This window comes from Bombina bombina, chromosome 5 (genome assembly GCF_027579735.1).
Source record: "Bombina bombina isolate aBomBom1 chromosome 5, aBomBom1.pri, whole genome shotgun sequence".
NCBI classification, from domain to species: Eukaryota; Metazoa; Chordata; class Amphibia; order Anura; family Bombinatoridae; genus Bombina; species Bombina bombina.
Genome location: NC_069503.1, coordinates 767,808,303 through 767,880,391, shown reverse-complemented (window position 1 = coordinate 767,880,391; position 72,089 = coordinate 767,808,303).

The window sequence follows — 72,089 nt, the reverse complement described above, 5'->3', positions numbered from 1 at the left end:
CCTTTTTCTCTGCCATGTCCCTATTATATGAAGACCATCATAAGCAGAATACTGCTGAGACTGCTCTTAGGAACCTACGACAAGGTAAAAGAGCAGTAGAAGAATATATCACGGACTTTAAAAGATGGGCACCAGACACCCAATGGAATGAACCTGCTCTGAGAAATCAGTTCAGAACAGGTCTTTCTGAAACATTAAAAGATGAATTAGCCCGTGGTGCAGTTCCTGTAGATTTAGAGAATCTTATGACCTTATGTATCACTGTTGATAGAAGGATAAGAGAACGTAGATCTGAAAGGGCACTATCTGATCCTGTTGTCAAGAAAATCCCAGCATACCATCCTGTGGTCACTGCACCATCTAAATCAAATGATGAACCTATGGAAGTTGCTGTCATGAGGGGTCCTCTAAAACCAGAGGAAAAAGCCAGAAGGAAGCTACATAACTTGTGTTTATATTGCGCAGCAAAGGACCATGCTGTTAGAGACTGTCCTGTGCTTGTCAGACAGAAGAGGGGTAAGAATCTTCAACACCAAAATTGCCTTAATAAATTGTCTGCGCTTACCACTCATTTACCAATTTCTGTTCTTTTGCAGTGGCGTCTACAGAAGACAAAAACCCAGGCCGTTATTGACTCTGGTGCATCTGGGAATTTCATTGACCAAGCATTTGTAACAAAACATAAAATACCCACAATAAAAAAAAGATAGTGCACAAGCCATAAGATTGGTTGATGGTTTTCTTATGAATACGGGGCCTATCACCCATCACACTACACCCTTACAAGTTATCACACAGAAGGGCCATACTGAGACATGTACATTTGACATTTTGCCCTCTAGTGTATACCCGTTAATTTTTGGTATCAATTGGTTGATAAAACATGATCCAGATATTTCTTGGAAGCAAGATGTTGTGAATTTCAATTCCACTTACTGTAAGGAAGTCTGTTTTCCCAAAGCTTCTGTGTGTTGTATGACTGATCATGTTTTACCTGAATGTTATAAAGAATATTCTGATGTGTTTGACAAAGTAGAAGCTCAGAACTTACCCCCCCACAGGTCATATGACTGTCCTATAGACTTACTACCGGGCAGTTCCATTCCCTTTGGTCATATATACCCTATGTCAGAACCTGAATTGGTTCATTTGAAACAGTACTTAGAGGATAACCTTAAGAAAGGTTTTATAAGACCTTCCACCTCTCCATCGGGTGCTGCAATGTTTTTTGTTAAAAATAAGGACGGATCACTTCGTCCTATTATCGACTACAGACAACTTAATAAATGTACCAAGAAAAACAGGTACCCACTCCCACTTATCCCTGAACTTATAGAACGGTTGCAAGGAGCTAAAATTTACACAAAATTAGATCTTAGAGGAGCTTATAACTTGATAAGAATGAGGAAAGGCGATGAGTGGCTAACAGCTTTCCGCACACGTTATGGACTGTATGAATATACAGTAATGCCTTTTGGGCTGTGCAACGCTCCTGCAACGTTCCAGTGTTTTATAAATGACGTATTTCATGACTTACTTGATGTCTGTATGGTCATTTATTTAGATGACATTTTAATCTATTCTGACAATATAATAAACCATCACACCCATGTCAAGCTTGTTTTGTCCAGACTTCGTACACACCATCTCTATGCCAAGTTAGAGAAATGCATTTTTAATACCACTACTATCTCCTTCTTAGGATACCAGGTTTCCCCTTCTGGTATCGCTATGGAAGCAAACAAAGTGGAAGCTATTACTAACTGGAGCACCCCCCGTACAAAAAAAGATGTTCAGAGATTTCTTGGGTTTGCAAACTTCTATAGGAAGTTTATTAAGGGCTTTTCTGAGATTGCTAGACCCTTGACTAAATTAACTCAGAAAAAACCTGGGTTCTCTTGGAATATACATGCTGAGAACGCATTTAAAGTATTAAAGGAGAGGTTTGTAACAGCACCGATACTCAAATTCCCAGATCCCAGTTTACAGTACACGCTTGAGGTTGATGCTTCTGAGTACGCTCTTGGAGCTGTACTCTCACAAAGAGTTTCACCCAAGGAAGCACTACATCCAATATCATATTACTCTAGGGTAATGAGCTCAGCCGAGCTAAATTATGCTATTGGTGAAAAAGAGCTTCTCGCTATAAAATCAGCACTAGAGTTTTGGAGACACCTCCTTGAGGGTACTAAACATACTATTCTCATATTTACGGATCATAGAAACCTTGAATATTTAAAAACCAGCAAAACATTAACATCTAGACAAGTTAGATGGAGCCTCTTCTTTTCAAGATTTGATTTTACCATCACTTACCGCCCAGGTTCCAAAAATACAAAAGCAGATGCGCTTTCAAGGAAGGATCCAAAACCTCAACATTATATACCTCCAGATTCTATCATTCCACAAAATAAGTTCATTGGATTGACTTCAATCACTGAAACCTCTATAAAAGAGTATCAGAGAGCAGATCCAAAACTCCCATTAGCAGATCTACAAAAACACAGTAGTAATCTGTATTACCATGGAAACCAGATATACATTCCAGAACCTCTACGAAATGAATTGATGCATTCTGCACATGATTCTCTCCTTTCAGGACATCCTGGACTTCATAAAACACTACGCATACTACAAAGAGACTATTGGTGGCCCAATATGAAAAGTTCTGTCTCTTCTTACATTCGATCCTGTTCTGTCTGCGCTACTTGCAAACATACTAGAACTCGTCCTTATGGACTTCTACTTTCATTACCAGTTCCTGAAAGACCCTGGAAGGACATAGCAATGGACTATATAGTGGAGCTACCTCCATCCTCTAACCATAACACAATTCTAGTCATTGTTGATCTGTTTTCTAAAATGGCACATTTTATCCCACATATGGGTTTACCAACCGCATCCGAAACAGCCATACTGTTCTTGAATCATGTTGTAAAGTTACATGGACTACCTGACTCCATCACGTCTGATAGAGGATCTCAATTCACCTCTAAGTTCTGGACTCAGTTATGTTCTATTCTCAAGATTACTAGGAGATTAAGTACTGCTTATCATCCCCAGACTAATGGTCAGTGCGAAAGGACTAACCAGTCTCTTGAACAGTATCTGAGATGCTATTGTACCAACCAACAGGATAACTGGTTCGCTCTGCTGCCTACTGCAGAATTTGCACATAATAACATGACCAACGCATCCACAAAAACTTCGCCATTCTATATTAATTATGGTTTTCACCCTTCATATCATCTTTTCCACAGAACCGATTCCTTGCTACCTACGGTTGATCAGACAGTAAATACTATTGCTGAGGGTTTTTCTGTTCTCAAAACAACCTTACAAGAAGCTCAAGTTTCACAGAAACATCATTATGATTTGAGACGCTCAAAACCCCCTCCTTATAAACCTGGGGATAAGGTTTGGCTAAGTACCAAACACCTGAAACTCTGTATTCCAAGTAAAAAGCTTGGAAGTCTCTTCATAGGTCCCTATGACATAGTTAAGGTTGTTAATCCAAATGCTGTGACTCTTCAGCTACCTCCCTCTCTCAGGATACATCCTACATTCCATGTGTCCCTCCTGAAACCTTTCTCTCCGACAAGGGATCCCCCTCATCCGTCATTGACTAACCCTCCAGTTGTGGATGATGTTGAGTATGAAGTGGATTCTATTTTGGACTCTCGTTTATATCGCAATCAACTTCAGTACCTGGTACGATGGAAAGGTTTTGGGGCTGATGAGGACTCCTGGGAACCATACTCTAATTTGTCGGCACCCCGTCTTCTTTCAATTTTCCATCGAAGACATCCCGACCGACCCAAGCCTTGATCCGCGGAGCGGCTCTTTTTAGGGGGGCGTCCTGTTATGTTCCTGTCCCTTTAAATCAGGATGTTCAGGTATTCACATTCCTATATAAGGCCCCTCCTCCAGTCTACCTATGCTTGGTAATTTGTATTCACTTAGCTATAAGCTGAGCAACAACGAAGACACCTTGCTGATATTCCTAACCAAGGAATTTACTACAATTGCTGTGTGCTTTTCAACTTTGGATCGTCATATTTCAGGTTTCCTTATTTTGACCGGAATCCTCAAAGTATCTTTCACTTGTTAAATCTGTTTCTCCCGGCTTATACATTGAAAGCCGTGTATCGGCGTCTGACGTCACCGAAGTCTCAGGAGCTCTCTCTCACTCTGGCTGCAAACAACCAACTCCTGTGCTTAATAGCAACTCACCTTGAAGCTGCGGTAACCGTTACTATTTCTTACTCTCTGAAGGTGGTAACGTATTATACCTTAATTCACTTATTACTTTTAAGGACTTTCCTGCATGTTATACAGTGTGACGCTTATGCAAATACCGCTACCTTTAACAATCTGATTGCTTGCAATATCTATCGATTCAGCTTGACGAACTGTGCTTTAATATTCTATGTGCATTATCAAATATCATACTGTTGGTTGTGAAGGACTGCCTGTTAACTAAAAACAATATAACCTGTTATAGAGCTCTCCTGCTTAATTTATATAGAAACACCTCCTGGTTGCAACCTGTGTTATTTGAGGCTGACATTCACCTACTAACACTAATCTATATTTACCTTTCTTTTATCTACTATCTCTATAATTATCTGCATATTGCAAACTGCTATTGCAATCGGGATAATATACCTTTAAATCTCATTTCCTCCTCTCTGTATAATTATCTGCATATTGCAAACTGCTATTGCAATCGGGATAATATACCTTTAAATCTCATTTCTTTCACTCTGCATCCATGCAGCAGTGACCCTCAGATCTATGAGCAAAAACTGGGTTCTTGATTACATCTAATGAACCTAAAGGTTTGGTGTGAGACTGAGTGGTCCTGCAGTTAAGGATATCAAATACTTGCACTTAACATAACAATACGATTGATAGTTAGATAGATTTGATAGATAAATAGATAGATTTGATAGATATATGATTTCCCTGACAGAGTATAACAATAAGACATGCGGTCTGGGACCCGTGGTGTGTTAAGTAGTATTATTCTTAGCAGTTTACTACCTGTTACTCCCCCTATGGGGGAGGTCTATATGGCCTGCATTTTTGGAACAGGGAGATGGAAGAAGATGATTGGTCTGTCCTCCTACTTCAAATTTGGCTGAAACACAAGTGGCTGTCTCAAATCAGTCCGGCCACGAGATAGATAGATTTGATAGATAGATATACATAGATTGATAGTTAGATAGAATCGATAGAAGATAAATAGATAGATTTGATAGATATATAATTACCCTGACAAAGTATAATAATAAAACATGCGGTCTGGGACCCATGGTAGCTAGGTTGTGTTAAGTAGTACTATTCTTAGCACTTTAATCCCTGTAACTCCCCCTATCTGGGGAGGTCTATAGGGCCTGCATGATTACCCTGACAAATTATAACAACAAGACATGCGGTCTGGGACCCATGGTAACTAGGTTGTGTTTATATTAGTACTATTTTTAGCACTTTAATCCATGTTACTCACCCTATCTGTGTAGGTCTATATGGCCTGCATGATTACCCTGAGAAAGTATAACAACAAGACATGCGGTCTGGGACCCATGGTAATTAGGTTGTGTTTAGTAGTACTATTCTTAGCACATTAATCCCTTTTACTCCCCCTATCGGGGGAGGCCTATATGGCCTGCATAATTACCCTGACAAAGTATAACAAAAAACATGTGGTCTGGGACCCATGGTAACTAGGTTGTGTTAAGTAGTACTATTCTTAGCACTTTAATACCTGTTACTCCCCTATCGGGGGAGGTCTATATGGCCTGCATGATTACCCTGACAAAGTATATCAACAACAAAACATGCGGTCTGGGACCCATGTTAACTAGGTTGTGTTAAGTAGTACTGTTCTTAGCACTTTAATCCCTTTTACTCCCCCTATCGGGGGAGGTCTATATGGCCTGCATGATTACCCTGACAAAGTATAACAACAAAACATGTGGTTGGGACCCATGGTAACTAGGTTGTGTTAAGTAGTACTATTCTTAGCAGTTTAATACCTGTTACTCCCCATATCGGGGGAGGTCAATATGGCCTGCATGATTACCCTGACAAAGTATAATAATAAAACATGCGGTCTGGGACCCATCATAATTAGGTTGTGTTTAGTAGTACTATTCTTAGCACTTTAATCCCTTTTACTCCCCCTATCGGGAGAGGTCTATATGGCCTGTATGATTACCCTGACAAAAGATAACAACAAGACATGCGGTCTGGTACCCATGGTAACTAGGTTGTGTTAAGTAGTACTATTCTTAGCACTTTAATACCTGTTACTCCCCCTATCTGGGAGGTCTATATGGCCTGCATGATTACCCTGACAAAGTATCACAACAAGACATGCGGTCTGTGACCCATGGTAACTAGGTTGTGTTAAGTAGTACTGTTCTTAGCAGTTTAATACCTGTTACTCCCCATATCGGGGAGGTCTATATGGCCTGCATGATTACCCTGACAAAGTATAATAATAAAACATGCGGTCTGGGACCCATCATAATTAGGTTGTGTTTAGTAGTACTATTCTTAGCACTTTAATCCCTTTTACTCCCCTATCGGGGGAGGTCTATATGGCCTGCATGATTACCCTGACAAAGCATTACAACAAGACATGCGGTCTGGGACCCATGGTAACTAGGTTCTGTTAAGTAGTACTATTCTTAGCACTTTAATACAGTTACTCCACCTATCCGGGGAGTTCTATATGGCCTGCCTGAGTACCCTGACAAAATATAACAATAAGACATGCGGTCTGGGAGCCATGGTAACTAGGTTGTGTTAATTATTACTATTCTTAGCACTTTAATACGTGTTACTCCCCCTATCGGGTGATGGCGGAATGTCTCGTGTTTTAGTCGGACCACACAACCTGTAAAACGGCGCTATAGAAAGTCCTGCACTCAAACGTCATTTTTTGAGTGCGGAATGGACGTTGCGTTACAGGCTAAAATGCTTGCGGTATAGCTGTACCACCGCAACTCGCAATATGCGTTACCGTTCATATCTAGCTTTGCTTCATATGCAGAGAAAAATATTATTACTGAAACAGTGATAACTTTTACCAGAAGCATTTTGCAATATATGTATATTGCAAATATGTTTCCATTCAAAGATGTAATGTGCATTTAAATTTTGATCTGTCCTTTTAAAAATAAACTCATACCAGCTTTGATTCTTTCCTCTGCCCCATAACAAGTTTTTAATTTGTTCAAATCAGCCAATATGATTTCAGTAGCTCTCATCCTATTGGCTGTTTTGAACAGCCAATAGGATTTCAGAAGCTCTCATCCTATTTGTCAGTATATACAGGGATATAATACAATTTATTAATTATTATTCTTTAAAATATCCTCCAATAAAAATGTATATACGAAACAATTGAAATTTTATTCCTAAATTCTTTAAGATTAGTTAAATTTATAAACACATTGAATTTTATTTATAGCGACTAGCTTTGAATCAATTATACACGTTTATTCCGTTACAATATTCTATACCACAGGTCCTAAAAATATACCTTTAAAATTAACCTTACTCATGATGAATCACATTAAAATACCACAATAAAATACCAGAATATGGACTGCTAACTTCACAGTGTTTAGATAAACAATATACCAAGATACTTTAACATCCAATTGATATGCCAATTTATTTGAGCTGAAATGACCTTTTATTTAGTCACCATAAAACAAGTTTTAAAATATATCACAATAGCTGCAAATAACTTAATAAACACCAGAGAGATTTAATTACAATAATAAGCCTGACTTAGTGATATGAAATACAGAAGACCTGTATCTAGCAAGTAAAATTATTTTATTTGTGACTAGTAAAGACTACTCAGGACTATAGATATAATTTAAAATACCAAATATGTTCTTTTAAATTAGAAGCTGCAATTTAACTGTAGCAACAAGATACCTTTGATTTAAATATTATAGTATGAAATAACCTTTTATACGTTACCAGATACACCAAATTGAATGTTCAATTTTTTTTTAGATAAGTCCAGTTCACCTCATAAATTAAAAGAGGTATTTTTGCAAGATGGATAAGGAAGTTAGGCCCTGATTTGCTTTCTAGAGACTGGATTCCAAGGCAACAGTTTGTCAGTCAAAATTCAGCAGTCAAAGACCCTTTTCCTTCCTCTTGCATGAGGTTATATCACATGATAGACCGCACTCCTTTTTATTCTAATCATTAGTGAACCTTTTTGGGATACGCCCTACGGTGCTTGTCTGTGATAGGTTACTGGGAATACATGGCTATCCGACACCACAATTCCCCTTGGTTGCAATTCTCGCACAAACCACCAGATGGCAGCAGACAACCAGAAAAACAGTTTTGCTATCAAATATTGCTACAGTTTACACAGTTTACTATGTATCTTTTAATTGTATATTTAATATACTGTAATTTCTTGTGTCAATAAACATATCTGGTCAACATATATGTGTCCCATCTAATACAATTTAGCATGTATTTATAGAGACTAAACATACTGTAAGTATATTACTTCCCACAATATTTTAGAAGATGACTCTAAAGCTACACTCGATCATTATCCGATATTAATACATATACAGAATATGGAGCATACATATCTCTTGCTGAGTGCACACAACATATGACTAGTGATGTCGCGAAACATAAAATTTCGGTTCACGAACGGCGGACTCGAAATTCCGCAACTGTTCGCAAACCGGCAAACCGCGCAAACCGCCATTGACTTCAATAGGCAGCGGAACTTTAAAACCCACAAGGACTCTTTCTGGCCACAATAGTGATGGAAAAGTTGTTTCAAGGGGACTAACACCTGGACTGTGGCATGCCGGAGGGGGATCCATGGCAAAAATCCCAAGGAAAATTACATAGTTGATGCAGAGTCTGGTTTTAAGCCATAAAGGGCCTTAATCACCTAACATTCTTAATTTTTTTTTTGAATACCATGCTTTAAAACATCAGGTATTATGTTGTATCGATCAGGTAGTGTAAGGGTTACGCCCGCTTCACAGTGACTGACCAAACTCCCCGTGTAACGCACCGCAAACAACTGCAAACAGTCCATTTGCACAACCACGAATTAGATAGATTTGATAGTTAGATACATACATTACATAGATCAATAGATGCAATATACATATGATAGATACAAACAGGACCGTCTTTAACACAGGGCAAAAGGGGCAGCTGCCCTGGGCCCCAGTATCTGTTGAGGGGCCCAAGAGTCTAAAAAAAAAAATTTTTTTTTTTTTTTTTTTTTTTAATAGTTCATACCAGACTGCTGATGTGACATGGGGAACACACACATTCAGTCCTAATACTGTCACAGTCAAAGTACTCGCTTATATTTTTTTTTAAAACTGTGCCAGACCGTGCCGCGTGTCATGTGACATGCCAAGCTAGTGCCATGTGCTGTTTTAGATGTGCACTGTGCAGCACTGAATGCAAAGCCCTGACTCGGCATCCAGCCATTTCCCACTGCATCAGAAAAGGTCTACTGGGGTTACCACTGTTACCAGGTAACTGCTCTGGTGGTGGGGGTTGTTTCTGGGTAGGGCTGACTGTAGGGCGCATGCAGCAGAAAGCTGGAGCGGCAGGCACATGAGGATTTGAGCATCTGTACATACACTGCTCTCTTCAGTCTTGAGGCTGTGTGGACTCATCTCACACTGTATCCATGCAGCCTTGGACAGACAGCATCATGTCTACTGGTCCCCTTAGCCCTGCTCTTTCTGCTGTGGCCCTAAGATCAACTAACTGAAGTTTCTTAGGGGAATAGTGCTTTGTATAAAGGTGTCAGTGGGAAGAATAAGTGAGTGCACACACGCCCCTCCCCATGCAGCATTGTCTAGTTCACGGTGAGAGGGAACTTGTTCCTAGCAAAGAAGCTACATGTGCTGGTGTGGCTGATGTATAGCGTCATGCTGATACTTCACACATTAATGTAAGGTTTATTTTTATAGTAGTTCTGCTGTTCCAGTCAGTAAACTTATATTTGTTTGCACCTCAATGCTTCCTCCTTTACCTTGCTTTGCTCCTGTTGGCTGCCCTAAATCTCTTTAACCAGCTAACCTCACACCAGAATCACATTCAAAAGAATATTAAATGAATCCACAGTGGAGGAATTTATATATTTATTTACTTATTAGTTTCTGCTTAGGTCCAGTTTTCACATATTGCAATTTTTTTTAAAAAAAATGTTTTAAAATGATTAACCCAGCGGTGGATGATCCACCGCTGGGCTAATAATAAAAAAAAAAAATGGATTTAGTTGTTTTTTGGGAAGTTGGGGTGGAGAGCGAAATTGCATGGGGTGGGGGGAGGGGGGCCCAAGAAAAATTTTGCCAGGGTCCCAATCAATATTAAAGACGGCCCTGGATACAAATGACATAGATCAATAGATGCAATATACATTTGATGATAGATACGAATTACATAGATCAATCGATGCAATATACATTTGATAGACACAAATTACATAGATCAAAAGATGCAATATACATTTGATAGATACGAATTACATAGATCAATAGATGCAATTTATATTTGATAGATACGATTGATAGTTAGATAGATTTGATAGACTAAATAGATAGATTTGATAGATATATGATTTTCCCCTGACAGAGTATAACAATAAGACATGCGGTCCTGGGACCCGTGGTGTGTTAAGTAGTATTATTCTTAGCAGTTTACTACCTGTTACTCCCCCTATTGGGGGAGGTCTTATTGGCCTGCATTTTTGGAACAGGGAGATGGAAGAAGATGATTGGTCTGTCCTCCTACTTCAAATTTGGCTGAAACACAAGTGGCTGTCTCAAATCAGTCCGGCCACGAGATAGATAGATTTGATAGATAGATATACATAGATTGATAGTTAGATAGAATCGATAGAAGTATAAATAGATAGCTTTGATAGATATATATTACCCCTGACAAAGTATAATAATAAAACATGCGGGTCGGGACCCATGGCTAGCTAGGTTGTGTTAAGTATGTACTATTCTTAGCACTTTAATCCCTGTAACTCCCCCTATCTGGGGAGGTCTATAGGGCCTGCATGATTACCCTGACAAATTATAACAACAAGACATGCGGTCTGGGACCCATGGTAACTAGGTTGTGTTATATTAGTACTATTTTTAGCACTTTAATCCATGTTACTCCCCCTATCTGTGTAGGTCTATATGGCCTGCATGATTACCCTGAGAAAGTATAACAACAAGACATGCGGTCTGGGACCCATGGTAATTAGGTTGTGTTTAGTAGTGTACTATTCTTAGCACATTAATCCCTTTTACTCCCCCTATCGGGGGAGGCCTATATGGCCTGCATAATTACCCTGACAAAGTATAACAACAAAACATGTGGTCTGGGACCCATGGTAACTAGGTTGTGTTAAGTAGTACTATTCTTAGCACTTTAATACCTGTTACTCCCCCTATCGGGGGAGGTCTATATGGCCTGCATGATTACCCCTGACAAAGTATAACAACAAAACATGCGGGCTGGGACCCATGGTAACTAGGTTGTGTTAAGTAGTACTGTTCTTAGCACTTTAATCCCTTTTTCTCCCCCCCTATCGGGGGAGGTCTATATGGCCTGCATGATTACCCTGACAAAGTATAACAACAAAACATGTGGTCTGGGACCCATGGTAACTAGGTTGTGTTAAAGTAGTACTATTCTTAGCAGTTTAATACCTGTTACTCCCCATATCGGGGGTGGTCTATATGGCCTGCATGATACCCTGACAAAGTATAATAATAAAACATGCGGTCTGGGACCCATCATAATTAGGTTGTGTTTAGTAGTACTATTCTTAGCACTTTAATCCCTTTTACTCCCCCTATCGGGAGAGGTCTATATGGCCTGTATGATTACCCTGACAAAAGATAACAACAAGACATGCGGTCTGGTACCCATGGAATCTAGGTTGTGTTAAGTAGTACTATTCTTAGCACTTTAATACCTGTTACTCCCCCTATCTGGGAGGTCTATATGGCCTGCATGATTACCCTGACAAAGTATCAAAACAAGACATGCGGTCTGTGACCCATGGTAACTAGGTTGTGTTAAGTAGTACTGTTCTTAGCAGTTTAATACCTGTTACTCCCCATATCGGGGGAGGTCTATATGGCCTGCATGATTACCCTGACAAAGTATAATAATAAAACATGCGGTCTGGGACCCCATCATAATTAGGTTGTGTTTAGTAGTACTATTCTTAGCACTTTAATCCCTTTTACTCCCCCTACCGGGGGAGGTCTATATGGCCTGCATGATTACCCTGACAAAGCATTACAACAAGACATGCGGTCTGGGACCCATGGTAACTAGGTTCTGTTAAGTAGTACTATTCTTAGCACTTTAATACATGTTACTCCACCTATCCGGGGAGTTCTATATGGCCTGCCTGAGTACCCTGACAAAATATAACAATAAGACATGCGGTCTGGGAGCCATGGTAACTAGGTTGTGTTAAGTATTACTATTCTTAGCACTTTAATACGTGTTACTCCCCCTATCGGGTGAGGTCTATATGGCCTGCCCAATTAGCCTGACCAAAATATAACAACAAGACATGCGGACTGAGACCCATGGTAAGGTTACTTCCTTTTGCACAATAGAGTACAGGTATGGCATCGATTTTAGGAACCCGGAGATAATTTTTAGGAACTGGGAGATGGAAAAAAATGATTGGACACCCAGTACAGGTCGTTCTCCTTCAGCCTTTTTATACGAGGGTCCAGGACCCTCAACAGAAACAACAGCATGAAACACCACATATGCCACCCTTTTGCACAATCCAGTACAGGTATGGCATCGATTTTAGAAACCCGGAGATAATTTTTAGGAGCCGGGAAATTGAACAAAAAACATGCTTGGATAATTTTTAGGAACCGGTAATGGACCCTCAACAGAAACAACAGCATAAAACACCACATATGCCATCCTTTTGAACAATCCAGTACAGGTATGGCATCGATTTTAGGAACCCGGAGATAATTTTTAGGAACCGGGAGATGGAAAATATGCTACAGGTACAGGTATGGCATCCATTTTAGGAACCTGGAGATAATTTTTAGGAACCGGGAGATGGAAAAAGATGCTTGGACAACCAGTACGCTTCGTTCTCCTTCAGCCTTTTTATACGAGGGTCCCGGACCCTCAACAGAAACAACAGCATGAAACGCCACATATGCCATCCTTTTGAACAATCCAGTACAGGTATGGCATCCATTTTAGGAACCCGGAGATAATTTTTAGGAACCGGGAGATGGAAAAAGATACTTGGACACCCAGTACAGGTCGTTCTCCTTCAGCCTTTTTATACGAGGGTCCCGGACCCTCAACAGAAACAACAGCATGAAACGCCACATATGCCATCCTTTTGAACAATAGAGTACAGGTATGGCATCCATTTTAGGAACCCGGAGATAATTTTTAGGAACCGGGAAATTGAACAAAAAACATGCTTTGACACCCAGTACACTTCGTTCTCCTTCAGCCTTTTTATACGAGGGTCCCGGACCCTCAACAGAAACAACAGCATGAAACACCACATATGCTATCCTTTTGAATAATCCAGTACAGGTATGGCATCGATTTTAGGAACCCGGAGATAATTTTTAGGAACCGGGAGATGGAAAAAGATGCTTGGACAACCAGTACACTTCGTTCTCCTTCAGCCTTTTTATACGAGGGTCAAGGACCCTCAACAGAAACAACAGCATGAAACACCACATATGCCATCCTTTTGAACAATAGAGTACAGGTATGGCATCCATTTTAGGAACCCGGAGATAATTTTTAGGAACCGGGAGATGGAAAAAGATACTTGGACACCCAGTACAGGTCGTTCTCCTTCAGCCTTTTTATACGAGGGTCCCGGACCCTCAACAGAAACAACAGCATGAAACGCCACATATGCCATCCTTTTGAACAATCCAGTACAGGTATGGCATTCATTTTAGGAACCCGGAGAAAATTTTTAGGAACCAGGAGATGGAAAAAGATGCTTTGACACCCAGTACAGGTCGTTCTCCTTCAGCCTTTTTATATGACGGTCCAGGACCCTCAACAGAAACAACAGCATGAAACACCACATATGCCATCCTTTTGCACAATAGATTACAGATATGGCATTGATTTTAGGAACCCGGAGATAATTTTTAGGAACCGGGAAATTGAATAAAAAGCGTGCTTGGACACTCAGTAAAGGTCGTTCTCCTTCAGCCTTTTTATACGATGGTCCACGACCCTCAACAGGCAAAACAGCATGAAACACCACATATGCCATCCTTTTGCACAATAAAGTACAGGTATGGCATCGATTTTAGGAACCCGGAGATAATTTTTAGGAACCGGGAAATTGTACAAAGGGTCCCGGACCCTCAACAGAAACAACAGCATGAAACACCACATATGCCATCCTTTTGAATAATTCAGTACAGGTATGGCATCGATTTTAGGAACCCGGAGATAATTTTTAGGAACCGGGAGATGGAAAAAGATGCTTGGACAACCAGTACACTTCGTTCTCCTTCAGCCTTTTTATACGAGGATCCAGGACCCTCAACAGAAACAACAGCATGAAACACCACATATGCCATCCTTTTGCACAATAGATTACAGATAAGGCATTGATTTTAGGAACCCGGAGATAAGGGTCCCGGACCCTCAACAGAAACAACAGCATGAAACACCACATATGCCATCCTTTTGAATAATCCAGTACAGGTATGGCATCGATTTTTGGAACCCAGAGATAATTTTTAGGAACCGGGAGATGGAAAAAGATGCTTGGACAACCAGTACACTTCGTTCTCCTTCAGCCTTTTTATACGAGGGTCCAGGACCCTCAACAGAAACAACAGCATGAAACACCACATATGCCATCCTTTTGCACAATAGATTACAGATATGGCATTGATTTTAGGAACCCGGAGATAATTTTTAGGAACCGGGAAATTGAACAAAAAACATGCTTGGACACCCAGTACAGGTCGTTCTCCTTCAGCCTTTTTATACGATGGTCCACGACCCTCAACAGGCACAACAGCATGAAACACCACATATGCCATCCTTTTGCACAATAGAGTACAGGTATGGCATCGATTTTAGGAACCCGGAGATAATTTTTAGGAACCGGGAAATTGAACAAAAAACGTGCTTGGACACCCAGTACACTTCGTTCTCCTTCAGCCTTTTTATACGATGGTCCACGACCCTCAACAGGCACAACAGCATGAAACACCACATATGCCATCCTTTTGCACAATAGAGTACAGGTATGGCATCGATTTTAGGAACCCGGAGATAATTTTTAGGAACCGGGAAATTGAACAAAAAACGTGCTTGGACACCCAGTACAGGTCGTTCTCCTTCAGCCTTTTTATACGATGGTCCACGACCCTCAACAGGCAAAACAGCATGAAACACCACATATGCCATCCTTTTGCACAATAGAGTACAGGTATGGCATCGATTTTAAGAACCCGGAGATAATTTTTAGGAACCGGGAAATTGTACAAAAAACGTGCTTGGACACCCAGTACAGGTCGTTCTCCTTCAGCCTTTTTATACGATGGTCCACGACCCTCAACAGGCACAACAACATGAAACACCACATATGCCATCCTTTTGCACAATAGAGTACAGGTATGGCATCGATTTTAGGAACCCGGAGATAATTTTTAGGAACCGGGAAATTGAACAAAAAACATGCTTGGACACCCAGTACAGGTTGTTCTCCTTCAGCCTTTTTATACGATGGTCCACGACCCTCAACAGACAAAACAGCATGAAACACCACATATGCCATCCTTTTGCACAATAGAGTACAGGTATGGCATCGATTTTAGGAACCCGGAGATAATTTTTAGGAACCGGGAAATTGTACAAAAAACGTGCTTGGACACCCAGTACAGGTCGTTCTCCTTCAGCCTTTTTATACGATGGTCCACGACCCTCAACAGGCACAACAGCATGAAACACCACATATGCCATTCTTTTGCACAATAGAGTACAGGTATGGCATCGATTTTAGGAACCCGGAGATAATTTTTAGGAACCGGGAAATTGAACAAAAACATGCTTGGACACCCAGTACAGGTCGTTCTCCTTCAGCCTTTTTATACGATGGTCCACGACCCTCAACAGGCACAACAGCATGAAACACCACATATGACATCCTTTTGCACAATCAAGTACAGGTATGGCATCGTTTTTAGGAACCCATAGATAATTTTTCGGAACCGTGAGATGGAAAAAGATGCTTGGTCGGTCCTCCTACTTCAAATTTGGGGAACTGTGCATGCAATCTACTGTGCCACCAGATATGAGTGGTGTGTTAATGAGTACTATTCTTAACAGTTTCATCACTGTTATGTGCCTTTTTTTAGTTTGGGTTTTGTAGCCACAGTGCAGCACCAGAGGCCAGAAAAATTAGGCATGTCCAAATGCCTGAAAAATTAGGTATTGTTGCAGCCGCTGCTGTAGCAGCGGCCAGAAAAATTGATGTTTGTAAAACAGTTAGAAAGTGCCCTAAACCCTTGTGGCTTGAACACTAGTTGTTGGCGGATAAGTCACGCAAGTCATCCGGCATTCTATGAAAAAATACGGCAGCGTGTGTACCATTTGTAGCCCAAGGCAGCTCATCTCATCATCAAGCCTTTTTTACTCAAATGTATCGCCCAATGTCAGTCCCTTCGGGATCCATCCCTCATTCATTTTAATAACCTAGGCGACTTCTCTTCTCAGTGACAAAACCTCCTGCTGCACTGAAGGTCCTTTCTGACAGGACACTTGAAGAGGGGCAGGCCAGAAGTTTGATTGCAAATTGGGTAGCTCAGGCCACAGGTCAAGCCTGCACACCCAGAAGTCAAAGTCCATCGTTTCTCAGAGTGTCGAGATCCGCAGTTAATGCTAGGTAGTCTGCTACCTGTCGGTTGAGTCTTTCTCTGAGGCTGGATCCGAAAGGCTCTAGCGATGCATAGGAGTTAAAAAGGTCCGCATGTCCTCAATCAACAACACGTCAGGAAAGCGTCCTGTCCTTGCCGCCATGGTCGTGGGAGGAGGATTACTTTCATCTCTTCCCCTGTTAGATTCCCGGTGTGCTGTGACATCACCCTTATACGCTGTGTAAAGCATAGTTTTTAATTTATTTTGGAACTTCTCCATCCTTTCCGACTTGCGGGAATTTGGAAACATTTCAGTCACTTTATGCTTATACCGGGGGTCTAGTAGCGTGGATACCCAGTACAGGTCGTTCTCATACAGCTTTTTTATACGAGGGTCCCTCAACAGGCACGACAGCATGAAAGACCCCATTTGCACAAGGTTGGATGCCGAGCTAATCATGTCCCGTTCCTCTTCCTCACTGATCTCACTGAAGGTATCTTCTTCCCCCCAGCCACGTACAACACCACGGGTACCAGATAGGTGACAACAACGAGCACCCTGGGATGCCTGTTGTGCTTGGTCTGGTGGTGATGGACACCACAACTCTTCCTCTTCACGCTCATCTACGGCCTGATCGAGCACTCTTCGCAGGGCATGCTCCAGGAAGAAAACAAATGGTATGATGTCGCTTATGGTGCCTTCGGTGCGACTGACAAGGTTTGTCACCTCCTCAAAAGGTCGCATGAGCCTACAGGCATTGCGCATGAGCGTCCAGTAATTTGGAAAAAAAAATCCCCAGCTGCCCAGAGGCTGTCCTAGCACCCCGGTCATACAAATACTCGTTAACAGCTTTTTCTTGTTGGAGCAAGCAGTCGAACATTAGGAGTGTTGAATTCCAACGTGTCGGGCTGACGCAAATCAAGCGCCTCACTGGCAGGTTGTTTCGACGCTGGATATCAGACAAGTGCGCCATGGCCGTGTAGGAACGCCTGAAATGGCCACACACCTTCCTGGCCTGCTTCAGGACGTCCTGTAAGCCTGGGTACTTATGCACAAAGCGTTGTACAATCAGATTACACACATGTGTCATGCACGGCACATGTGTCAACTTGCCCAATTTCAATGCCGCCACCAAATTACTTCCATTGTAAGAAACAACCTTGCCAATCTCCAGTTGGTGCGGAGTCAGCCACTGATCCACCTGTGCGTTCAGGGTGGACAGGAGTGCTGGTGCGGTGTGACTCTCGGCTTTCAGGCAAGTCAACCCCAAGACGGCGTGACACTGCCATATCCGGGATGTTGAATAGTACCTGTGGAGCTGGGGGGGTGCCGTTGATGTGGAGCAAGACGCAGCAGCAGAAGAGGACTCAGCCGAGGAAGAGGTTATGGAAGAGGATGGAGTAGGAGGAGTAGAGGAGGTAGCAGCAGGCCTGCCTGCAAGTCATGGCGGTGTCACCAACTCCTCTGCAGAGCCACGCAATCCATGCTTGTCAGCCGTCAGCAGGTTTACCCAATGCACAGTGTAGGTGATATACCTGCCCTGACCATGCTTTGCAGACCAGCTATCAGTGGTCATATGGACCCTTGCCCCAACGCTGTGTGCCAGACATGCCATTACTTCCTTTCGCACATTCGAGTACAGGTTTGAGATTGCCTTTTGTGAAAAGAAATTTCGGCCAGGTACCTTCCACTGCGGTGTCCCAATAGATACAAATTTTTTGAAAGCCTCAGACTCCACTAGCTTATATGGTAAAAGCTGGTGGGCTAAGAGTTCAGACAAGCCAGCTGTCAGACGCCGGGCAAGGGATGACTTTGGGAAATTGGCTTCTTACGCTCAAACATGTCCTTGACAGACACCTGACTGTGGGCAGATGACCAGGAACTGCTACGTAAGAGAGACTCAGTGGAGGATGGTTGAGAGGGGGCAACGAGTACAGCAGTGGTTGACATGGCTGAAGATGCTGGACCAGGAGGAGGAGGGCGGCTTTGAGTTTGTGTGCTGATTCTACTCATGTGTTCTTCCCATCGGCGTTTGTGATGTGAGACCATGTGCCTTCTCAAAGCAGTTGTACCTAGGTGGGTGTTGGACTTCCCACAACTCAGTTTCTTTTGGCACAGGTTGCAAATGGCATCGCTGTTGTCAGAGGCAGACACACACAAAAAATGCCACACTGCTGAGCTCTGCGATGACGGCATTCTGGTGGTGGCAACAGCATGCATTGATTGCCGTGCTGTCTGGCTGACCCCGGGTGCCGATGCATGCTGTCTGACTGTGCCACTAGCTCCTTGCGACGACCTTACCCTGCTTCCAACTCGTCTCCTCCTCCTCTCTGTCTCCCCATCTGAACTTTCCCCCTCTTCTTCTTCTCTTCTAGCGGGCACCCACGTGACATCCATGGACACATCATCATCAACCGCTTCACTTGTATCTGACACATCAACAAAGGAAGCAGCAGCGGGTACAACATCATCATCATCATCACACCGTACGTCCATGTCTGTAATGCTGCCTGACTGAGACATATCACTGGTATCTACATCCTCTGTCAATGATGGTTGTGCATCACTCATTTCTTCCAACTGATGTGTCAATAACTCCTCTGACAGATCAAGTGAAGCGGCTGTGGTGCTAGTGTTGGTGGTGGCAACAGGCAGGCAAGTGGCACTGGTCACTTGAGAGGTGCCCAAAGCACAGCTGGAGGTGGATGGTGCGTCAAGGTTAGGACTAGGAGCGGAAGCTGTAGAAGATTGGGTGTCCTGTGTTAGCCATTCAACTAGGTCCTCCTCAGAACTTTTCGCGTCCCTGGCACCTGGCCTCTGAACACTGTGCATTGTTGTAGGGTCTAAGAGAATCACAGCACCACGACCATGATGGCACCTGCGGGGTGGCCTGCCTCTGCCTGTCATTTTTTTTAAATGTACACTTACAATACTATTAAACAAATTATGAGTGGTGGCACTGGGCAAGTGGGCACAGTATACGCTGTGAGCCTGACACAAAAAATCAGACTGATGTTTCAAAGTCAAAAATGTTTATTTTTTAAATATTAAAAGTACTGTGACAACAAATATGAGTGGTGCCATTAACTTGGCAAGTGGCCCTGGCACACACGTTGGCAGGCAGGCAACTTCAATTAGATTACTATAGTAGACTGATGTTTCACGGTCAAAAAAGTTTTTTTATTAAATATTTAAAATACTGCTATAACAAATATGAGTGGTAGCATTAGTTGGCAAGTGGGCCTGGCACACACGCTGGCAGGCAGGCAACTGCAATTCAATTGCACTAGCAGACTGATGATTCACAGTAAAAAAAAGTTTTTATTTTAAATATTTACACTACTGTTTTAACAAATATGATTTGTGGCACTAGTTGGCAAGTGGGCCTGGCACACACGCTGGCAGGCAGGCAACCTCTATTAGATTACACTAGGAGACTGATGTTTCACAGTCAAAAAAGTTTTTATTTTAAATATTTACACTACTGTTATAACAAATATGATTGGTGGCACTAGTTGGCAAGTGGGCCTGGCACACACACGCTGGGAGTAAGGCAACAGCAATTAGATTACACTAGCTGACTGATGCTTCACAGTCAAAAAAAATTTTTTAAAAAATATTTACACTACTATTATAACAAATATAATTGGTGGCACTAGTTGGCAAGTTGGCCTGGCACACACGCTGGGAGGCAGGCAACTGCAATTCAATTGCACTAGCAGACTGATGATTCACAGTCAAAAAAGGTTTTATTTTAAATATTTACAATACTGTTATAACAAATATGATTGGTGGCACTAGTTGGCAAGTGGGCCTGGCACACACGATGGCAGGCAGGCAACTGCAATTCAATTGCACTAGCAGACTGATGATTCACAGTCAAAAAAGTTTTTATTTCAAATATTTTCAAAACTGTTATAACAAATATCATTGTGGCAATAGTTGGCAAGTGGGCCTGGCACACACGCTGGCAGGCAGGCAACTTCAATTAGATTACACTAGCAGACTGATGTTTCACAGTCAAAAAATATTTTTTTTAAAATATTTACACCACTGTTATAACAAATATGATTGGTGGCACTAGTTGGCAAGTGGGCCTGGCACACATGCTGGGAGGAAGGCAACTGCAATTAGATTACCCTAGATGACTGATGTTTCACAATCAAAAAAGTTTTTATTTTTAATATTTACAATACTGTTATAACAAATATGATTGGTGGCATTAGTTGGCAAGTGGGCCTGGCACACACGCTGGCAGGCAGGCAACTGCAATTCAATTGCACTAGCAGACTGATGATTCACAGTCAAAAAACTTTTTATTTTAAATATTTACAATACTGTTATAACAAATATGATTGGTGGCACTAGTTGGCTAGTGGACCTGGCACACACGCTGGCAGGCAGGCAACTGCAATTCAATTGCACTAGCAGACTGATGATTCACAGTCAAAAAACTTTTTATTTTAAATATTTACAATACTGTTATAACAAATATGATTGGTGGCACTAGTTGGCTAGTGGACCTGGCACACACGCTGGCAGGCAGGAAACTGCAATTCAATTGCACTAGCAGACTGATGATTCACAGTCAAAAAAGTTTTTATTTTAAATATTTACAATACTGTTATAACAAATATGATTGGTGGCACCAGTTGGCTAGTGGGGCCTGGCACACCACGCTGGCAGACAGGAAACTGCAATTCAATTGCACTAACAGATTGATGATTCACAGTCAAAAAAGTTTTTATTTTAAATATTTACACTACTGTTATAACAAATATGATTGGTGGTACTAGTTGGCAAGTGTGCCTGGCACACACGCTGGCAGGCAGGCAACTGCAATTCAATTGCACTAGCAGACTGATGATTCACAGTCAAAAAAGTTTTTATTTTAAATATTTTCAAAACTGTTATAACAAATATGATTTGTGGCACTAGTTGGCAAGTGGGCCTGGCACACACGCTGGCAGGCAGGCAACTGCAATTCAATTGCACTAGCAGACTGATGATTCACAGTCAAAAAAGGTTTTATTTTAAATATTTACAATACTGTTATAACAAATATGATTTGTGGCACTAGTTGGCTAGTGGGCCTGGCACACACGCTGGCAGGCAGGCAACTTCAATTAGATTACACTAGCAGACTGATGTTTCACAGTCAAAAAATATTTTTTTTTTAAATATTTACACTACTGATATAACAAATATGATTGGTGGCACTAGTTGGCAAGTGGGCCTGGCACACACGCTGGGAGGAAGGCAACTGCAATTAGATTACACTAGCTGACTGATGTTTCATAGTCAAAAAAGTTTTTATTTTAAATATTTACAATACTGTTATAACAAATATGATTTGTGGCACTAGTTGGCAAGTGGGCCTGGCACACACGCTGGCAGGCAGGCAACTGCAATTCAATTGCACTAGCAGACTGATGATTCACAGTCAAAAAAAGGTTTTATTTTAAATATTTACAATACTGTTATAACAAATATGATTTGTGGCACTAGTTGGCTAGTGGGCCTGGCACACACGCTGGCAGGCAGGCAACTTCAATTAGATTACACTAGCAGACTGATGTTTCACAGTCAAAAAATATTTTTTTAAAAAATATTTACACTACTGACATAACAAATATGATTGGTGGCAATAGTTGGCAAGTGGGCCCGGCACACATGCTGGCAGGCAGGCAACTTAAATTAGATTACACTAGCAGACTGATGTTTCACAGTCAAAAAAGATTTTTTTTTTAAATATTTACACTACTGATATAACAAATATGATTGGTGGCACTAGTTGGCAAGTGGGCCTGGCACACACACTGGGAGGAAGGCAACTGCAATTAGATTACACTAGCTGACTGATGTTTCATAGTCAAAAAAGTTTTTATTTTAAATATTTACAATACTGTTATAACAAATATTATTGGTTGCACTAGTTGGCAAGTGGGCCTGGCACACACGCTGGCAGGCAGGCAACTGCAATTCAATTGCACTAACAGACTGATGATTCACAGTCAAAAAAGGTTTTATTTTAAATATTTACAATACTGTTATAACAAATGTGATTTGTGGCACTAGTTGGCTAGTGGGCCTGGCACACACGCTGGCAGGCAGGAAACTGCAATTCAATTGCACTAGCAGACTGATGATTCACAGTAAAAAAGGTTTTATTTTAAATATTTACAATACTGTTATAACAAATATGATTGGTGGCACTAGTTGGCAAGTGGCCCTGGCACACACACTGGCAGGCAGGCAACTGCAATTCAATTGCACTAGCAGACTGATGATTCACAGTCAAAAAAGTTTTTATTTTAAATATTTACAATACTGTTATAACAAATATGATTGGTGGCACTAGTTGGCAAGTGGGCCTGGCACACACGCTGGGAGGAAGGCAACTGCAATTAGATTACACTAGCTGACTGATGTTTCATAGTCAAAAAAGTTTTTATTTTAAATATTTACAATACTGTTATAACAAATATTATTGGTGGCACTAGTTGGCAAGTGGGCCTGGCACACACGCTGGCAGGCAGGCAACTGCAATTCAATTGCACTAACAGACTGATGATTCACAGTCAAAAAAGATTTTATTTTAAATATTTACAATACTGTTATAACAAATGTGATTTGTGGCACTAGTTGGCTAGTGGGCCTGGCACACACGCTGGCAGGCAGGAAACTGCAATTCAGTTGCACTAGCAGACTGATGATTCACAGTAAAAAAGGTTTTATTTTAAATATTTACAATACTGTTATAACAAATATGATTGGTGGCACTAGTTGGCAAGTGGGCCTGGCACACACACTGGCAGGCAGGCAACTGCAATTCAATTGCACTAGCAGACTGATGATTCACAGTCAAAAAACTTTTTATTTTAAATATTTACAATACTGTTATAACAAATATGATTGGTGGCACTAGTTGGCTAGTGGACCTGGCACACACGCTGGCAGGCAGGCAACTGCAATTCAATTGCACTAGCAGACTGATGATTCACAGTCAAAAAACTTTTTATTTTAAATATTTACAATACTGTTATAACAAATATGATTGGTGGCACTAGTTGGCTAGTGGACCTGGCACACACGCTGGCAGGCAGGAAACTGCAATTCAATTGCACTAGCAGACTGATGATTCACAGTCAAAAAAGTTTTTATTTTAAATATTTACAATACTGTTATAACAAATATGATTGGTGGCACCAGTTGGCTAGTGGGCCTGGCACACACGCTGGCAGACAGGAAACTGCAATTCAATTGCACTAACAGATTGATGATTCACAGTCAAAAAAGTTTTTATTTTAAATATTTACACTACTGTTATAACAAATATGATTGGTGGCACTAGTTGGCAAGTGTGCCTGGCACACACGCTGGCAGGCAGGCAACTGCAATTCAATTGCACTAGCAGACTGATGATTCACAGTCAAAAAAGTTTTTATTTTAAATATTTTCAATACTGTTATAACAAATATGATTTGTGGCACTAGTTGGCAAGTGGGCCTGGCACACACGCTGGCAGGCAGGCAACTGCAATTCAATTGCACTAGCAGACTGATGATTCACAGTCAAAAAAGGTTTTATTTTAAATATTTACAATACTGTTATAACAAATATGATTTGTGGCACTAGTTGGCTAGTGGGCCTGGCACACACGCTGGCAGGCAGGCAACTTCAATTAGATTACACTAGCAGACTGATGTTTCACAGTCAAAAAAGATTTTTTTTTTAAATATTTACACTACTGATATAACAAATATGATTGGTGGCACTAGTTGGCAAGTGGGCCTGGCACACACGCTGGGAGGAAGGCAACTGCAATTAGATTACACTAGCTGACTGATGTTTCATAGTCAAAAAAGTTTTTATTTTAAATATTTACAATACTGTTATAACAAATATGATTTGTGGCACTAGTTGGCAAGTGGGCCTGGCACACACGCTGGCAGGCAGGCAACTGCAATTCAATTGCACTAGCAGACTGATGATTCACAGTCAAAAAAGGTTTTATTTTAAATATTTACAATACTGTTATAACAAATATGATTTGTGGCACTAGTTGGCTAGTGGGCCTGGCACACACGCTGGCAGGCAGGCAACTTCAATTAGATTACACTAGCAGACTGATGTTTCACAGTCAAAAAATATTTTTTTAAAAAATATTTACACTACTGATATAACAAATATGATTGGTGGCAATAGTTGGCAAGTGGGCCCGGCACACATGCTGGCAGGCAGGCAACTTAAATTAGATTACACTAGCAGACTGATGTTTCACAGTCAAAAAAGATTTTTTTTTAAATATTTACACTACTGATATAACAAATATGATTGGTGGCACTAGTTGGCAAGTGGGCCTGGCACACACACTGGGAGGAAGGCAACTGCAATTAGATTACACTAGCTGACTGATGTTTCATAGTCAAAAAAGTTTTTATTTTAAATATTTACAATACTGTTATAACAAATATTATTGGTTGCACTAGTTGGCAAGTGGGCCTGGCACACACGCTGGCAGGCAGGCAACTGCAATTCAATTGCACTAACAGACTGATGATTCACAGTCAAAAAAGGTTTTATTTTAAATATTTACAATACTGTTATAACAAATGTGATTTGTGGCACTAGTTGGCTAGTGGGCCTGGCACACACGCTGGCAGGCAGGAAACTGCAATTCAATTGCACTAGCAGACTGATGATTCACAGTAAAAAAGGTTTTATTTTAAATATTTACAATACTGTTATAACAAATATGATTGGTGGCACTAGTTGGCAAGTGGGCCTGGCACACACACTGGCAGGCAGGCAACTGCAATTCAATTGCACTAGCAGACTGATGATTCACAGTCAAAAAAGTTTTTATTTTAAATATTTACAATACTGTTATAACAAATATGATTGGTGGCACTAGTTGGCAAGTGGGCCTGGCACACACGCTGGGAGGAAGGCAACTGCAATTAGATTACACTAGCTGACTGATGTTTCATAGTCAAAAAACTTTTTATTTTAAATATTTACAATACTGTTATAACAAATATGATTGGTGGCACTAGTTGGCTAGTGGACCTGGCACACACGCTGGCAGGCAGGCAACTGCAATTCAATTGCACTAGCAGACTGATGATTCACAGTCAAAAAACTTTTTATTTTAAATATTTACAATACTGTTATAACAAATATGATTGGTGGCACTAGTTGGCTAGTGGACCTGGCACACACGCTGGCAGGCAGGAAACTGCAATTCAATTGCACTAGCAGACTGATGATTCACAGTCAAAAAAGTTTTTATTTTAAATATTTACAATACTGTTATAACAAATATGATTGGTGGCACCAGTTGGCTAGTGGGCCTGGCACACACGCTGGCAGACAGGAAACTGCAATTCAATTGCACTAACAGATTGATGATTCACAGTCAAAAAAGTTTTTATTTTAAATATTTACACTACTGTTATAACAAATATGATTGGTGGTACTAGTTGGCAAGTGTGCCTGGCACACACGCTGGCAGGCAGGCAACTGCAATTCAATTGCACTAGCAGACTGATGATTCACAGTCAAAAAAGTTTTTATTTTAAATATTTTCAAAACTGTTATAACAAATATGATTTGTGGCACTAGTTGGCAAGTGGGCCTGGCACACACGCTGGCAGGCAGGCAACTGCAATTCAATTGCACTAGCAGACTGATGATTCACAGTCAAAAAAGGTTTTATTTTAAATATTTACAATACTGTTATAACAAATATGATTTGTGGCACTAGTTGGCTAGTGGGCCTGGCACACACGCTGGCAGGCAGGCAACTTCAATTAGATTACACTAGCAGACTGATGTTTCACAGTCAAAAAAGATTTTTTTTTTAAATATTTACACTACTGATATAACAAATATGATTGGTGGCACTAGTTGGCAAGTGGGCCTGGCACACACGCTGGGAGGAAGGCAACTGCAATTAGATTACACTAGCTGACTGATGTTTCATAGTCAAAAAAGTTTTTATTTTAAATATTTACAATACTGTTATAACAAATATGATTTGTGGCACTAGTTGGCAAGTGGGCCTGGCACACACGCTGGCAGGCAGGCAACTGCAATTCAATTGCACTAGCAGACTGATGATTCACAGTCAAAAAAGGTTTTATTTTAAATATTTACAATACTGTTATAACAAATATGATTTGTGGCACTAGTTGGCTAGTGGGCCTGGCACACACGCTGGCAGGCAGGCAACTTCAATTAGATTACACTAGCAGACTGATGTTTCACAGTCAAAAAATATTTTTTTTAAAAATATTTACACTACTGATATAACAAATATGATTGGTGGCAATAGTTGGCAAGTGGGCCCGGCACACATGCTGGCAGGCAGGCAACTTAAATTAGATTACACTAGCAGACTGATGTTTCACAGTCAAAAAAGATTTTTTTTTAAATATTTACACTACTGATATAACAAATATGATTGGTGGCACTAGTTGGCAAGTGGGCCTGGCACACACACTGGGAGGAAGGCAACTGCAATTAGATTACACTAGCTGACTGATGTTTCATAGTCAAAAAAGTTTTTATTTTAAATATTTACAATACTGTTATAACAAATATTATTGGTTGCACTAGTTGGCAAGTGGGCCTGGCACACACGCTGGCAGGCAGGCAACTGCAATTCAATTGCACTAACAGACTGATGATTCACAGTCAAAAAAGGTTTTATTTTAAATATTTACAATACTGTTATAACAAATGTGATTTGTGGCACTAGTTGGCTAGTGGGCCTGGCACACACGCTGGCAGGCAGGAAACTGCAATTCAATTGCACTAGCAGACTGATGATTCACAGTAAAAAAGGTTTTATTTTAAATATTTACAATACTGTTATAACAAATATGATTGGTGGCACTAGTTGGCAAGTGGGCCTGGCACACACACTGGCAGGCAGGCAACTGCAATTCAATTGCACTAGCAGACTGATGATTCACAGTCAAAAAAGTTTTTATTTTAAATATTTACAATACTGTTATAACAAATATGATTGGTGGCACTAGTTGGCAAGTGGGCCTGGCACACACGCTGGGAGGAAGGCAACTGCAATTAGATTACACTAGCTGACTGATGTTTCATAGTCAAAAAAGTTTTTATTTTAAATATTTACAATACTGTTATAACAAATATTATTGGTGGCACTAGTTGGCAAGTGGGCCTGGCACACACGCTGGCAGGCAGGCAACTGCAATTCAATTGCACTAACAGACTGATGATTCACAGTCAAAAAAGATTTTATTTTAAATATTTACAATACTGTTATAACAAATGTGATTTGTGGCACTAGTTGGCTAGTGGGCCTGGCACACACGCTGGCAGGCAGGAAACTGCAATTCAGTTGCACTAGCAGACTGATGATTCACAGTAAAAAAAGGTTTTATTTTAAATATTTTCAATACTGTTATAACAAATATGATTGGTGGCACTAGTTGGCAAGTGGGCCTGGCACACACACTGGCAGGCAGGCAACTGCAATTCAATTGCACTAGCAGACTGATGATTCACAGTCAAAAAAGTTTTTATTTTAAATATTTACAATACTGTTATAACAAATATGATTGGTGGCACTAGTTGGCTAGTGGGCCTGGCACACACGCTGGCAGACAGGAAACTGCAATTCAATTGCACTAACAGACTGATGATTCACAGTCAAAAAAGTTTTTATTTTAAATATTTACAATACTGTTATAACAAATATGATTGGTGGCACTAGTTGGCTAGTGGGCCTTGCACACACGCTGGCAGACAGGAAACTGCAATACAATTGCACTAGCAGACTGATGATTCACAGTCCAAAAAGTTTTTATTTTAAATATTTACACTACTGTTATAACAAATATGATTGGTGGCACTAGTTGGCAAGTGGGCCTGGCACACACGCTGGCAGGCAGGCAACTGCAATTCAATTGCACTAGCAGACTGATGATTCACAGTCAAAAAAGTTTTTATTTTAAATATTTTCAAAACTTTTATAACAAATATGATTTGTGGCACTAGTTGGCAAGTGGGCCTGGTACACACGCTGGCAGGCAGGCAACTGCAATTCAATTGCACTAGCAGACTGATGATTCACAGTCAAAAAAGGTTTTATTTTAAATATTTACAATACTGTTATAACAAATATGATTTGTGGCACTAGTTGGCTAGTGGGCCTGGCACACACGCTGGCAGGCAGGCAACTTCAATTAGATTACACTAGCAGACTCATGTTTCACAGTCAAAAAAGATTTTTTTTTAAATATTTACACTACTGATATAACAAATATGATTGGTGGCACTAGTTGGCAAGTGGGCCTGGCACACACGCTGGGAGGAAGGCAACTGCAATTAGATTACACTAGCTGACTGATGTTTCATAGTCAAAAAAGTTTTTATTTTAAATATTTACAATACTGTTATAACAAATATGATTTGTGGCACTAGTTGGCAAGTGGGCCTGGCACACACGCTTGCAGGCAGGCAGGCAACTGCAATTCAATTGCACTAGCAGACTGATGATTCACAGTCAAAAAGGTTTTATTTTAAATATTTACAATACTGTTATAACAAATATGATTTGTGGCACTAGTTGGCTAGTGGGCCTGGCACACACTCTGGCAGGCAGGAAACTGCAATTCAATTGCACTAGCAGACTGATGATTCACAGTAAAAAAGGTTTTATTTTAAATATTTACAATACTGTTATAACAAATATGATTGGTGGCACTAGTTGGCAAGTGGGCCTGGCACACACACTGGCAGGCAGGCAACTGCAATTCAATTGCACTAGCAGACTGATGATTCACAGTCAAAAAAGTTTTTATTTTAAATATTTACAATACTGTTATAACAAATATGATTGGTGGCACTAGTTGGCAAGTGGGCCTGGCACACACGCTGGGAGGAAGGCAACTGCAATTAGATTACACTAGCTGACTGATGTTTCATAGTCAAAAAAGTTTTTATTTTAAATATTTACAATACTGTTATAACAAATATTATTGGTGGCACTAGTTGGCAAGTGGGCCTGGCACACACGCTGGCAGGCAGGCAACTGCAATTCAATTGCACTAACAGACTGATGATTCACAGTCAAAAAAGATTTTATTTTAAATATTTACAATACTGTTATAACAAATGTGATTTGTGGCACTAGTTGGCTAGTGGGCCTGGCACACACGCTGGCAGGCAGGAAACTGCAATTCAGTTGCACTAGCAGACTGATGATTCACAGTAAAAAAAGGTTTTATTTTAAATATTTACAATACTGTTATAACAAATATGATTGGTGGCACTAGTTGGCAAGTGGGCCTGGCACACACACTGGCAGGCAGGCAACTGCAATTCAATTGCACTAGCAGACTGATGATTCACAGTCAAAAAAGTTTTTATTTTAAATATTTACAATACTGTTATAACAAATATGATTGGTGGCACTAGTTGGCTAGTGGGCCTGGCACACACGCTGGCAGACAGGAAACTGCAATTCAATTGCACTAACAGACTGATGATTCACAGTCAAAAAAGTTTTTATTTTAAATATTTACAATACTGTTATAACAAATATGATTGGTGGCACTAGTTGGCTAGTGGGCCTTGCACACACGCTGGCAGACAGGAAACTGCAATTCAATTGCACTAGCAGACTGATGATTCACAGTCCAAAAAGTTTTTATTTTAAATATTTACACTACTGTTATAACAAATATGATTGGTGGCACTAGTTGGCAAGTGGGCCTGGCACACACGCTGGCAGGCAGGCAACTGCAATTCAATTGCACTAGCAGACTGATGATTCACAGTCAAAAAAGTTTTTATTTTAAATATTTTCAAAACTTTTATAACAAATATGATTTGTGGCACTAGTTGGCAAGTGGGCCTGGTACACACGCTGGCAGGCAACTGCAATTCAATTGCACTAGCAGACTGATGATTCACAGTCAAAAAAGGTTTTATTTTAAATATTTACAATACTGTTATAACAAATATGATTTGTGGCACTAGTTGGCTAGTGGGCCTGGCACACACGCTGGCAGGCAGGCAACTTCAATTAGATTACACTAGCAGACTCATGTTTCACAGTCAAAAAAGATTTTTTTTTAAATATTTACACTACTGATATAACAAATATGATTGGTGGCACTAGTTGGCAAGTGGGCCTGGCACACACGCTGGGAGGAAGGCAACTGCAATTAGATTACACTAGCTGACTGATGTTTCATAGTCAAAAAAGTTTTTATTTTAAATATTTACAATACTGTTATAACAAATATGATTTGTGGCACTAGTTGGCAAGTGGGCCTGGCACACACGCTTGCAGGCAGGCAGGCAACTGCAATTCAATTGCACTAGCAGACTGATGATTCACAGTCAAAAAGGTTTTATTTTAAATATTTACAATACTGTTATAACAAATATGATTTGTGGCACTAGTTGGCTAGTGGGCCTGGCACACACTCTGGCAGGCAGGAAACTGCAATTCAATTGCACTAGCAGACTGATGATTCACAGTCAAAAAAGGTTCTATTTTAAATATTTACAATACTGTTATAACAAATATGATTGGTGGCACTAGTTGGCAAGTGGGCCTGGCACACACGCTGGCAGGAAGGCAACTGCAATTCAATTGCACTAGCAGACTGATGATTCACAGTCAAAAAAGGTTTTATTTTAAATATTTACAATACTGTTATAACAAATATGATTTGTGGTACTAGTTGGCTAGTGGGCCTGGCACACATGCTGGCAGGCAGGAAACTGCAATTCAATTGCACTAGCAGACTGATGATTCAGAGTCAAAAAAGGTTTTATTTTAAATATTTACAATACTGTTATAACAAATATGATTGGTGGCACTAGTTGGCAAGTGGGCCTGGCACACACGATGGCAGGCAGGCAACTGCAATTCAATTGCACTAGCAGACTGATGATTCACAGTCAAAAAAGTTTTTATTTTAAATATTTTCAAAACTGTTATAACAAATATGATTGGTGGCAATAGTTGGCAAGTGGGCCCGGCACACATGCTGGCAGGCAGGCAACTTCAATTAGATTACACTAGCAGACTGATGTTTCACAGTCAAAAAAGATTTTTTTAAAAATATTTACACTACTGATATAACAAATATGATTGGTGGCACTAGGTTGCCAGTGGGCCTGGCACACACGCTGGGAGGAAGGCAACTGCAATTAGATTACACTAGCTGACTGATGTTTCATAGTCAAAAAGGTTTTTATTTTAAATATTTACAATACTGTTATAACAAATATGATTGGTGGCACTAGTTGGCAAGTGGGCCTGGCACACACGCTGGCAGGCAGGCAACTGCAATTCAATTGCACTAACAGACTGATGATTCACAGTCAAAAAAGTTTTTATTTTAAATATTTACAATACTGTTATAACAAATGTGATTGGTGGCACTAGTTGGCTAGTGGGCCTGGCACACACGCTGGCAGACAGGAAACTGGAATTCAATTGCACTAGCAGACTGATGATTCACAGTAAAAAAAGGTTTTATTTTAAATATTTACAATACTGTTATAACAAATATGATTGGTGGCACTAGTTGGCAAGTGGGCCTGGCACACACACTGGCAGACAGGCAACTGCAATTCAATTGCACTAGCAGACTGATGATTCACAGTCCAAAAAGTTTTTATTTTAAATATTTTCAAAACTGTTATAACAAATATGATTGGTGGCAATATTTGGCAAGTGGGCCTGGCACACACGCTGGCAGGCAGGCAAATTCAATTAGATTACACTAGCAGACTGATGTTTCACAGTCAAAAAATATATTTTTTAAAATATTTACACTACTGTTATAACAAATATGATTGGTGGCACTAGTTGGCAAGTGGGCCTGGCACACACGCTGGGAGGAAGGCAACTGCAATTAGATTACACTAAATGACTGATGTTTCACAGTCAAAAAAGTTTTTATTTTAAATATTTACAATACTGTTATAACAAATATGATTGGTGGCACTAGTTGGCAAGTGGGCCTGGCACACACGCTGGCAGGCAGGCAACTGCAATTCAATTGCACTAGCAGACTGATGATTCACAGTCAAAAAACTTTTTATTTTAAATATTTACACTACTGTTATAACAAATATGATTCATGGCAATAGTTGGAAAGTGGGCCTGGCACACACGCTGGCAGACAGGCAACTGCAATTAAATAACACTAGCAGACTGATGTAAAAGTTTTTTTAAAAAAAAGTTACACTAATGTTACAACAGATAGGAGTGGTGGCACTGAGGATAGAAGTAGGCACAGTATGTGCTGGCAGCCTGACACACAGGCTGGCACTAGTGGCAGGCTGGCCTGGCAACTAAAATTAAATAACACTAGAAGAGGACTGATGTTACACCAGATATAAGTGGTGGAAAACAGAGCTATTAATCACAGTATATGATGTGGGCCTGACACACAGGCCTGATGGAAAATGAAGTTAGATTACACTAGCAAAATGATGTAAAAGTTATTTTTTTTAAATTTAAAATAATGTTAACCAGATATCAGTGGTGGCACAGAAGAATTAATCACAGTATATGATGTGGGCCTGACACACAGGCCTGATAGAAAATGAAATTAGATTACACTAGCAAAATGATGTAAAAGTTTATTTTTTTTTAATTTTACACTAATGTTAACCAGATATCAGTGGTGGGACAGAGCAATTAATCACAGTATATGATTTGTGTCTGACACACAGGCCTGATAGAAAATGAAATTAAATTACACTAGCAAAATGATGTAAATGTTTTTTTTAAAAAATTTACACTAATGTTAAGCAGATATCAGTGGTGGCACAGAGCCATTAACCACAGTATATGCTGTGAGCCTGACACACAGGCCTGATAGAAAATGAAATTAGATTACACTAGCAAAATGATGTAAAAGTTTTTTAAAAAAATTTACACTAATGTTAAGCAGATATCAGTGGTGGCACAGAGCCATTAACCACAGTATATGCTGTGAGCCTGACACACAGGCCTGATAGAAAATGAAATTAGATTACACTAGCAAAATGATGTAAAAGTTTTTTTTTTTTTTACACTAATGTTACACCAGATATCAGTGGTGGCAGAGAGCAATTAATCACAATATATGATGTGAGCCTGACACACAGGCCTGATAGAAAATTAAATTAGATTACACTAGCAAAATGATGTAAAAATATTTTTTTTAAATGTACAATAATGTTAATCAGATATCAGTGGTGGCACAGAGCAATTAACCACAGTATATGCTGTGAGCCTGACACACAGGCCTGATAGAAAATGAAATTAGATTACACTAGCAAAATGATGTAAAAGTTTTTTTATTTTTATTTTACACTAATGTTACACCAGATATCAGTGGTACTGGTGGCACAGAGCAATTTATCACAGTATATGATGTGGGCCTGACACACAGGCCTGATAGAAAATGAAATTAGATTACACTAGCAAAATGATGTAAAAGTTTTTTTTTTAAATTTACACTAATGATTGTTAAGCAGATAGTGGTGGCACAGAGCAATTAACCACAGTATATGCTGTGAGCCTGACACACAGGCCTGATAGAAAATGAAATTAGATTACACTAGCAAAATGATTTAAAAGTTTTTTTAAAAAATTTACACTAATGTTACACCAGATATCAGTGGTGGCACAGAGCAATTAACCACAGTATATGCTGTGTGAGCCTGACACACAGGCCTGATAGAAAATTAAATTAGATTACACTAGCAAAATGATTTAAAAGTTTTTTTTTTTAATTTACACTAATGTTAAGCAGATATCAGTGGTGGCACAGAGCAATTAACCACAGTATATGCTGTGTGAGCCTGACACACAGGCCTGATAGAAAATGAAATTAGATTACACTAGCAAAATGATTTAAAAGTTTTTTTTAAAAATTTACACTAATGTTAAGCAGATATCAGTGGTGGCACAGAGCAATTAACCAAAGTATATGCTGTGTGACCCTGACACACAGGCCTGATAGAAAATGAAATTAGATTACACTAGCAAAATTATTTAAAAGTTTTTTTTTTTTAAATTTACACTAATGTTTAGCAGATATCAGTGGTGGCACTAATCACAGTATATGCTGTGAGCCTCACACATAGGCTGACAGCCAAGCAAATGCAAATAAAATTACAAATAAAAAAAACAAAAAATGACTGAAGTTCTAGCCCTAAAAAGGGCTTTTTGGGCTGAAGTTCTAGCCCTAAAAAGGGCTTTTTGGGGTGCTGTCCTTACAGCAGAGATTAGATGAGTCCTTCAGGACTGTAGTGGACACTAAATACACTAGCCTAGCTATCTATTTCCCTATAATATCAGCAGCAGCAGCAGCACTAAACCTCCTATCACTAACAATGCAAGATCGTAATGAATCTAAAATGGCTGCTGCCCAGGAGCTGGGAGGGTCTGTGAGGGAGTGTCTGCTGCTGATTGCCTGAAATATGTCTGCAGGCTGTGAGATACAGGGTCAAAGTTTCCTCAATGATGACGAATAGGGGCGGATCGAACATCGCATATGTTCGCCCGCCGCGGCGAACGCGAACAAGCTAAGATCGCCGGGAACTGTTCTCCGGCGAACAGTTCGCGACAACACTACATATGGGGTAACCACACATGCATTTGTCAGATGTCTGAAAAATAAAAATAATATGTTATTAAATTTGAAATAAATTGGACATTTTAAATTGACTCTATAGCTACTTATAAAATTCAGCAAATATTTATATTTAATTTTATACAAATAGACAATCTCATATCCATTTATTTGTACCTATTATTTGGACAGTCTGAGGCACATATTTAATGTTTGAAAATTATATATATGATTTGTCCAAACTTTGAATCCTTAAGACTTCTATGTTTTCAAAAATACATAGGCTAAGACATGTTGAAATCTTGATTCTTAGGCTTTCAGCTTCCCATATTACCCTTCTTAGGCATAGACAATCTCCCAGATTTATATGTTCAAATTTAATATGTGTCTGAATATATATATTAATTTGAGTATCTTAAACTACATGAAAATTAGGCACAATTCCTTTATCTGAGATCTAGTTTCCCATGTCATACAGAGTTTTGAAATGCCAGCTTGTCTGAGAGATGCATATTGGTGGCTCAGAATGGGACAATTTACACCTATATGCTAAGGGCTATTTCCTCTGAGTATGTTTGTATATGCCACTATTCTTACAGGTGGACTGTCTGTTCCTTACAGGGGACCTGTAAGTTTTATTACCCATCTTGGGTAGGAAACCCATATATGGGCATATACATCTGAGGACTCCATAATGCTAATATTTACTTTGAAGTGGCCCATTGGTTTTATTTATACAAAGGTCTAAATCCTTTGTTCTCTCCTGTGTAACTAAGAAGAAGGGGGAAGATTGAATTTTGATGTGTAGTCAGCAAGGCATCTCATGTTTGACCTCAGAATTGCAATACACAGAATGTATTCAGTGATAAAATGAGCATGCTCAAATGTAATATTTGATAGGTTGCATAGTTATTTTATCATTATATATATATATATATATATACAGGGAGTGCAGAATTATTAGGCAAGTTGTACTTTTGAGGATTAATTTTATTATTGAGCAACAACCATGTTCTCAATGAACCAAAAAAACTCATTAATATCAAAGCTGAATAGTTTTGGAAGTAGTTTTTAGTTTGTTTTTAGTTATAGCTATTTTAGGGGGATATCTGTGTGTGCAGGTGACTATTACTGTGCATAATTATTAGGCAACTTAACAAAAAACAAATATATACCCATTTCAATTATTTATTTTTACCAGTGAAACCAATATAACATTTCAACATTCACAAATATACATTTCTGACATTCAAAAACAAAACAAAAACAAATCAGTGACCAATATAGCCACCTTTCTTTGCAAGGACACTCAAAAGCCTGCCATCCATGGATTCTGTCAGTGTTTTGATCTGTTCACCATCAACATTGCATGCAGCAGCAACCACAGCCTCCCAGACACTGTTCAGAGAGGTGTACTGTTTTCCCTCCTTGTAAATCTCACATTTGATGATGGACCACAGGTTCTCAATGGGGTTCAGATCAGGTGAACAAGGAGGCCATGTCATTAGATTTTCTTCTTTTATACCCTTTCTTGCCAGCCATGCTGTGGAGTACTTGGACCCGTGTGATGGAGCATTGTCCTGCATGAAAATCATGTTTTTCTTGAAGGATGCAGACTTCTTCCTGTACCACTGCTTGAAGAAGGTGTCTTCCAGAAACTGGCAGTAGGACTGGGAGTTGAGCTTGACTCCATCCTCAACCCGAAAAGGCCCCACAAGCTCATCTTTGATGATACCAGCCCAAACCAGTACTCCACCTCCACCTTGCTGGCGTCTGAGTCGGGACTGGAGCTCTCTGCCCTTTACCAATCCAGCCACGGGCCCATCCATCTGGCCCATCAAGACTCACTCTCATTTCATCAGTCCATAAAACCTTAGAAAAATCAGTCTTGAGATATTTCTTGGCCCAGTCTTGACGTTTCAGCTTGTGTGTCTTGTTCAGTGATGGTCGTCTTTCAGCCTTTCTTACCTTGGCCATGTCTCTGAGTATTGCACACCTTGTGCTTTTGGGCACTCCAGTGATGTTGCAGCTCTGAAATATGGCCAAACTGGTGGCAAGTGGCATCTTGGCAGCTGCACGCTTGACTTTTCTCAGTTCATGGGCAGTTATTTTGCGCCTTGGTTTTTCCACACGCTTCTTGCGACCCTGTTGACTATTTTGAATGAAACGCTTGATTGTTCGATGATCACGCTTCAGAAGCTTTGCAATTTTAAGAGTGCTGCATCCCTCTGCAAGATATTTCACTATTTTTGACTTTTCTGAGCCTGTCAAGTCCTTCTTTTGACCCATTTTGCCAAAGGAAAGGAAGTTGCCTAATAATTATGCACACCTGATATAGGGTGTTGATGTCATTAGACCACACCCCTTCTCATTACAGAGATGCACATCACCTAATATGCTTAATTGGTAGTAGGCTTTCGAGCCTATACAGTTGGAGTAAGACAACATGCATAAAGAGGATGATGTGGTCAAAATACTCATTTGCCTAATAATTCTGCACTCCCTGTATATATATATATATATATATAAATATATATATATCAAATCAGCCAATAGGAATGCAAGGTACACCATTTTGAAATGGTTACCTTGCATTCAACTTCAGTGTACAGCGGTGATCGTATAAAGAGGACGCTCCACGCAGGATGTCATCGCCAGTCCTGGATAGCTCAGCTCTGCATCTCCGGGATTAAGATAGAAGACGCCCCCGCGATGGATGAAGATGTCCCGTCTGGATGAAGACTTCTCGCCGCCTGGATGGAGATTGATGTCTGGACTTCAGGAATCGTGAGTAGATATTCTGAGGTTAGTGTAAGTTTTTTTTTTTTTTTGGGGGGGTGTTTTTTTTTTTTTAAGATTAGGGTTTGGACAGTGTAAAAGAGCTGAATGCCTATACAAATGCCCCTTTAGGGGCAATGGGTAGCTTAGGTTTTTTTTAGACTTGGGTTGGTTGGGTAGTGGGTTTTACTGTTGGGGGGAATTTGAAATTTTTTTGTATGTAAAAGAACTGTTTAACTTCAGGCAATGCCCTACAAAAGGCCCTTTTTAAAGGGCTATTGGTAGTTTATTGTAGGTTAGGGGTTGTTTTTATTTTGGGGGGATTTTTTCTAGGGCTATTAGATTAGGTGTAATTGTTTTTATTTTTGATAATTTTATTATTTTTTGTAATGTTAGATTTTTTTAATTTTTTTCTTAGTATTAGGTTTTCTAAATTAGTTTTTTTTTATTTTATAACAATAGTAATGTTAGGTTAATTTATAGTTTAATCTTTGTTTTTGTTTTATTTCACAGGTAAGTTTTTATTTATTTAAAAATAGTTATATTGTAACTTTTAATTTAAAGTTAGGGGGTGTTAGGTTTAGGTGTTAATAGTTTAATTTAGTATTTTGCTTTGTAGGGTCCGGAGGTTTAGGGGTTAATGGGTTTAGTTTATTAGTTGCGATGTTGGGGGCTGGTGGTTTAGGGGTTAATAGCTTTATTTAGTGTCTGCTATGTTGGGGAGCAGCAGATTAGGGGTTAATAGGTTTATATAGTGTTGGAGATGTGGGGGGCCAGCGGTTTAGGGGTTAATAGGTTTATTTTAGTGATGGCAATGTGGGTGGATGGCAGATTAGGGTTAATAGGTTTATTTAATAGTGGTGATATGGGTGGGCAGCGATTTAGGGGTTAATAGGTAGTTTATGGGTGTAAGTGTACTTTGTAACATTTTAGTTATGAGTTTTATGAAACATTTTTGTTTTACAAAATCCATAACTAATGGTCTCAGATGGCGGAATGTCTTGTGTCGGTATAGGCTGTAACGCAAGCATTTTAGTCGGACTGCACAACCTGTAGTATTTTGCGATGCAGGATCCGGTGGTTTAGGGGTTAATAGGTTTAGTTTATTAGTTGCGATGTTGGGGGCTGCCGGTTTAGGGGTTAATAGCTTTATTTAGTGTCTGCAATGTCGGGGAGCGGCAGATTAGGGTTTAATAGATTTATATAGTGTTGGAAATGTGGGGGGCCAGCGGTTTAGGGGTTAATAGGTTTATTTTAGTGTTGGTGATGTGGGTTGGCGGCAGATTAGAGGGTTAATAGGTTTATTTAATAGTCACGATGTGGGTGGGTGGCGGTTTAGGGGTTAATAGGTAGTTTATGGGTGTTAGTGTACTTTGTAACATTTTAGTTATGAGTTTTATGAAACATTTTTGTTTCACAAAATCCATAACTACTGGTCTCAGATGGCGGAATGGTTCACACACAACCTGTAAAACGGCGCTATGGAAAATCCTGCACTCAAATGTCATTTTTTTTAGTGTGGAATTGACGTTGCGTTACAGGCTAAAATGCTTGCGGTATAGCTATACCGCCGTGACTCATAATATGCATTACCGTTCATTCCAGCATGATGGCCAATTTTTCAACAGTAATAGCCCTACCGCACCATAACGCAAAACTCATAATCTAGTTCATAATCTTTTATATAGTATAAAAAGGTTTCATGCAATAAACAATATCAAAGTAGACCTGAATTAAACAAGTAGTAAATGAGCAGTAAAGGTTATAACTTATGACCACTCAATAACAGCCATTGCTGCAATTACTGGATAAGTCCAAGCAATCAGGCCAGTGCCTGTAATATATCATGCAGTTTGCTGTACGTTATGAGGTCTAGTCCCAATTAATAGGAGCATGGTATTTGTCTCGGTACCCTAAAGCCGGTGCCTAGGATGGCGGTATTGCACATTAAGGTATACTTAGTTAAGCCATTCACTTGCAACACCCCTTCCTCATCTGATATGACCTGCTTGTAATTGACAACCTCCGTAGGTGATCCTTGTCTGGCGATGAAGCCCTCCAGTCACGGCTGCAGGAAATGTCCTCAGGCAAGGTCAGACTACTTCTGTTGGAGTGGGCATGTCTCCTCACTCTTTGGCTCCCAGAAGTGACGTCAGTGCTTCTCTATGCCGATAGGCTCCAGATGCGGGGATAGGCAAAAACGGTAAAAGCTGGCAACACCAATCATAATGGGGCAGGGCTTGAGACTTGAAAAAGTGAGAATAAACAGAGATCCTAACCGCATAAACTACTGTTGGATCCAAAGGAACAGCAAACACAATTTCAGTCAAAAGCTAGATAGCTCAGTTTATTTGGAGGTTCCAAACAATGGAAGATAGACAGTCAGACATCACTGACACGTTTCACACATGCACACATGCTCTCCTCTTCAAATAATTCAGTCTGACATTCCATCTTCCTGTGGTAGCCTCAGGGAGAAAGGATCACAATTGAGCAATACAATAAAGCCAAATGATGCACCGAATGCAGTATACTCACAGAGGATGAGTTGAATCAAATTTTCTTTTTTTTTTAATTAAATCTTTTTTTATTTAGGTTTTACATAGTTATAGACAAACACAAATAAGTAACACATTTCACATAGAACACAATACAATAGTGAGAAGATGGCAGAATACGTACAATTCTAGGTAAATAGTATAGTATGAGCCTCTGAAACCTCAGTTTTATATTTTAAACAGCTTTCATAGAATAGTAAGATGTAAACTTGCTTAAGATCCAAGAAGGTGTTACTAGAGGGCTTTTGAGGGTCTAGGTATGGGAGGAACTGTGAGAATTTTAAGCAACTTTTTAATTTACTTCTATTATCAATTTTTCTTCGTTCTCTTGCTATCTTTATTTGAAAACAAAGGCATCTAAGCTTTTTTTGGGGTTCAGAACTCTGGATAACACTTTTTTTATTGGTGGATGAATTTATCCACCAATCAGCAAGGACAACCCAGGTTGTTCACCAAAAATGCGCCGGCATCTAAACTTACATTCTTGCATTTCAAATAAAGATACCAAGAGAATGAAGAAAATTTGATAATAGGAGTAAATTAGAAAGTTTCTTAAAATTGCATGCTCTATCTGAATCACAAAAGAAAAAATGTGGGTTCAGTGTCCCTTTAATTTGGAGGGAATTGTGACAAGGCAGGATAAACTAGCTTATTATGAAAAAACTTGCTATGGGTCCATGTAGTCTTTTGGATATGTTACCCACACAGTTGGGGAATTCCACAGAGGTGTGCTAGTATATGCATAAGCTCAATTGAGGTGACCCATGTCCGTTTTAGTGATGATGAATAAGGCATATTTAATTAAGCCAATTAGCTAGCGGATGTAAGGTAGGTTTTTTAGTAACTATTGTTTGCATAGTTCAAAGCTTCAGAATATAGAGAGAGTGCTATAGGGGTCTACCACGTTAATGTGCACATCTTCTGTACCTCAAGTTATCCCCTTATACAGATTAGTACCACAGGTTGCTGGGAGTCTCATTAAAATGATCTTATATATGTAAATTGAAACTTGATGAAACAGAAACAAAGTAAATGTAAACAGATAACAAGTATTAGCAAATTCTGAGTTATACTCTGAGCACTAACAGTGAAATGTAAACTTGCTTAAGAACCCTGAAAGTGTTACTAGAGGGGTATGGTGGGTATTGATACTATATAAATATGCGTAATCTGGAGGGAGTTGTGACACGGTGGAGTAAACTAGCCTATTGTGACAAAGCGAGGAAAGTTGCTATGGGTCCATATAGCCTTTTGAATGTGTCGCCCACATAGTTGGATAATTCTACAGGTGTATGCCAGTATATACATAAGCTCGATTGAGGTGACCTATGTTTGCTTTTATGATGATGAATGTGGAGTATTTGATTAAGCCTATTAACTAGTGAGTGGAATGCAAGTAGCTGTATCTATTGTTTATATAGTTCAGAGTATGTAGAGAGTGCTACAGGGTCCCACAATGATAATAAACACATGAACTGCACCTCATGCTAACCCCTTGCACAAATTAGTACCACAGGTTGCTCGAAGTCACATTAAAATTATCTTATACATATAAATTGAAACTTGATGGAGCAAATTATTGTGAGAGTGTACCAAACACAAACAGCAGTGTAAAAATTAGTTAGCATAGTATAAAAACTGTTTGCCCAGTACATAGGGATATTTGGGCTAAGATTCTTAAACACAGCTATGAGTGGCGATTGAACTAGTCATTTTTATGCAATAACAGAGTAGTTGGGTATCTACAGGTTACTGCGCAACACAAAAATCCAAACAAATTAAATAGAAACAGTTAACAAGCATTGGCAAATTCTAACTAAAGTCCCGAACATGTACTGAAACTCTGTTCTAAAAGTATAAAGAAAGGTATCCTCTAAAGTGGGTAAATATTTTCTTTAACCTACACCAGATCTGAAGTCCGTCTGGGCATATCGGTAAAGGACAAACTTGTTAAGTAGGTCATTCAACTCGCCAGAGAGTAGGAGTCTGGTTATTAAGCCTCTCACCTCCCACTCCAAACGTCCCCCAGCAATAGGTAGAATAAACTCCAGAGCTCGCCCGCAGAAGTCGGCCACACCTCCCCGGTACAAGCCCTGGAGCAGGAGATCGAGTCTCAGATTATCACTGGAGCACGGGACAGGAATAGTCAAGCACTGTGGATTCTGTCGGTTATAAATCAGGCAAGGCCCCTCATCACAGGCAGTATGGACCCAGCTCTTCAGTGATGAAACTTCAGCTAGTGATGAAAAGCTGTCAGCAAAGTACCAGTCAGTTTTGTCATCTATGCCCATTTTTTTAAGATACTCCAAAGCCCCACCAAGCCTCTCCTTCGCCGGTAATAAAGGCTGCTTTATGATAAGCATGCTTTCTGTCATGCTTTCTGTCAGCTCTGTAGTATCAATTCCATGACTGGTAGGTTGGCATACTTCCTTTTGCAGGAACGTGTTTCTGATAATTGTCGTGAGATCGTTGAACCTCCTTACAGCTTTGCGCTCCAATTCCTCTAGTAGAATGGATATACTTAGGTAAGATTCCTTCATTTTGGATCTGTATATAGATAGCTTTACCCGGCTAATTATCAAGCCGGGGGGGTGATGGTAAGATGATTCAGGCCTTTGGTCAGATTGAATCTTTTGATAGTAAAATCTCCAGGATAATGATATCAGTCGACTCCAGATTGTCTCCTTTGTCGACATTCAAAATTATATAGCAGGATGGCTAATTAGTTATATGATAATCGATAGATTCAAATAGATTGCCGTAGGAGCCCCTGAGTTTAGAATCCGATCATGGCTGCGGCTTAGACACGCCACCCCCCCTGAATCAAATTATTTTATTCAGAAACCAACTGGAATAATGGAGTAGATCAAAAATCCAGCTTTACTGAAAACTGTCTAAAAATGTATACAATTAAAATGTTTATTACATAAAAAGTGCTCTGACATTTTAATTGTGTAAACTTTTGCAAAGTTTTCCGTAAAGCTGGATTTTTTTTATCTAACACACAGTGAAGAGGTGTAAAATGCTTGGAAGTGATGGGTTGCCAGAGGATTTCTGCTGTACATTTTGGAGTCTGATTGAGGAGGGTGTGTTGGATAAGAGACCTATTTTGTTATTGAATGTTAATTAATAAAAAGTTGCAAAGCTGTTGGCCGATTGTAGGTACAGAAAAAGTGTGTGTGTGGTGCCTGAGCATTGGATTTCTAAAAGTTTGGTGGGTTTGTGTGATGTTATATGATACTGTTAATTTCAAAGTTAGATTTTGAGAAAAGCTTATAACAGGGTTTCACATGAATATATGTTTAATTTTTTGGAGAGATTGGGTTTTTCAAAAACGTTGTGTGATAAAAATGTCAGTCTAGTCAAAATTAAACTTTCATGATTCAGATAGGGAATGCAATTTTAAATAACTTTCCAATTCACTTTTATCATCAAATTTGCTTAGTTCTCTTTGTATTCTTTGTTGAAAGCTAAACCTAGGTAGATTCATATGCTAATTTCTAAAACCTTGAAGGCAGTTTTTCACAGCTAGAGGGCGTAAGTTCATGTGTGTCATACAGATAACATTGTGACCACTCCCGTGGATTTACAAGTGAGAGGGCACTGATTGGTTAAATGGAAGTCTGTCAAAAGAACTTAAATAAGAGGGCAGTCTGCAAAGGCTTAGATACAAGGTAATCACAGTGGTAAAAAGTATATTAATATAAACGTTGTTATGCAAAACAGGGTAATGGGTAATAAAGGCATTATCTATCTTTTTAAACAATAACAATTCTAGAGTAGACTGTCCCTTTAAGTGTTTGAACAGGGATTTTATTAGAAGAGTGCAGGTGAATGGATTTTTTTCTGAATGTGTTAAAATGAAATATGGAGTGTGTCAGGGATGACCATAATCACCAGTTTTGTTTGTTTGATTGAGCCTTTGTGGCAAATGTTAAGGAAAGATAAGATTATTTGTAGTGTAGAGGTGCCTGGTAGTGGTGGGAGAAGTTTGAAAGTAATTGCATATTTGGACAATGTGACTATTGTATGTAAATCTCAGGTGAGTTTGAGGAGGACAAGACTGCATGTGGATTGTTTTTGTAGAGCAAGTGGGTTTAAAGGGACAGTACAATGTAAAATTGTTTTTATATTAATGTATTTTCAATGCCTTGTTATACAAGCTGCAGAGAATAAAATGTATGAGAAATTGCATTTTCAGGTTTATTTGTATATATGAAGTAGCTGGCTTTGTGCTTTTAAACAACAGCCTATTACAATAGTTTGAGCTTCAGGTAATATCATATCTCATTATGTTATCACTTTGTGTACACAGACTTGCTTCCTTTTCTTATATTTGTCTGGAAAACTAAAGCTCAATACATAGTGGCAGATTTAAGAAGCTGTGAATGCAGCAGTTTCCGCGCTAGCCTTCAGGCTTGTCAGAAACAAAAGTTAAGAAGCAGCGGTCGTAAGACCACTGCTCCTTAACTCATCCGCCACCTCTGAGGCTGCGGATAGCAATCATCCTGATCAGATACTATCGGGACAATTGACACCCCCTGCTAGCGGCTGATTGGCTGCAAATCTGTAGGGGGTGGCATTGCACAAGCATTTCACACGATATGCTTGTGCAATGATAAATGCCGACAGCATATGCTGTCAGCATTTATCGATTTCGGGCGGACATGATCCGCTACAGCAAATTATGTCTGCCCAACAGTTGATGAAAAATTGGCCCCATTGAGAGAACAATGGGAAATTATAATTTCATTACTTAACTATCCTGCACCCCAATTTCAGTTTAATTTCTTTTGCTGACTGTGTTTACTTAGGCTATTCAATAGCTGAGACTCCAGTATCAAACTTTCAGTAAAGGTTGGGATACCACAAGCTGAATCATCTATCTTAAAGACCAACATGGGGTAAAGGAGCTACTTGTAAGCAATTTAATACACTCATGCGGGTAAAATGGATGGATCATTGGACACAATTTAAATGGGAGAAGTTTTTTGGGTGAACTGTCCCTTTAAGGTAAATTGGGATAAGGGTGAGGTGATGGAGGCAAATAGGTAGAGGGGGAGGGTTAGAGAGCTGCATGGGGGGGGGAATCAGGGAAATTTGGGGCTAAATGGGGATCCAACACTGCAGAATCAATAAAATACAAAAAAATACAGCTAGATTACGAGTTTTGCGTTAAGCTGAAAAAGCAGCGTTAACAGGTCCTAACGCTGCTTTTTCACTACCGCTGCTATTACGAGTCTTGCAGGTTTAGGGACACCGCACACTTCTTTGGCCTTACCGCAAACCGACCTGTAAAATAAACCATAAGATAGCTACAATATAACTAATAGTTATATTGTATCTAGTTTAGGTTTTATTTTTATTTCACAGGCAAGTTTGTATTTATTTTAACTAGGTAGAATAGTTACTAAATAGTTATTAACTAAACTACCTAGCTAAAATAAATACAAATCTATGTCATGTTCCGGTGTACATGCGCTCAGGACACAGACCCTCGGGGCAGTGGTAGGGATTTGGAGACACTGACCCCTGACCCAGGGAAGAGTATCCTAGACATGGATAGATGACATTCTGTGATTCATAGTTGCTAGAAGTTAATGTAGAATTCATGGAGAGTGTAACATATGTATACAATATATTCTGGCTTCACTTTGACTTATAGTTAGTTAATAGGAGTAGCTGCAGGATTCAATGAGAGAAAAATATAGCAATGTTCAGGCTTCAGAGTAAACTGGTAGAAGATTGACTCATAGATGCAAATTAAGGTTTGTTGCAGGTTCACAGTACATAATATTATATAGAGCTGTATGTCAGTAATAAGCAGAGCAGCACAGGTGATAGACCAGTTGCAAGTTTAAGGCATTAATTACTGTTTGTGCATATAATGGAGAATCACATGAAAGCTTTTAACTGAACACATAGATGCAGAGTTCTGAATATATTAACATATTTGCAGTAGGATATTTCAGCTATGATAACTTGTAGCAGATAATAGTTATAAAGTTCTGAGTAAGATGCTGTTGTAGTAATTAGAGCGTGATGATAACCAAAAGCATACTTGTAGTTTATAATAAAGTTCAGAGTTTGTTAAGTAGCAGTGTCCAGGAAACAAAATGGATTTATTTGGATACTTGCGATTAGATGATTTTAAAGGGACAGTCTACACCAGAATTGTTATTGTTTTAAAAGATAGATAATCCCTTGTTTACCCATTCCCTAGTTTTGCATAACCAATACAGTTATATTTATATATTTTTTACCTCTGTGATTATCTTGTATCTAAGTCTCTGCAGACTGCCCCTTTATTTCAGTTCTTTTGACAGACTTGCAGTTTAGCCAATCAGTGATGGCTCCCAGGTAACTTCACGTGCATGAGCACAGTGTTATCTATATGAAAAACATGAACTAACACCCTCTAGTGGTGAAAAACCTGTTAAAATGCATTCTTAAGAGGCGGCCTTCATGGTCTAAGAAATTAGCATATGAACCTCCTAGGTTAAGCTTTCAACTAAGAATACCAAGAGAACAAAGAAAAATTGGTGATAAAAGTAAATTGGAAAATTGTTTAAAATTAAATGGCCTATCTGAATCATGAAAGTTTTTTTTGGACTAGACTGTCCTTTTAAGCATAGGAAAAAGGGAAGGCTGTAGCTTGAATAAGCTGGTAGAATCCATGCAGGAACAGTCACAGACCTCTGTTGTTCAGGAACACAATTTCAAAGTTAATGCTGCACATTAGACCTGAGAAGACTTAAAAAGAGGCTGAGGGAATCAGGTGTATGAATGATTAATTAGGCAGGTAAGTTGAATGCAAATACTGCCCAAACCAGCAAATACTGCCCAAACCAGGTAAATTGTAACATATCCCAGCCAGATAGGTTTTTTTAGTTAGGTTTTTATTTGGGGGGTTGGTTGTGTGGGTGGTGGGTTTTACTGTTGGGGGGTTGTTTGCATTTTTTTACAGGTAAAAGAGCTGATTTCTTTGGGGCAATGCCCCGCAAAAGGCCCTTTTAAGGGCTATTGGTAGTTTAGTTTACGCTAGGGTTTTTTTTATTTTGGGGGGGCTTTTTTATTTTGATAGGGCTATTAGATTAGGTGTAGTTAGTTTAAATATCTGATAATTTCTTTTTTATTTTGTGTAATTTAGTGTTTGTTTTTTTGTAATTTATGTAATTGTATTTAATTTATGTAATTTATTTAATTGTAGTGTAAGGTTGGGTGTTAGTGTAACTCAGGTTAGGGTTTTATTTTACAGGTAAATTTGTATTTATTTTAGCTAGGTAGTTAGTAAATAGTTAATAACTATCTAGTAACTATTCTACCTAGTAAAAATAAATACAAACTTGTCTGTGAAATAAAAATAAAACCTAAGATAGATACAATGTAACTATTAATTAGATTGTAGCTAGTTTAGGGTTTATTTTATAGGTAAGTATTTAGTTTTAAATAGGAATTATTTTGTAATCAATAGTATGTTTTATTTAGATTTATTTTAACCCTTTGAGTGCTAAGCACTTTCCCACCTGGGTGCTAAGATTTTTTAATGTTTTTTTTTATTTTTTTATTTTTTAAACCTTTTTTTATTTTTTTTAGACCCCCAAGACTTACACTTTTGGAAAGGTTATGTGATTACCTATCCAATGGTGGGTCTTGGGGGTCTGTAGCTGCTTAGATGCCTGAGATACAGGCTTCTAAGGAGCATGCCCCCTGCTCCTATACTTAACATTGTTAAGTATAAATAAAGTTGCGTGGTGACGTCATCATGTTATTGTGCGTGACGTCACCACGCAAAACTGGAAGCCCCGGCAATGCCTGCCACTCTACAGGCACGATCACCGGGATAGGAGCGGGTGGGAGCCCCCAGATCTCCCTCAAGGTGGAAGAATGCTAGTGACGACTCAGAGCCGTCATTAGCACTCAAAGGGTTAATTATAGTAAAGTTAGGGGGTGTTAGGCTTAGATTTAGGGTTAAGTTTAGGGGTTAATATGTTTATTATAGTGGCGTTGATGTCCGGAGCGGCAAATTAGGGGTTAATAAATGTAGGTAGGTGGCGACGATGTAGGGGCGGCAGATTAGGGGTTAATAATATTTAACTAGTGTTTGCGATGCGGGAGTGCGGTGGTTTAGGGGTTAATATATTTTTATAGTGGCGGCAATGTCAGGAGCGGCAGATTAGGGGTTAATAATTTTATTTTACTGTTTGCGATGTGGGAGGGTGGCGGTTTTGGGGTTAATAGGTAGTTTATGGGAGTTAGTGTACTTTTTAACACTTTAGTTATGAGTTTTATGCTACAGCTTTGTAGTGTAAAACTCATAAATACTGACTTTAGATTGCGTTGCGAATCTTGCGGTATAGGCTGTACCGCTCACTTTTTGGCCTCCCAGAAAAAGCTTGTAATATCGGCGCTATCGAAGTCCCATTGAAAAAAGACTTTACGCAAATTGCGTAAGTTAATTTGCGTTACAGCCAAAAAAGTGTGAGGTACAGCTTTTTTGACAAGACTCGTAATAGCAGCGGTAGTGAAAAAGCAGCGTTATAACCCATAACTCTTAAAGGGCATTTAGCTCTTTTTCCTGCCCTTAAAAGGGCATTCAGCTCTTTTATGAAATGCAAAAGTCCTAATCTAAAAATAAATACCAACTCCAAAACGAAAAAAACACATTACATAAAATAACAAACATATTATCAAAAATAATAAAAATGATTCCTAGTCTAATACCCATTTAATACACCCCAAAATAAAAAAAACCTTATCTAGGATAAACTACCAATAGCCCTTAAAAGGGCCTTTTGTAGGGCATTGCCCTAAATTAAACAGCTCTTTTACCTGACAAAAAATACAAAGACCCACTAACATTACAAACCCAAAAAAGTTTAAAAAATCCTAACACTAACCCCCGAAGATCCACTCACAGTTGCTGAAGTCCTGCTTGAAGGATCTTTATCCCGGCAGCTCCATATTCATCCAGGCGGCAGGCGGCTCCGTCTTTATCCAGGTGGCATCTTCTATTTTCATCCCGGCGGCGTCTTCTATCTTCATCCCGGCAGCATGGAGCGGGTCCATCCTGAAGACATCCAACGTGGAGCATCCTCTTCATACAGTCTCCGCCGTAAACTGAATCTTCAATACAAGGTACGCAATTCAAAATGGTGTTCGTTGCATTCCTATTGGCTGATTTCATTTTGGATATTCAAATCAGCCAATAGGATGAGAGCTACTGAAATCCTATTGGCTGTTCAAATCAGCCAATAGGATGAGAGCTACTGAAATTCTATTGGCTATTCAAATCAAATTTTTATAGGGCTATTAGATTAGGTGTAATTATATTTTATTTTTGATCATTTCGTTTGTTATTTTTCGTAATTTAATCTTTTTTATTTTTTGTAATTAGTTTGTAATTTTTAGAGTAGTATTAGGATTTTTTATTGTGTATTTTAGTTTTATTTAAATAGTAGTTCGTTTAATTTTAGTTTAATAGTTATATTAGTTTAATTGTTAGTTTAAACTTAGTTTTTTTAATTTGACAGGTAAGTTTTAATATAATTTAAGATAGGGAAATTGTAATTTTAATATAAAGTTAGGGGATATTAGGTTTAGGGGTTACTAGTTTAAATTAGTTTATTGCAATGTGGGGGCTTTCGGTTTAGGGGTTAATAGGTATATTTAGTATATTTCATTGTGGGGGGCTTTCAGTTAAGGGGTTAATAGGTTTATTATAGTGACGGCGGAATTAGGGATTAATAACTTTAGTATAGTGGGGGCGATGTGGGCGGACGGCAGATTAGGGGTTTATAATATTTAAATAGTGTTTGCAATGCGGGAGGGCGGAGGGTTAGGGGTTAATAACTTTAGTATAGAGAAAGAAGTGAGGGAGAGAGAGAAAGAAGTGAGGGGGGAAGGGAGGGAGGAAAAGAAAGAAAGGAGGGAAAGAAATATTGGAGGGAGGGAAAGAATGAAGGGAGGGAGGGAGGGAAAGAAGGGAGGGAGGGAGTTGAGGGAGGAAGAGGGGGAGAAAGAGAAAGAAGGGAGAGGAAGGGAGGGAAAGAAGAATACACCTTGAAACAATCACAGCCCTTCACATGCAGCAACATACAGTAATTACCATCATTCAAGTATGAAACTTTTTAAAGTGTCCGTTTACTATTTACTTTGTAGGTTGATGAATGCAGAGAAAGCTAGTTATCAGTAGCTAACATACATTAGCACTGAGAGTTTATGATTAGACATTACAAGCTGATCTAATCAGTGCCCAGACACATCCAGTCTGTTAGTTACTAAGACCTAGAATAAGCACTGCGCTCGCAGACCCACCACAGCTGACAAGGGGAAGCAGCATATCAGCACAAGGTTTCTCCTCCAGCCTCACCTTGTAAGCATATCCCCGGGCAAGTTTCTCACCAAAAACGCTTCCACTGCAAAAATGCTGGAGGCTCTAAATGAAGCAACGGTTTAAAGGACCACTGCCTGTTAAGAGTGACCTTAAAAAGCGCATGTGCTTGTGTACTCTGTAAAAGCATGCACTTTATCGCTCACTGTACTGTGTGCTGGCTTTTAGAGAGAGGATAGGGCAGATGAGCTAACCCTCCCAAATCTGCCGCACTAGGTACCGGCCTTGTTGCCCTCGGCCATAATACGCAGAAAGTTGTCACACCATGAGTTGTTTCCTGTTTTACTTTTGAAGCAGTTGCAATGAAAGAGCAGCCAGCATGCCAACCGCTGTATCCAGCGGTTTCTCCCCGGTCTCCATATAGCTGATCTGAATATTGTGTAGGTGGCTGGAGATATTTATTAAAGTACTGTACAAACAGATCAGTCATCACTGCTCCTGGTATCTGTCAGGAAATCAGCCATTCCATCAATACCCGAGACAAGGTCTTGTTATCTGTAGCAGGCTTTGAGGTAAGCCTACTGTAAGTGTCAGGAACATATTTCTTTTTCAAGTTTAGAGGAGCCCTCACTAACTCCAGGGATAGCCCCTCAGGCATGTCTGTAGTCTGGATAGTTAGAGACATATTAGCAGCTAGTGGGTCTGCCCCAACAGAGTCTGGGCACCATACTGCCTGATATGTGGGTGGCATTTCAGTAGTTGGTTCAACACATTCTGTACATCTTGTTCCAATATATTGAACGCTGGCAAAAGCTGAGGTGATAGTGCTGAGATAATATTCTGGGTCCAATCATCATTCTCTACAGTGGACTTTTTCATAGAGCCTTCCACCTCACTAAATACATCTGGTATTATCCTACCGTTTTTGCTTCTCGGTGGCTAGGAGGTCCCTTTCCTGATCCCATGGAGCTCCTGAACAGCTATATTGCTAAGGGAAGAAGGGATGGCACAAGGTATGACCACAGTCTGCTGTAAAATAACAAGATTTTAGAGAGAGTAGTACAGGTTTGTGGCCAGCTTGGATTGCCGGCCACAGGAAGTCGTTTTACTGCATTTTTATGTAACATAACAAAGAATGTTGCATAATATAACAAAACAACAAAAAAATCCTACAAAATTTGTCAAAGTAATATTCTTCTCTAGTTCTAGGTATGTACAGAAGGGATCATATATCAGCTACTGGTATGGCCGTGTTCAGCAGCGACCTGTGTAGCTAAATTAATAGTTCCTTCAAATGTTGATTATTTCTTTTTTGAAATATCTATTTACTACATGTAATCAATTATTTTAGAATGATATGACAATTAAATAAGCCTACCAAGTAGCATATAAAGTCAATGGGGCCTATCTATCAAGCTCTGAACGGAGCTCGAAGGCCCGTGTTTCTAGCGAGTCTTAAGACTCGCCAGAAACACAAGTTATGGAGCAGCGGTCTAAAGACTGCTGCTCCATAACCCTGTCCAACTGCTCTGATGAGGCGGACAGGAATCGCCGGAAATCAACCCAATCGAGTACGATCGGGTTGATTGACACCCCCCTGCTGGCGGACGATTGGCCGCGAGTCTGCAGGGGGCGGGGTTGCACCAGCAGCGTATTGCTCTCTGCATTCAGCAATGTCTGTCGGACCTGATCCGCAGTGTCAGATCAGGTCCGATAGACATATGCTAAATAGGCCCCATTATGTGTTTGTATAGCTCAAAAAATAATTGAACCTTCAATAAACAGAGTAAGAGCTAAATTATAACAAGATTCATTATCTTCTAAATAACTCCATAAAAAAAATATAAAAAAATGTAAAATTATGTTACATCTTGCTTGATATTTAAAGGCTCATTAATAATATGCAAGGTCACTGAATAACTCTATGAACATTATTCCACATATAAAGTGAGTTTATGATGTACATGTTGTGTTTATATTTAGAACTCCTTGAATTGTACAATTATTTTTAACATTATGTAATTCATTAGTAGTTTTACATACATAAATTGTATCTTCTAAGCAGTTATTTCTATTAACAAGTCTGCACAGCAATGTTTATATTTACATAAACACTTTGCTGTGTATCATATATATAAATCATGCCAAGTTATAAATATAACAGTTTCACTAGGTGTGGATGCCAAATATCGCCAGCTGTATGCACAGACCAGATTACAAATGGAGTGCTAATTTATTGTGCGCCTGCAAATGGGTAAATTTGCCCGATTACGGGCGCACAATAAATAAACAGCCATTACAAGTAGCAATTAGAGCTCAAAAATATAAACAGAGGTCAGACCTCTGGTTAGGATAATTTTTAAATGTCCCCCAATTGCCCCCAAAATAACATGTGAGGTCCCTTTTAAAAAAAAATAAAAAAAAATAAAATAAAAGAAGCATTTAAAAAAATAAAAATGCACTAAGCAGTTTTTGGGGGCTAAAGTTGGTGAGTTTGGGGTGTTAGAAAAAAAAATGGCACTGCAAAGTGCCTTTACATTGCGCTCTATTGGGAACTGTGTGTTCCCTGTAAATATATATGCTTATATACATATATGTGTGTGTTAAAGGGACAGTCAACTCCAGAATTGCTGTTGTTTAAAATGATAGATAATCCCTTTATTACCCATTCCCCAGTTTTGCATAACCAACACAGTTATAATAATACACGTTTTACCTCTGTGATTACCTTGTATCTATGCCTCTGCAAACTGTCACCTTATTTCAGTTCTTTTGACAGACTTGCATGTAGCCAATCAGTGCTGACTCCTAGGTAACTTCACGTGCGTGAGCTTAGTGTTATCTATATGAGACGCATGACCTAATGCCCTCTAGTGGTCGAAATGCATTCAGATTAGAGACGGCAGTCAAGGTCTAAGAAATTAGCATATGAGCCTGCCCAGGTTTAGCTTTCAACTAAGAAAACCAAGAGAACAAAGCAAAATTGGGTGATAAAAGTAAATTGGAAAGTTGTTTAAAATTACATGCCCTATTTGAATCATGAAAGTTTATTTTGAACTTGACTGTCCCTTTAATAACACATCTCATAACTTCCCCTTACCTGACACCTGTCTACACACTTCAACATAACAGAAGACCTCTGTGGTGGGAGTACTGTACTGCCTACAATATTATTAAACTAAATACAAGCTGAATTGTACAGGGGACAGGAAGACAAAAACAGGTCTGTCCTAGGAAAAACAAGACAGACGCAACTATAGGGTAGATTAAATAAGCAGAGGATGCTGCTATATACCCCTGTAGTTTCCGGCTCACCGGAAACAGAAGTTAAGAGACAGCGGTCATAAGACTGCTGCTTCTTAAAGGGACATTATACACTCATTTTTTTCTTTGCATAAATGTTTTGTAGATGATCTATTTATATAGCCCATAAAGTTTTTTTTTTTTAAATTAATGTATAGTTTTGCTTATTTTTAAATAACATTGCTCTGATTTTCAGACTCCTAACCAAGCCCCAAAGTTTTATGTGAATACGCTCGACTACCTACTCCAGCTTGCTCCTGTTTGTGTAAAGGGTCTTTTCATATGCAAAAGAAGGGGGAGGGGGGGAGTGTCTTATTTGCCACTTGCAGTGGGCTTTCCAGCTACCTTTTCAACAGAGCCAAACTGACAGCTTCTAAGTAAGTTTTTAAACAGTTTTATACTGGATTTTTATATCAGTATCTGTGCATATTATTCTTTATAGTAGTGTCTATTACATGCAGTTATATGAAAATGAGTGTATACTGTCCCTTTAACTTGTCCACCACCTTTTAGGTGGCGGACTGCAATCATCCTGATCCGATCGGGATGATTGACACCCCCTGCTAGTGGCCGATTGGCCGCAAATGTGCAGGGGGCAGCATTGCACAAGCATTTCACAAGAAATGCTTGTGCAATGTTAAATGCCGACAGCGTATGCTGACAGCATTTAGCGATGCCGAGCGGACATGATACGCTACAGCACCCGGCACTTGATAAATTGGCCCCTAAGTACTTTACCATAATCATGAAAGTGTAATTTTGACTTTGCTTCCCCTTTAAGGATCATTTATGTAGAAATTCTAAAATTACACTGGTGTATATTATACTGGTGAGGATACATTGTACAGAAGGAAAACTATAATAAAATAATATAATATATGCCTCTACATTTTGGGATAATGTGTTGAAAATTACACAGGCTGGCATTATATAATTTAGGAATAGCATCACAGTCTTCCCCTAACATCTGATTTATATCAGAGTTGCAGCAAGAATAGGACAATATTGTATATTAGTCATACACTTCACATTTTCATGCTATCTGCATTTACAAAGCCTAATTATTTTAATGTGCAATATTAGAGGTGGGAAAGTCCAGTGTATTTATTTTGTGTAAATACTAATCAACAATGCATTAACATACTGATCTTTCAATAAACTTAAATGCTATTTCCTGCCAGTAGAAGCAGCATTTGGAACTTAATGTATTGAATATCTAATAAAAGTATTTTATATTAAATTAAGTGTTGAATTTGCATGTACCTTCATAACATTGCAAATGTTAACTAATAAACATTACCATCCTAAGGCATAGAGGTCAGTTGGACCTCACACTTTGTTGCTCGCTTAGTGAATTCAGTGTCAGACCTATTATAATGTAAACACACTTCTTTCTGAAGATACATAAATGGCAAAAGTCAAAACATTTCTTTTTGGAAAAGTCAAAATTTAAGGGGCAGTAAACACCTTGAGCTCGATGATCAAAATTTTGCCACCAAAAACGTGAAAAAACAGGTTAAGCCTTGCAGGGACAGTCGATGCAATTATCAAAGAAAAGGGGCTGTCCCTTCAACTGTTGAGATTCTGCCAATAGAAATTCTGAAAGCTCTCTGATATGTAAAAGTTTGCAATATTACTAATACAAATGAAAATATGCTGTTTTCAGTGTGCTGTACCTCAAAATTGCTGTTCATTTTGTATGCATAGGTTTTCCTTTCAGAGTAATTAGGGTTTTAATTATTTTCATAAAAGCTATCTTTTAAGTTGCAAAAAAATCAGTGAGATCTGTAGGGTCAAAATATTTAGATAATTATGCTGGGATTTGAGAGACAATTTTATACACACCCATGGAATGCCTATGTTCAGCCCATTTTACCAAAAAACAATAAAGCTTTGAAATTTGTACACATTTCTGTGTTTTTTGGACATCCAGTGTACTTAAATTACAATTTATGCTGTGCACATTTAATATGATTTATTCCTGTGTTATATACAAATTTTTAGTTTTTTTTTTTTTATAAAATACTATTTTTGCTGAAAAATGTTGTTATGATTTTTGATGCCCCTTAGCACTACAAATTTGTCCTGTGTGTTTTTTGTGTACGTGGTTCAATCATTCCTTTTGTATGATTTTTAAATGATGATTTTCATTGTGCCCTTTTGCAATGTATTCATCTCCTTCCCATACAATAATGCAGTATATGCCCCTTAGCGAGGCCCCCTGTTTTCAGAGTAAAAAGTGACTTTAGATAATTCTACCAAGAAAAAAGAAGGATTGGCGAGCATTCCTAGAGAATCTCACCAACACTCTAGGAATTTAGACCATTGGCCCTTTGTAATTACAGGACATTTTTGTTGTGTTGCTATAGAATAACATATCAGACAAGTCTAACATTTTTAAAACAAATTAACATCTTTTTTTCAATTATTTTTCAATAGCCAAACTCAACCCACCAAATATATTGCAAAAGTTATTAATTACACAAAACTAAACATTATATATAAAAATCTCCAGATGTTTACTTTCCCTTTAAATGTTTATGATTCTGATAAAGCATGCAATTTAAAAAAAAATATATATATATATATTTCCATTATCAAAACATGCATTATTTTTATGTTTACACTTTGAGTCTCCAGTTCCTACTGAGAATGTGCAAAAGTGCACAATATATACTGTACATATATTGATTTTGTGATTGGCTGACGGCTGTCACATGATAAGGGGGAGGGAAAATTGGATTAACTTTGAAATCTGCCAGAAAATATTCTATTGTTCATTTGAAATTCAAAGTAAGTGTTAATGCATTATCTTCTTATTGTTTATTTGTCAGTTATTCAATTTGATTGTGTTGGTCCTTTAATTCTCTACTTCTAGGTAGGCTTATGAGGTTATCCTTTTTTGGTGCATACCTGCTTAAGTGGTCTCACAAATACCTGCAGCCGAAAAAAGTCCACAAAATGCCACATTATTATCCCTGAATAGAAACAATGCATTAATATATCTTAGCATTTTATCCAGCTAGCTGCATGATACCATGGTTACACATTTTACATAACTGGTTTATCATTCTTATAGATGTTAAAAAGCTTTCATTACAATAGGCTGTGAATACCCTTTTATATGCATTACTTTGTAAAAGTGATAGCATTTTCACTAAATCAACAAACCTCTGCAAAGGATTTCAATTATTTTAATGTTATAAAGTAACATGCTGAGTTTTTATTCTGCTTATGTATTATAGTTTGGATGTTACAGTAGCTCAATGGTAAGGAAGAACTTGTCAGAAATGAGATAAAAAACAAGAATTACGTAAACGTAAGATATTTTATCAAAACAGGAACAGAGAAATTGACTGTATATTTTTATGTCACAATGCACATCAATTTTCATAATTAAAAAAATAAAAATGACTCCCCATAGAAAATAAGCAATTATTTATCATTCCAAGTCTGAAAACTGGTTATCATTTGCCATTGTTCTTTTTAAGGATTATTTCTTTCATAAAAAATAACACTTTGGGCTCCATGTACGAAGCAGCGAAAGCTGCTCCAGAGCCTTTGCGGGGTAGGTTCGCATATGCGAGCCTGCTTCCCGCAATGTAAGACGCAGTGGTCATTAGACCGCTGCTTCCTACACCCTACGCCACCTCTTAGGTGGCAAAGCAAAATCACAGAGAGCACGCTCGCTCTCGGTGATTGACAGCCCCTTCAGTCGCGTGATTGGTCGCGCGATTGAAGGGGCGAGCATTACACACTCCGATGAGTGTTTAATGATACATACGGGCAAGAGGATCAACAGATCCGCTGCCCGTGTGTAGCGAAGGCGGGCGAACAGCTTTGCGAGTTAAGAAGCTGTCCGCCCACCATTTAGTACATGGCGCCCTTTGCTAATGAATTTACTGGCTTGTAAAATATCACCCCTGAAGTCATGAACACCACAGGAGCAAACCAGAGAACTGTCCTTCTATATTACAGTAGGAATTAGTGCTGAATTCCGTGAGGTACGAAATGTGAGTAGTGCAGCAGTTGTTCCACCCCAATTACTGGTCTATTTGTTATATATCTTAAATAAAATAAAATCTCTATGACGACAGGGGCGGAGCCTGACTGGTCAGGAAGATGGTCGTGTGAAGAGAGAGCTCCTAGGCCCTTGTCCCTCAAAGCCCTTAAATAAAACAAGCAACACCACATAATAATAATTGTATTAAGCCCCCTTATTGACCAGTCCCCCCCAGGAATTCATGCGACTCAGAGCGGAGCAGATTGGAGTGGAGGTCTGCTAGACTTTACATCAGACACACAGCCCAGTCAGACGCAGTGAAAGCTGCAGAGCACACAGCAGAGAAACAGCAGCCACACGCCACGTGGGTGAGAAGGAGTAGCGGATTCTTACTAACCCAGTAAGAGAGATCCGACTAGGACTTAGGTGGCTGTGTCACGCAGTAGCTAGCATTGGGGGAAGTAACCCGGTCTGCCCCGGGGATGGTGAGACATCACCAGAGTAGTGGAGCAAGCGGAGGAGCGGCAGCATAGGCCTCTTACATGCATGATTGACATACTATAAAAAGTTATACATGTAGGAGCACACTTCTCTCTCATAGCTGGGGAAAAGTTGTCATTAAAAGCGGCCAAGTGTTAGATGCGATCAAAGGGGTCACAAGTCATGCAGGCTTCTCTATAAAGCCAAGATAAGCAGATGTGTTAGTAGCAGCAGCACAAATATACTAATAAAATAAACTAAGAAAACTTAAAGTAACTAGGTACAGTGACTCAGTGCAGGCTCAAGAGCCAGAGTTCTCAGTAACACTGAAGTGACATAAGTTGCCATTACCTTAGCTCAAGTCACAGAGGAGATAAGGGGCTGTAGCTGTGTTTTTTTTTTCTTTTTATATAGTAGCTAGACCGCCAGACTCCACGCATATCACCCCAGCAGGGGCTAGCACTATGCCTGGCCGCAGGCTTAACAGGACAGAGAACACACCACGTACAAAGACTTTGCAGCACTACATGAAACAAGTGGATACCCCTTCTGATAGCCAACCTGAGACATTAGGGAGATGTGTGAATAAAGACTTGATTGCAGAACCAGACATGACTGCTTTACCCACCACTGGGCTCACAAAAGAGGACCTGTTACCTTTATGTACAAAAAATTACCTTAAAGAAATGATCTCAGAAGTTAAAAATTGGTATGGAGAGCTGAAGAAAGATGTTACTCGAGTTTTAGAAGAGAGCCATAACACCATGGACAATGATATACAACATCTGTCACAATTAGTTTATGCCCAAGATGAAACCATACATTTGCTGGTGAAGGTGGAGGATTTAGACAACAGGGGGAGGAGAAACAACTTAAGGATACGAGGTATCCCAGAGTCTATCTTGCCAACTGCCCTAGAGGGCTGTCTGCAAGCCCTATTTCGGACAATCAAAGATGATAACAACGCACCGGATTTGATAATTGAAAGGGCACACAGGGCCTTGAGAGCGAAGCCCCCACCTAAGGCCCCCCGAAAGATGTGATTCTTAAACTACTCCACTTCAAGGATAAAGAAGAGATCATGAAGCATGCCAGAGCGAAGAAAGAGATCACACATGCAGGAAACCGCATCCAGGTCTTCCAGGACCTAAGCCCCACCACGCTTTTAAAAAGAAGAGACCACCAATACATCACAAGCATCTTGCAAAGGCAGAAAGTAATGTACAGATTGGGGTTTCCAGTATGCATAATTGCCACCAGAGGAAACAGCACAGCAGTATTTAGAAACAAAAAGGACCTGCCGCACTTCTGCGAAACTTTACAGATCAAGAAACACCCCCCAGCATCAGAAAAGCTGATGGAGAGGGCCCCCCCACAAAAGGGATGGAGGGCCACACCTCTACCAACAGGTGCGATAGACAAACGGAGGGAAAGTCATGGCCCTATAGAGCTGCAAGATGAGGACACTGCACAGGGACTGGTTGCTAAGTGACATCAAAGGGGACATTGGCTGAATAATATAGATATCAGGTCGTATGCTAAATAAATATATTTGTTTATTATAAAATAGGGTTTGGGGACAGGGATACTGCCCTGATTACATTGTTTTGATTTGTATTTTATTGTGTCATATAGATATTCTTAGATATTTTGTTGTTTATTGTATTGCATTTTCTTGTTGTTTGATATTTGATCTGTTACATATTTTGACACTAGAAAACACAGTGACAAGAGGAACGCGTTTTGAGATAAGCACACACAAGCGCTAAACAGTTCTGCAGGGATACACTAATCACTTGGAAATACAGTGAGCACTATCATTGTTTCAGCACCTGGGGACACAAACACCAGGAAGGGAGGCCGCTTAACTAATAGCTAAACCATGAGGAAATCTGACACCCCCCAGACCCAACACTTTACTGAAGATTCTACAAATCACATATCACCACGTTACTTAACGCTAATGACTATAAATGCGAAAGGGCTCAATAGCCCTGAAAAACAATCCATAGCTTTTAACTAGTTGTACAGAGACAATGGCGATGTCCTGTTTATTCAAGAAACGCATTTTAAAAGAGGAAGAGAGCCAAAGTATCTGACTAATAAGTATAAAACCACTTTCTTGGCGTCGGGCAGCTCAAAGAGGGGAGGGGTGGGCATCTTCATAGGAAACAGAGTCAGCTTCTGCCCAACTAGCATCATAAAGGACCCTAGTGGTTTGTTTTTGGTGGTAATAGGGCTGTTGTTTGGGGTACCAACCACATTAGTGAATATATATCTACCAAATCAGGGACAACAGCTGGTATTCAAGCAGGTCACGCAATTGCTTTTAGAGCACTCAAAAGGGATAATACTCATGGGGGGGACCTTAACTTATCCCTAGACCCAACTTACGATACATCACTGAGCTACACAAGCACTACCCAAAGAGTTATTAAAGCACTCCACTCTCAGCTACATCAGCTTAAACTACACGACATATGGAGGTCAAAGAACCCACACAAACGAGACTATACATTTTACTCGCACCCGCACCGCATTTATACCAGAATAGACTACCTTATCACGGACCAGATAGGATTAGCGAGGGTTGTAAACTCCACCATATTGCAAATGACCTGGTTAGATCACGCCCCAGTGGCATGTAAAATAGATTGGTCAAGCACGCCAGTGAAGCCGTTCATATGGCGATTAAATGAGCATATGCTTAATAACGCAATGATTAAAACTGAAATTGACACAAAAATTAGATTCTACTTCGAGTAAAATCCCATAGGCGATACCTCAGTATCCACGGTCTGGGAGGCACATAAATGCATACTGCAAGGAGAGTTCATTAGGCTAAAAGTGAGAGAGACAAGGGAAAATAGACAGTTTATAAACTCAACTACCTCCCAAATTAGATACTGGGAATCACAACTTAAGATCAGCCCAACTTCCCCGGACGTTTTGAGGAGCTTGACCACTGCCAGACAGGAACTCAACAACCACCAAGTTAGGGAATATCAGAGACAGACATTCAAACTGCAACAGAAATATTTTGATATTAATGACAAGATAGGTCCGTCCCTGGCCAAGTCTCTTAGAAGAAAACAATTGGACACACATGTCTACTCAATGACTGACTTGACTGGAAAGACACATAGATACAGCCTACAAATTGCAGAGACCTTTAGACAATATTATCAGGGATTGTACAAAATTCAAAATGACACTAGCCAGGAAGAGATAGACAGCTTTTTGTCGGATACACAACTGAGCACATTGAAACAGGAAGATAGTGAGTACTTGGACTCACCTATCATCCACAAAGAGATTAAACTTGCAATTAAAAACATGCCAAATGGCAAAAGCCCGGGTCCTGATGGACTTAGTATAAGGTATTATAAGACTTATATACATCACTTACTGTCACCACTCTCATCCTTGTTTAATGCCATCTTAACGGAGAGGGGTTTCTCAGATAGAATGTTAGCTGCCCATATCATGGTGCTCCACAAGTCAGGGAAAAAACCTGACTGCCCAGAAAGCTACAGGCCTATTTCCCTGTTAAACACAGACATAAAGATCTTAGCAAAAATATTGGCCACCAGACTGAATACATTTTTACCAGATTTGATACACCCAGATCAGGTGGGCTTTGTTCCTGGCCGCGAGGCCAGGGACAACACCTTAAGAACATTCCAAGTAATATCACACCAAATTGCAAAATATACCGATGGCTCTGACATCAACAGACGCTGAGAAGGCATTTGATAGGGTACATTGGGGCTTTCTCAGGTCCGCCCTGCAAAACATTAAATTTAGTAGTAACTTCATAAACTTAATATTCACTCTTTATCAAAACCCTACCATGCAAGTAAAGGTGAACGGTTGTCACAGGTACTGAAATTCAGAGAACTAAGATATGAATGTAACATCAAATAGTTAAGGACCACAACTGCTAGGAAATCACAGTGTTAGATAGGTTGTATTGTATTAGTGAATAGTATGGGATACACATGGTGAACCTGCGCAACAATGTATTACTCAGTAATCACACAATACAATATTAATATACAGGTGCAGATTTTCACATATCCCCTATGGCTGCCACATGTGTCTGGGTTGACACTGTGGAAGGAAAAAATAAAGCAGCAGGGGTAGTTAAAAACAAACCTGAGTTAAGTGTTGTGTCCTCTGTAATATTGTGTTATAACATTCAGACACTTGTATGACAAATTAAAAGATGGCTGCCACAGAGTGAGAAAAGATACGGAGGTGAGAGGAACACAGCAAATAATACTGGCACATAAATACGTTTTAGGTTTGTTTTAGGTATAAGTAAGGCAAAGATACAACGTTCTGCGGTAGCTCAGAGGTTCTGATTAGAGCGGTGCTTACCAAGCAGGAGCGCCAAATAATCTGGCCACGAACTGAAGGAGCGAGCAGGGAATCAGAGCTGCTGCTAGTAGCGGTAATGCGAAGCTGGCGGATGACGTCACCGCGTACCCGTAGACACTGCTACAAGCTGACAGGCAGGGAGAGTGGAATGTTAGCTGGAATCCGGCAGAGGGGTAAATCAGAGTCCTCACAACTTTAGATACGGATCACAGGTAAGACCTTAGGATGGCTTAAAGTAAATAACACAGCAGAGTGAGGAGGTACAATTACTAGGTTTCTCTAGAAAACAGTAGATTGTGAACAGCGTTCACAAGATGGCAAAGGTTCACAGGAGATCTTGAAAAGATTACTGCAATACTAAGCAATGAGATGTCATGAGGAGGAGCCTTAAATAGGGAGAGGAGAGAGCCTGTTGTGGGTCTTAAAGGTACAGTGGTTACGTGATTCCTGACAGAATCCCCCCTTCAAGGAGCCACTCCGGGGCTCAAAGCTTCGGGCGATCTGGATGTCGCTGATGAAAAATTGTAATTAAACGTGGAGCCGAAATGTTGCAAGCTGGTTCCCAGGAATCCTCATCGTGTGAGTATCCTTTCCAATGAATGAGGTATTCCAACTGACCTCTTCTGATTCGTGTATCCAAAATAGCGCGTACCTCATACTCCACAGTAGGGTCAATGGTAACTGGTGGTTGCACTACCAAAGTAATGGGGTCTCTAACTTCTCGGTAGGGCTTGATAAGCGAGACGTGGAAAGTAGGATGAATTTTGAGGGTGGTTGGTAATTTGAGACGTATGGCGTTAGCATTTATGGTACGTAATACTGGGTATGGACCGATGTATAGGGGAGACATCTTTTTTGAAGGAGTATTGAGACGCAAATGTTTGGTGGAGAGCCAAACCAGGTCGCCTTCCTTATAGTGAGGAGGAGGACGTCTACGGCGGTCATAATACCGTTTGTATACTTCTTTTGCGCTGTTTATAGCAGATTCGATAGTTTTGAAGTTAGCTGATATGTTGTCAGACAACTCATAAATAGTGGGTGATGATGTGGTAGAGTCTTGAAATAAGTGGAAGTTTGGGTGGAAGCCGTAATTTGCAAAAAAATGGTGAGATACCTGTAGTGGAATGGATGGTATTGTTGTAACAAAACTCTGCATAGGGGAGGTAATCAGACCAAGAGTTTTGGTTGTTGGAACAGTACAATCTTAGGAATTGTTCTAACCATTGATTACATCTCTCGGTCTGTCCGTTGCATTGGGGGTGATAAGCAGTTGTCAGTTTCCTTTCAACTGAGAAGGTCTTGCAGAATTGGTGCCAAAGTTTACTAGAAAACTGGGTTCCTCTGTCACTGAGTATAGATATGGGTAAACCATGTAGTTTAATGATGTGTTCAATGAGTAAGTGAACTGTCTCCAGAGCAGTAGGAAGTTTGGGGAAAGGAATAAAATGAGACATCTTCATGAATAGATCGACAACTACTAAGATAGTATTGTTCTTAGATGATAGGGGTAAGTCCACGATAAAATCTAGGGCGATTTCAGCCCAAGGTTTCTTTGGAGTTGGTAAAGGTAAAATTAGACCATAAGGGGAATGTTTATCCCTCTTGGAAATAGAACAGGTTGCACAAGAGCTTACATAGTTCCTGACATTGGCAGAGATGGTTGGCCACCAGTGGGACCTATTTGCCAATTCCTGCGTTTTGCGCAGACCTGGATGACCAGCTAAGAAGCTGTCATGTATAGATCAGAGAAATGAGGGTCTCAGTGTAGGAGGGACATATAATTTTGTGTTATGAATATAGAGACCTTGAGAGTTCTTTTGTAGGAGTTGTGATGGTTTTGTGGAATCCAAAGTTTGTTCCTTTTTAAGAATGGGTGACATATCCATTGTAAAAGAGATGAAATTGTTTTCTGGTATCACTGAGCGAAGGGTTGGTGGAGAACTAGAATGGGCTCCAAGTCTCGAAAGAGCATCGGCCTTTTGGTTCTTTGTTGCTGGTCGGTAAGTTATGAGAAAGTTGAAGAGTGAAAAAAAAAGATTCCAGCGAACCTGTCTGGCCGAGAGTGTTCTAGTGGATTTCAAATACTGGAGGTTTCTATGATCCGTATAAATGAGTGTTGGCACTGGAGTGCCTTCAAGAAGGTGTCGCCAATGTTCTAATGACAGTTTTATTGCTAAAAGTTCTTTATCACCAATAGGGTAATTTTGTTCTGCAGAGTTTAGAGTTCTGGAGTAGTAGGCAACAGGATGAAGGGGTTTTGTCAAACTTTCTCTCTGTGAGAGAACAGCTCCAATAGCATGGTTGGAAGCGTCTACCTCCAATACAAACTGCAAATTAGGATCAAGAAAACGGAGTATAGGAGCAGAAGTGAACATTTGTTTAAGTAAATCAAAAGCATGTTGTGCTTGAGGGGTCCACTTAAACGATGTATTTCCTTTAGTGAGTGAAGTGAGAGGTAGGGAAATCTTGAAGAAGTTTTTGATAAACTTGCGATAAAAATTCGCAAAACCCATAAAGGATTGAACCTGACGTACGGTTTTTGGTATGGGCCAATTCAAGACTGCTTCAACCTTTTTGTCTTCCATACAGATACCTTTGGGGGAAATCTCATAACCGAGAAAGGATATGGACTGTGTATTGAAAAGGCATTTTTCTGCCTTGGCATATAAGTGGTTACCTCTAAGTCTAGAAAGTACTTGTCTAACATGAGAGATATGTTCCTCAAATGTTTTGGAGTATATTAAAATATCATCAAGGTATATAACAATGAAAATATCTAAAATATCTCTAAAAATATCGTTGATGAGGTGCTGAAAAGTCGCGGGCGCGTTACAGAGCCCAAAAGGCATGACGACATATTCGAACAGACCGTAACGGGTTCGAAATGCCGTCAGCCACTCATCCCCAGATCTTATACGGATGAGGTTATAGGCACCCCTCAAATCCAGTTTGGTAAAGAATTTTGTGCCCTCTAACCTCTCTATCAACTCAGGAATAAGGGGTAAGGGGTAACGGTTTTTAATAGTAACCTTGTTTAGTTGACGATAGTTGATAATGGGTCTAAGTGTACCATCCTTATTTTTCACGAAGAAAATTCCTGCACTAGCTGGAGAGGTAGAGGGGCGAATAAAACCCTTCTTAAGGTTTTCGTCTAGGTAACTCTTTAAATGTAAGAGTTCTGGATTGGATAGAGGATAGATATGCCCTGTAGGGATTTCAGAACCTGGTATGATCTCTATAGGGCAATCATACTTTCTATGGGGTGGTAAGTTTTCAGATTCTGCCTTACTGAAAACATCTGCAAAGTCCTGGTAAACAGCAGGAATCTGAAGATCCTCAGGAAGTACAGATGTATGAAGGACAGTAGCTGGGAAACAAGTAGACAGACAGAACTTTGAATTGAAATCGAGTGTGAGTTCCAATCTATTTGGGGGTTATGGGTACAGAGCCAATTTATACCTAAAACAATAGGTGCAATAGGAGAGGGAATGATATCAAAGGTAAGATATTCCCTATGATGGTCGGTGGAGGAGATAAGTAAAGGGATAGTCTGATATTCCACAGGACCAGTAGGGATAGGAGTACCGTCAATACCCCTTAATAAGACAGGAGACTTCTTTTTCACTACAGGTATTTTATTTTTTTGAGTGAATACACTATCAATATATGAAGCTGTTGCTCCCGAATCAATGATCGCGGTAGCGTTGACCCGCTGGGAGTCCCACTGCAAGAGAAGAGACAAGTGTAAGTATGGATCAGGTAAAAGCTGAGTGGTACAACAAAAAGGTTGAATGGTAGTCTTACCCTTGTTCTGTTTCTGCAGGGATGGGCAATCTCTAACAGTGTGACTGTCGCAGGCACAATACAAACATAAGTTGTCGGCCCTAAGCCTGATCTTCTCCTCGGAGGAAAGCGGGCCTTTAATGAAACCTATATCCATAGGTTCGGATGAAGATTTACTCACAGGAGGTATGTTTTGTTTTTTAGGATAGTTATCATGGTAGGAGCGCTCCTGTTGTCTCTCTCTGAGGCGCCTGTCGATGGTAATGCTGAGTGTCATCAATTCTTCTAGGGTTTGGGGTAAGTCAGAGCGAGAAAGCTCGTCTTTTATGCCATCTGATAGGCCCAACCTAAACTGGTTTCTCAGTGACAGGTTGTTCCACTGTGAGTCCTTGGTTCATTTTTTAAACTCAGTAATATAGTCTTCAACTATTCTTTTCTTCTGTTTTAGGTTTCTCATAGCGTTTTCTGCGGTGAGCTGTTTATATGGATCTTCGTAGAGGGTACCCATGGCAGTAAAGAAATTTTCTAATGAATTAAGAATCTCATCGTTAGTTTCCATATAGGAGTTAGCCCAGGTGCGTGGCTCACCCCTTAAATAGGAGATAACAGTTAATACTCTAGCTCTATCATTTGGATAGGTATGGGGTTTTAAAGAGAACATGAGCAAACAGGCATTCTTAAAATCCCTATATTGAGACCGGTCACCATTAAATTTCTCCGGAGTACTAACCTGGGGCTCAAGTAAGGGGACCCTTTTATCCACAACATCCCAGATGTATGCTTTCATAGTGTCATTATCCACTTTGAGGGTATTCAAGGCCTCTGTAAGCAAATCAACCCTTTGGGTGAGGTTCTGAATATGTGTGTTCATCCCAGCTGGGTCCATGATGAGGGCTTAGTATTATGTCACAGGTACTGAAATTCAGAGAACTAAGATATGAATGTAACATCAAATAGTTAAGGACCACAACTGCTAGGAAATCACAGTGTTAGATAGGTTGTATTGTATTAGTGAATAGTATGGGATACACATGGTGAACCTGCACAACAATGTATTACTCAGTAATCACACAATACAATATTAATATACAGGTGCAGTTTTTCACATATCCCCTATGGCTGCCACATGTGTCTGGGTTGACACTGTGGAAGGAAAAAATAAAGCAGCAGGGGTAGTTAAAAACAAATCTGAGTTAAGTGTTGTGTCCTCTGTAATATTGTGATATAACATTCAGACACTTGTATGACAAATTAAAAGATGGCTGCCACAGAGTGAGAAAAGATACGGAGGTGAGAGGAACACAGCAAATAATACTGGCACATAAATACGTTTTAGGTTTGTTTTAGGTATAAGTAAGGCAAAGATACAACGTTCTGCGGTAGCTCAGAGGTTCTGATTAGAGCGGTGCTTACCAAGCAGGAGCGCCAAATAATCTGGCCACGAACTGAAGGAGCGAGCAGGGAATCAGAGCTGCTGCTAGTAGCGGTAATGCGAAGCTGGCGGATGACGTCACTGCGTACCCGTAGACACTGCTGCAAGCTGACAGGCAGGGAGAGTGGAATGTTAGCTGGAACTGGAATCCGGCAGAGGGGTAAATCAGAGTCCTCACAACTTTAGATACGGATCACAGGTAAGACCTTAGGATGGCTTAAAGTAAATAACACAGCAGAGTGAGGAGGTACAATTACTAGGTTTCTCTAGAAAACAGTAGATTGTGAACAGCGTTCACAAGATGGCAAAGGTTCACAGGAGATCTTGAAAAGATTACTGCAATACTAAGCAATGAGATGTCATGAGGAGGAGCCTTAAATAGGGAGAGGAGAGAGCCTGTTGTGGGTCTTAAAGGTACAGTGGTTACGTGATTCCTGACAACGGTCTGCTTTTAGACAGCTTTACTATTAGAAACGGTACAAGACAGGGATGTCCCCTCTTTCCCATCTTGTTCGCCATCACAATAGAGGCCTTAGCCCAAAAGATCAGGAATGAAAGACAAATAACAGGCATATCAGTTGCCTCTAACGCTTATAAAATAGCTTTATATGTGGACGATGTCCTTCTTACTTTGACTAACATTGACGCTTCTCTGGATAGAACTCTTGAGCTCTTCTGGGCATTCGGCAAAGTATCAAACTTCTGACTAAATTTCTCTAAATCCGAGATACTGAACATCTCTTATGATGTAAATACATTTAATCGGACCCTGCAGGGATGCCCACTTAAAAGACAAGATACTAAGATGAAATATCTAGGCATCTATATATCCTCTAACACACAAGAGGTTTTTGAAGCCAATTATAGAAAGCTAGAGGATGACTTAGTAGCAGATATGTCTAATTGGAAGAGCAAACCAATCTCATGGTTGGGCAGAGTTAATGTGATAAAGATGAACGTCCTACCCAGGCTCTTATATTTGCTACAAACCACACCTATACCCCTGCCATCTAACTGCCTGCATAAGTTACAGGACAAAATAAAACAATACATATGGGGGGGGAGTTAGACCTAGAGTCAAGAAGACAATGTTGTACCTACCTAGGGATAGAGGCTGCCTAGGACTGCCTAACATAGCCACATACAAACTAGCCATTACATTGCAAAAATTGCTGGACTGGTGTAGGAATGATTCAAACAAATTATGGGTACAATTGGACTGTTCCATCTTGGACACAGGGAATGCCGGTGGTATAGCATGGCTCTTGGAGAAAAATAGACCATCAACCGCATCCAAATACCCGTTACTTGTAGATTTTTTTACCAACTGGGACAGACTCCTCCACACCTCTACAAACATATCCACCCCACTATCACCCTTGGCATCCATATATAAAAATCCTGCTTTGCCCTGGAATCATAGAGAGACTCAAGCCAGTGCTAGGGCACCATACAGGGAATGGACCTTGACAACCTTAATGGACGGGAACCAACTGAAACCACTTGACAGGGTCAAGGAGAAAGATCCAGACATAAACATGAGCTGGTTGTCACATTCCCAACTTAGTCACTTCATAACAACACACAAGAAGAAGCAAGACTTTACCAGGCTACTGACACCCTTTGAAACATTATGTACACGGGAAGCCCCAACTGAGCATGCAATTTTGTTGCTATACAAACTCCTTCTTATATACAAACACTGCTGCCATACACAAGAGCGTGGGAAAAAGAGTTGCACATAGAGGTAGACACACAAGAATGGCTCACTGCATTCCAGACTACAAAGAGCTCCTCAGTCTCGAGTAGAGTTCAGGAGTCTGGGTACAAGTTTCTGTCCAGATGGTACCTCACCCCTAGTAGGCTAAAAAAGATATACAAAACACCCTCAGGGAAGTGCTGGAGGGGATGTGGAGGCGAGGGAACCTTAGCGCATATATAGTGGGACTGTCCCGGGTTGGATTCTTTTTGGACAGAGGTGTTGGGACATATTAGATCAGCAACAGGAAAATCATTACAAAATAGTCCTAAAACGCTTTTGTTCATTGATCTGCCCCCCTAGAAAGTAAAGTTGGTATGGCTTTGAGACTATTTATCCTGAACAGTGCGAAGATGCTGATCCCGAGGCACTGGAAAACTAAGACACTCCCAATGGCGGGAGAATGGAAGGCACAAGTCAACTCTCTCTTACACTTAGAAAGATTTCACCACATACAGAATGACACGCTAGAGACACATGAACTCATGCTTATGCAGTGGAGGGAATGCTCAACTTGAAGGGGCAACACAGGGAAGGGTGTGGGAGGGTCTTGCTCATTGTTAGCTCGACATGACACCTTCAGGGAATAAGGGTAAAGCTGAATGTTACACGGGGAAGAGGGTGTGAAGTCAAATTTAACGTGTCAATGTTGTGTATAACTATAGCAACACAAAACTGTAAGGTAAATATGCTTCAGATAACCAGTTACGGACTCATAGATCTTCTTTCTTAATGATCTCTCACTTACTGTTGTCTCACACTTCATATTTGGCTGGGAGACCCAAGGGTGGCCCCAGCCACAACCTAATAATTATTTGGACTAAACAATCTGCCGAGTCAATTGCGTTAACACCTGTTATATGAACTGGTAATTATTTTCTCAGATTGATTGTGTGCTATGTACCGAATCTTCATTGTACAATTCTTTTTTCTTTTCTTTTGTTCGTTATAAGTTTTTTGTGAATCTTGAATTGCATTCAATAAAAAATCTCTATGACGACTGTGTGTGTTTTTTTTTATTATGGTGGTTTGCTCCGTTTGTCTATTATTATTAATGATGGATAGGAGGAGTATCACTTATATTAGTGTACATAAAATTATTTGAACAAGGACATTATCTTAACTTATTATTATTATTATTATCATGTAAAACTTTATGAATTTACCAAATATAGAAAAGTTTGTACTGTAATTAAAATGCATTTTCAAACATTCCACTACATGTGAAAGTGAAGCCTGCAAAAATAAAAATATAAATAAATACACCTAAGTCTAGTATAAACAAGACATAAACATAATTTATCCTGTCAGGGTATCTGTGAATGTCAGTAGATAATACATATATACAGTATATAATAAGATAAAATAGGTATGCAATCTATCAAATATTAAATTTGAGCATGCTTATTGTATTTCTGGATACATTCTGTGCATTGCAAGTCTGAGGTCAGACATGAGATGCCTTGCTGACTACACATCAAAATTAAATCCTCCCCACTCAATATGCAAAATTACACAGGAGAGAACAAAGGATTTAGACCTTTGTATAGATAAGACCAATGGGCCACTTCAAAGTAAATGTTAACACATGGAGTCCTCAGATTTATGTGCCCATATATGGGTTTAATGCCCAACATGGATAATAAACTTACAGACCCCATATGGAAATCACAGTTGCACTGTCTATAA